Source organism: Taudactylus pleione, unplaced genomic scaffold, assembly GCF_031769625.1.
Source record: "Taudactylus pleione unplaced genomic scaffold, aTauple2 ptg000703l, whole genome shotgun sequence".
NCBI classification, from domain to species: domain Eukaryota; kingdom Metazoa; phylum Chordata; class Amphibia; order Anura; family Myobatrachidae; genus Taudactylus; species Taudactylus pleione.
Genome location: NW_028285105.1, coordinates 1,291,274 through 1,363,362, shown reverse-complemented (window position 1 = coordinate 1,363,362; position 72,089 = coordinate 1,291,274). Strand labels below are relative to the sequence as shown.

The 72,089-nt window shown below is 42.2% G+C and overlaps 1 long non-coding RNA gene across 1 annotated transcript; it reads right to left on the bottom strand.

The window, feature by feature from the left end:
* Positions 1-30,937: 30,937 nt before the first annotated feature.
* On the bottom strand, positions 30,938-52,145 carry LOC148477635 (uncharacterized). The gene is made up of 4 exons (XR_015872490.1): positions 51,758-52,145; positions 40,735-40,804; positions 33,557-33,609; positions 30,938-31,108 (listed from the first exon to the last, which is right to left on the bottom strand). It is a non-coding gene; the product is annotated as an uncharacterized LOC148477635 (long non-coding RNA).
* Between the last annotated feature and the right edge of the window lie 19,944 nt (positions 52,146-72,089).

The following is a 72,089-nucleotide window of genomic DNA, read 5'->3' as shown; positions in this document are numbered from 1 at the left end:
CTTCACCTTCAGAGCTGTACTGTGTATGGAGAATTGTGTTGCTAATTGTTACTTGTGTTCTGTTTATATTTTGGTTACTGTATTTTAATGTAATGTTCTGTGTATGGTTTACTGTATGTACGGCACTGCGGACCACTTGTGGCGCCCTATAAATAAAATGGAATAATAATAATAATAATAATAATAATAATAATTGTTATGTCTATGGAAAGGATTAATAAAGCATTGGCATGATCTAGTACATATTCAGTATGTATTTTGTGAGTAAAACGTGGCACATTTTGACATATTAGCCATATGAGTTAAAAACATTTTTTTAACAACTTACTGTATTAATGTATAGCTGTTTAAAAGCTAAGCTGCACAGAACAGTTAGAACTGACCTCAGTTAGTTGATAATAAGTAATTTCAATATGTGACAGTATTACTGTATCTCCATCTCCAAGCATAAATGAAGCTTACAATGAGAAGACATTTCTAGGCTCTTGTTGAGTCTGTAACGTTGTTCATCCAGCTCTACCACCAGAAATATGTACAGGAAATGTAATACTGCCCAAGCTACCTTGCATAATGGCACAGACATTGCTGAACCCAGCTCAAGGCAATTTACTATTCCTGTGTGGCCACTGTATGAAGGTTTCAAGCGTATAAAATATATAAAGTATACATGAGATATGCCAGTGTATTAAATTATCATCTTGCAAAATACCACTTCTTAACGTCCAGATGCTTATATTGTGTTCGACATACTCTGGTAAAAGAAAAAAAAACTTTAAAGAAGGAGCTGTCTGTTTCTATTTTTAAGTTTAAAATAATGAAAGGAAAACACCACGAAATTCCCACATTATTAAATAAAACAGTTAAGTGGCCAGAGGCCAATCATTGTCACGCTATGAACAAAAGCCTCATGGTAATATATTCCATAACTATTTTCTAGAAACTACTGATTTTAACACATTTGCACATGATTATGGATAATATGAAAGTTGCTTATTAAATTCAGTATCTTACTGGTGTTACTCACACCCATGGGACCATAAAGCAGTTTCCTTCCAAAACCGTTAAAGAAAGGTAATGTAAAATCAGTTCCATACTGCGGAATCATATCATAAATAAAACTCTGATCACTTTAACATGGCAAGTTAAGAATATTTATAACAACATGGCTTTTCCATCCCTTTCCAAAGAAGGCTGTCCTTCATTTGTGACCTTCTGACTTGCAGACACCCAATAAATGGTGATAACCATCATGTGTATATCATTCCCAGCTTTTCAGCAGTTCAATTGTTTTATTGCTTTCCATTGGAAGTAAAGCAGGAACAACTGTGGAGTACTGTGATCTCAGCTCACTGCAAAGTACATGTTGGACAATCATTTCATAACTGCATTCAAACATTGTGATTTACTGTGGAACCTTTTTGCATATATCCTCCTAAAACAGATGGTTTGGCAATTAATACACATAACTCATTTTATAAATTGATGCTTATGATTTTAAGTACCTACTGTAAGTAACATTTTGTTCAATAATATGGATTATACCTCATATATTTCCTCATACGTCTGTTTTTATTTTTTGGTATGCTTTGTTTTCATCAACATTTTAATACTAAGTGTGTTTATGTAATAATATGTAATTACATTTCAACGTTACTAGTTAAAGTTGTTTATATTGTGAAGTGATATCTTGACTAAAGCTGGGTACACACTAAAAGATATATTGTACGATATAGCATTCAGACAGGAATTGGAATGATATAGCATACATATTGTATAGTGTGCACCCTCGATTGCGCATTTATTGCGGTCGTTCACGGTATCGTCCCATCTGCTGTGATAGGACAACACAATGAACAACGCCATGCTGCTACAGGCAGCATGTAAAGATATATCGCGCTGATGTATACCGGATCATACAGTGTGTACAGCGTGCTCAATATTTTGTTAAATCATGTTGTCCCATTGCTGTTATACACATCGTATAGTGTGTCCCAAGCTAAAGACAATCAATTAAATTATGTATTTTAATAATGTAAGAAAGATGAAGAAAGTTTCTATTTCTATTATTTACATATTTTCGTTACAGGGGGAAAACATCTATTTTCTTCGAAACAATTAAAAGGTATGAAAGTTTAAAACAATTCCTAACATAAGTGAATACGGTTGTGTTTGTTCTTCCCTAACAAAGTTTAGATATTGTGTCCTCCATCTCTTTTCCTGCCTGACATACGGTATATTTGGCCCTTTGCAGACCTGGCCACCGCTAAAGCACTTATTCCGCAGTGATGTCACACACATTCCTTGATGCTATATCATGGCGTCCAGCTGTTATGTTTTTAAAGGATTATTATTACACTTTTAAAAAAATGATAGCGGGCACTGGGTGGAGATAAAGGGATTATGAGGAAGAGAAAGCAGGCTATGGCAGCGCTAGTGAATGTGAGTTCTTCACACAGATTTACCAGTACCATCATACAAATGAGGTAATGTCTTATAACAACAATATGGTTTGCATGTATCTTTTAATATGTACCACATATATATATATTTCTGAATGTCCAGCACTCCAGATTCTGGTAAGCTCCATGCTCTAGTGCCCTTCCTGAATAATGTGTATCATATTAGCAATGGACGGCACTCAGAGATTTGTAGCAAAAAAATCACAGAGACTGTCTGTTAAGCAAATTGACGTTTCGGAAGTACGACCTCCTTTAACAAGACATATGAAATTCTGAGTATAATAGGAGTGTTCTGGGAGGTATTACCTGAGACCTGGGAGGGGTACATTATGGTGGGAATACCAGGGGTTCCAGACACCTTGGAATCTCAGAATAGTATTATTCTGTAGACTAGTAATATATTCCATTTTTGAAAAGAACCATATCCTGTTTAGAAGTTCCCGACGACTGGGAGTGTTCAGCACTTTCCAGTTACGAGCAACTTGGTATTTAGAAGCGCAAGATATGTTGGAGGCATTGGAAACATGATCGATCGGAGCACAGAGTAATAGATTGGTGGGAAAGAGAGGAATCTGGATATCAATGATTTGGGAGAGTAAAGTGCAGACCAAGGACCTGATTCAGACCCGCTCGCTAAGTTGCACTCTCTCGCAGTGAGTGATTTTCAACCATCTGCGCATGCGTAAAAAATTTGCTGTGCACGTGATCAGTATTTGTGATCTGATTTTGGTTGCTCGTAAGCCACTATCAGGTCGCTACTTTGAGTGACAGATAGTGCCATTTGTGGGTGATAACACGGGAAGGTGCTTGTGAACAGGGGAGTGGTGCTGTGAATGCAGGCATATCAGGCCGCCAAAACGCCGTTTAAAGGGCATACATAATTAGCAAAGTAGCGTCATTGTACACATCACCTGCATGTATTTCAGCCCACACTAATCACAGTGTTTGCGGCGGGGAAAGGCAACCTCAAGGGCTGCGAGCATCTCCGATGGCTCTCGATGTTACAGATTAAGCCTACAATTCCCGGAGATGACGTGTGTTGTGAGTGGCTAGGGGGCATCTTTATACACTAGTGAGCGCTCATTGCCGTAGAACGCTAAGACATAGAGGGCGTCCTTACGTGACGCAGTGCGAGCGCTTAATTTAAATATCCGGCCCCTTTTTGCCAGCGAGCGATCACATCTTGGGAGCCGGTCTGAATAAGCTCCCATGTTCCAAAATGGGAGGATAAGTGGGCATGTCCACAATATATGAAAGAACGTTCCGATTTGGTCACAACATCTACAGCAAGGAATATGCCGAGATCTGATTCCCAAGCCTGTTCATGTGTCTCGAGTTGGGAGACTCCAATGCAAGGATAGAATGGTATAGATGTGAAATAGCCCTTTTATCATTAGGTCTATAAATGCAAAATCTTTCTAGAGGGGAGGGAACAGATGGGGAGAGGGCAGGAGCAGAAGAGGTAGTAAAGTGGCTAATCTGTAAGTATTGATAATGGAGTGAGTTGGGGATCCTGTATTTTTCTTGAATGTCGGCGAATGACAAAGGGGCAAAATTCCCAATTGATGATGAAATCTCGTAATACCAGACGAAATAAAGGGATGAGCCATTGCAGAGATTAGGCCTGGTGGAAAAACAGGATTATTCCAAATGGGGGTTAGGGGAGACGGATGCGAAGAGAGATTTAATTTTTTGTTAAGCAAGTCCGAATTGTTAAGTGTCAGCGTGATAGCAGGAAAAAAGGAAGCATTTATGGGTCTTTATTTACGGTGTAACCATGGTAGGTGAGAGATCTAGTGTGCGTCAGCCAAGTTGCTTTCCAGGTTGACCCAGCATTTAACATGGCAAGGAGAGTGCCAAGCAATCATTTGGCTCAGTTGGGAAGCATTATAATATCGGTGGAGGATGGGTAACCCTAGCCCTCCGTTCTCGATTTTTTTCCATTCCAAATAAATGTACAGAGTGTAGTTTGAAGAGTATTGAGAGTGTGTAAGGGAACAGGCACTGGGAGTGTCTGGAATAGATATAGTAGTTATGGAAGGATGCTCATTTTCACGGTCGTTGATGCAGCCTATCCATGAAAGGAAGTATGAACACCACTACTGTAGGTCCTTAACAATAGAGTTGATAAGAGGGAGGGTAGTTAGTTATGTATTTCAGTGAGTCTCTCTTACACGGGAAGTCAAAATGTAACTGTAGTAGTGTCTTCATGCTTCCAGGGAGATGAAGGGGAATAGCTTCAGATTTGGTGTGGTTCACTTTATAACCTGAGAGATCATCATAGAGAGAGAGTTCACGGAAAAGGTTTGGAAGGTATGTGAGTGGTTTTGTCAGTGTGAGGAGTATGCCAGCGGTAAGTAGGGATAGGGTGTATTTGGAGTGTTTAACTACTATACCAGCTATATCAGGATTATCGTGTATTCGGGAAGCAAGTGGCTCAATGACAAGAGCAAATATGAGCAACGATAAGACACATCCCAGCCTAGTGCCATTGGTGATCGGGAAAGGGTCAGAAATTAAACCACCAGCCGAGACTGTGGCAGATGTGTTATGGTAGAGATCTTTAATAGCTGTAAGGAACTTACCCCGAAAACCGAAATGGCATAGCGTCTGGAATATTAAAGGCAAGGAGACCCTATCAAAGGCCTTCTCTGGATCCAGGGCAAGCACCGGGGAGGGAAGTTTATGGACATTGATGTAGTGAACAATATCAATTGTGTGTCTGGTATTGTCAAGTGCCTGCCTGTACGGGATGAAGCCTACCTGATCAGGGTGGATCAAAGAGGGAGGAGCAGGTTCAGTCTGTTTGCGAGTACTTTGGCAAAAAATGTCAAATCGGAGTTGAGAAGTGAGATGGGCAGGTAGTTGGACACGGATATGGGATCTTTGTTTAGTTTGGGGAGGACTGTAATAGTACCTTTAGTAGTATATGAGTGAAATGGAGCACCTTCGAGAATGTGGTTGAATGTCGCAGTTAAGTGAGGTAACAGAGAGGACTAGAAAGTCTTATAATAAGACACTGGAAATCCATCTTCATGAGCTTTGGTTGGTTTTTGTGTTTTAAGGGCTGAGAGAATTTTTTCGGCAGAAATTGGGTCATCCAGGGCGAGGGAAGTCGCGAGGAAGGTTACAAGAGGTCAAGTAATCTGTGGTTGAAAGGTCAGTAGTAGGGGTCATGGAGGAGGGTTTGGGAAGGTTATATAGGTGTTCGTAGTATATCTTGAATAGTGAGTTGATGGCAGTTGGGTTATAATGATGGGTGCCATGATCGTCTCTCAGAGCTGGGAGTCCGGGCACTCCAAGCTTTCAGCCTATTAGCTAATAGAGTGTCTCCTTTATTACTCTTTTCATAACATTTTTGGTTAAGCCAACGGAGGGATTTTTCAGTTTTTTCGGCCAGAAGAGCTTTCAGGGACACTCTAACTGATGTCAATCGGTTATATAAAGGATGGGAAGGGTGGCATTTATGAGAGGATTCTAGGCAATGGACCTCATTCCAAAAAGAGGCACAGCTAATTATGTGCCCTCAAATAACAGCTTTATGTGCCTCCCAAACCAATGGAATGCAAGAGGAGCCTGGGGAATTCATTGTGAAGTATTCTGTGAGAGCGAGCTTTATTTTCTCCTGGAAGTTTCAATAGGGTTTCATTTAAGCACCAAGGAGGTCTAGAATTTGGTACATCAATTAAATCAAATGATGCAGTAATAATAGAATTATCGGACCATGGGTTAGTATTGATGGAGAAGTCGGAGATGTGTTTGGATGCTTGGGTGCAGCTAATAAATAGATTGATTCTCGAATAGGATTGGTGGGGTACTGAAAAAAAGTGCAGTCTCGGGATATGGGGTTAAGTACACACCAGGTATCAAAAAGACCTGATTCCCAAAGATGTTTATTCAAAGAATGAGTCAGTGGACATGGTCGCGAGTTAGGAGGGAGAGTAGATGTATCAAGATTTCAATTAAGGACAGCATTGAAGTCTCCACAAACAATGAGGTAGCCCATTCTTCATTTATTCAATTTAGAGAAGAAGGAATTGAAGAAAGATCTGGCCCTTGTTGGGGGCATATACATTGGCTATTGTGCATTCTACTTTACCTATTTTACCAGTTATATATCGCCCATCTAAGTCTTTATATACTGAATGTTGGACAAAAGTAATTTTACTGTTAATCATTATCGCCACCCCGTTATGTTTGAGTTGGCTGGAGGAATAATACACAGTAGGAAAATGCTTTGAATGTAGAGAGGGGTGTAGTTGGGCTTTAAAGTGAGTTTCTTGAATTAGGACAATCCCAGTCCTGAGTCCATGAATGGATCTAACAAGCGAGGAGCGCTTTTGGGGAGTATTTAAACCCTTTGAGTTCAGAGATGTAAAAATCAGCGACATTGCAGGAGGAGTCAAAAGAAGAGTTGGGTTGATATGAGGAGAGGGGATCCCCGACTCACAAGTGGATATGGAAGAAGTAGCAGATTAGAGGAGGGCAGGACATATGGAAAGGGTCTGGGTGTGAATTCCTCGTGTCTGGCAGAGGAAGACGCATGCGGAGGTTGGGGCTGTAAATTCCATAAAGGTAGCGAATAGGGTAAACTGTGCTACCTCTGGCATACTGGGGAGGGTGGATTAAAAAGAGAGGTAAAATCACATAATGGTGGAAACTTGGGAATATGAATAGAGGTGGGGAGTGGGAGGGTCTGAGAGTCAGAACCCTCCAGTGGTGGTCTAGTGTGAAAAGAATGGATGTAAAGGTCTATCTTAAAGTATAGTCTGGTCACTGTAGGAAGTCAAGGGGAGGGGAGAAGGGATAGGATAAGGAGGTCCAAAAGAGGACAGAAGTAATGGAAGATAAAGTAAGAACCATCAGCAACATGCACAATATAATACAAATTTTTTTTATTAACTCGTTGGAGGGCCCCATGGAGACCCCAGGAATGGGTTAGAAGTTAATGAAGATGTCTAATATGGAACCCATGTGCGAGGCATTGGCATCTGGAGTTCTCCAGGGACCCCCAAAGAGGCATAGGCTATTGAGAACATAAACCCATCAAAGGGAAACATAACCAAAATATTAACTGAGTATAGACTTTGAGAAGAGTTCAAACCGCTATAAAAGAGGGGGGAGATATTACCTATTGTAAGGTCACACAGTGTTTGACTCATAATGTTCTCTGAGTGGAAAGGCGGAGTTCCGGAAATTATTACAAAGTCGTTAAGCATCCGCTGGGGTAGAAGGAGAAGGACCAGAGTCTTCCAGGTGGGAGAGAAAATGTTTACCATCTTTGAGATCTCTTATGACTACCAACTTAGCATTGAAGTCGACCAAAAGCTTGAAGGGGAAGCCCCAGCGATAGCGAATTCCATGGTCACATAGTGCGCTTGTCAGATCCCAAAGTTCCTGACATTTGAGGATTGTGACAAGGGCTAAGTCCTGAAAGAACTGGAGTTTGGTGTTGTCATAGAGAATGCATGGTTTGCCGCGTGTTGATGCTAGAATTCACTTTTTATCCTTCAAGCTCAGGAAGTGAATGACAACCTCTCTTGGGGGATCACTGTCTCGAGGTTTGGGCCTAAGGGCTTGATGGGCTCTTTCCAGAGGTAGTTGGTGAGAGCCAAGGTCTGGAAGGATGTGAGTGAAGGATGTGAGAGTGAAGGTAGTTCTCTAGGCTGTCCGGGGATATTGATTCTGGGCTATTGTGGATACAGAGATTATTTATCCTTTCCCGACTCTCTAGATCTTCATTTTATTGCGGAGGTCAGGTAGGTCTTGAATGATATGATCCAAGTCTCTGTGGGTCTCATTTTGAGCTTTTTGGATATTATCTTGATGGGGCTCTAGTTTAGAGGTTCTGGTGGATAGCAAAGAGAGATCAGATCTGATAGACAAAACTGCTTTATTCAATTTAGTTTCCAAGGACTCTTTAAGATCTGCAATAAGGGATCGTAGCACCATGATGTCCTCTTTGGTGGATAGAACAGGGGAAGATGAATCATCTCCATCCATCAGAGAGAGGCAGGGGGAGGAGGGTTCATTGAGCATGCTTGGTTTGTCACTTTTGGAGAAATGTTGGGCGATATCTCCACCCACTTTCTGGTGTTCACGTTGATATGTTCATGGTAATGATAGGCAACACAGATGGAGCAATAGTGAGACAAGAGCTAGAGTGAACTATTAGTACGGTTATAGAAGGATTATAATAGAGAAGGTCTGGAGTGGTGTACTGAGTTATAAGGTCTGAAAAAGCACTACAAGAGGATATGACCCCAGCTTGATCAGGGAAACATGAGTGCAGCATAGAAAAATCCCTTGTACGAATGGAAGGAGGCTGAAGGAGGATCAAAAGACACTGACAGGGAGGACAAAGAAGATGGTCACATAAGGTCGGCAGGGACAAATATATAAATCAAATTGCAGCAGGCAGGTCAACTGGTGGTTGAGTGATGGAGTAGTTGCTTGCACAGGAGAGATTTGCAGATTGACCAGCTTAGAAGCAGCAGTAGATGTGGCAGGGAGATTGTGGAGAGGCCAAGATTGTGCCTCACAATACCTTATAATGTAGGGCTAGAGCAGCTTAAAAGACAGTACAACAATCAGTACTCAAGTACCCCCCTTGCCTCACCTCTGGTCTGGCAGAATGCAGTGGGACTCCAGAAGGTCATGAGGCAGTAGGTGCAACAAGGTCCACTGTCAGGAGATCCAATCAGGCACTGCAGCCACTAGCATAGTTAACAGGCTGTAGCTGTGCTGATGTCTGCTGCTGCTCTGAAGATCCTGTATAGGCAGTAGTGGCAGCCAACAGGGAGATTGCCTGGGACTTTGTATCAGCTGCAGCAGTGGTCGGGGGCACCAAGGAGGCCAGGACTGCCCTGAAAGATGGCTTCAGATATTCCTGGGCACAGCATGGGCTCTTGTCCCGTGGGCTGTGTGCTGGTTGAGCAGGTGTAGCAGGCTTAGAAAGTGACTGAAACAGACCCCGATGTAAGCGGTGACCACCGCAGGGCCTCCGGGTAAGTCACATATACTCCCAGGGAGCAGGCTGAATAATCATGGCACCGCAAGTGTTATGAGCGCCCGACGTGTGGAATAGGTAAATTGAGGCTGCGGCTGCAGAACGAAGGGGAGGGTGCAACCTGCAATGGCACTAAAAGTGGCCCCCAGCTCTGCGGACCTAACCCCTCGTTATAGGAGACACCAGGGGGACAAAGTGAGGAACCCGGTAGTCAGTCCGGTTGGTGGGAGCCAACATAATTAGGGGCTTTTAATGGCCACAGATAGGGAGCTCTGAGGGAACAAGTCCACTCCAGCTGCAAGCTAGGCCATGCCCCCTGTTTATTTATTTTATGTGCCTGTGTGTCCAGGCCTAAGCCTGTGTATGTTAAAGTTCAGTATCTGCTGCCATTAAAGACACTGCTTTACCGAATACCTGCCTGATGCGAGTCCTTATTTCTACACCCCGTGTTACATTTGGTGGCCTGTACAGGGACCTGCACCGCTGTGTCACAGTGCAAAGACCCTCAGCATGGCAAAGGAAATGATAAGGCAGAATGTGCGGTATGCGTGAGTATGATTGGTGAACCAGAAAAAAAGCAGTTATATTAAGGACACTGTTTAACTTGCTGTGTACTGAGAGAAAAAAAAGAGTTACTTTCCTTTTTTTTCTACTGAGGTGCTTATACTGTTCGTATATTCTCCATATTGATTGTATGTTGTGTAATTAAAGTTCACCTGCAATGTGAACAGAGCCCAGGCTCACATAATTGAGTTCTATTTAACCACTGCATTGGTGGGAAAAATAAAAAAAACAGCATTTTCTTTTTCTGTGTTAAACTTGGATAACTGTTGCATTGCTGAAAGAGAAATATTTATTTTTGGGAAATACTGGCTTCTTATGTAAAAGCACCTAGACATGTGTATAAACCTCCAGGAGATAAAATGGAGGAAGTTTTTTACACTATAGTAAATTTGTTGGCCTATCACCAAAAGACAGATGAACAAACGTTGCAGCTGGTGACCCAGTCAGTGGGCACAACAGCTGAGGAAATTTAAATAAAATGTCTCCCTCAGATGATCCAGAAGCATATTTGCTGATATTTGAGAGGGTAGCACAGCATTTAAAGTGGACAGTGGATACTTGGGCTGATAGACTTGCCCCTATCTCACTGGTGAGGCTCAGAAGCCTATGCGGATTTGTCCTCTACTGATGCAGAGAAATATGACCTAGTTAAAAGTGCCATTCTGGCCCGGTCAGGACTCACTCCTGCTGGGAAAGCGCAGCACTTCCACAAATGGGCCCTATTACCAGGGGTTTCTATTCAGAAGCAGGTAGCAGAACTCGCCAGACAGGGGCAAAGTTTTCCCCAGCCGTAGGTATGCTCTTCCGCACAGATTGTGGAGATGATCGTTATTGACCAGTGCATAAGGACTCTAGGTCGGAGTATGCAGCGCTGGGTTATACACGCCAATCCTCAGAGTCTTGAGGAGTAAGTTATAGTATTGGAGTGTTATGAGACCACAAGAAATATGGCAAAAATGCCAGAAAAGAAACCAGGGAATGTGCCTCCTGTTAAGTTGGCACCCCACTGGCCTATGACCCTGTTTACACCCACTGTTTGCGGATTTCCCAACTTAGACACTCTGCTATGAGTGTAGAGAGCCAGGTCATGTAAGACTGTCCAAAGAAAACAGATCCTATGAAGTGGGGTATCTCCAGCATGGTCACTATATATCCAGCTTTCTATACTATGGTACCCCTGGATTCCAGACCCATATAAATCTGGGAGTGTTTTGCTGAGTGGCCGAGAACTACTGGCTATTATAGACTCAGGGAGTGAGCTAACCATGATCTCCGAGGCTGTCCTACCCAGGCCAGTAGAAAAAGTTCCAGAGTTAATTGAGGTAATCTGTGTACATGGTTCCACAGAAAACTTCTCCCATTTGCGAGTGAGCTCCACCATAAAGGGAAGCATGTACTGTATGAGGTGGTAGCCATGGTTGGACCCAAGCTCCCTTAACCACTTATATTGGGACTCAATTTCCCATGATTTGCTGAGTTTTTCTAGGAACCTCAGAGACAAAGCAAGTGTAAAGTCTCCAAGGCCTTATGTGACCAGTCCTCTTTGGGGAGGGAACCTCTAGACAATTCATATCAGAGGAGGATACTTTTACCCGGGACTGGAGTACTTTTCCCAAGGGGAGAGATCTGCAACACTCTGCTCAGGTACAACAAGATAAAAGTACCTCCAAGAATGTTATACCCAATATGGAAGACGCCAAGGGCGTGCTGGAGAATGCCTTCCCTCGGGTACCTGAAAACCTTTTTAGTTCACCTGGACCCTCTGAGATCCCGATGGCAGACACATTGTCCGCAGAACAACGAAAAAAAGCAAACGTCTGGGTCTGCAACAATCGGGATGTGTTTTCTTCCCTGCCGGGCCGCACTACCTTGATGGAGCACAACAAATATACACTTGAAGGGGTGGTCATAAAGTAACGACCGTATCGCATTCCTGAGGTGCAGCAACAAGCTATCCAGCAAGAAGTGAAAGAGGTGCTCCAACTTGGGATCATTGAGGAGTCCAGAAGTAACTGGTCAAGTCCCACTGTCTTAGTTCCCAAGCCATCAGGAGCAATACGTTCTTGTAATGACTTTAGGCATCTAAATCAAGTTTCCTAATTTGATTCATAGCCGCTACCTCAGGTGGATGAACTAGTTGAAAATTTGGCGAGTAGCCGGTATCTTACGACCCTGGACCTCACAAAGGGGTATTGGGTAAGTTAGTTCGCCAAGGTGAAGACTGCCTTTTTGATGCCTGATGGCCTGTATCAATATAAAATGCTTCCTTTTGGCCTTCAAGGGGCACCAGCGACTTTTCAGCATGCCATGGATCACCTGCTAAAGCCACACAAGGAATACACTATAACTTATTTAGATGACATTGTCGTTTATGCAGAAAATTGGGAAGAACCCTTGCCTAAAGTCCAGAATGTGCTAGACAGCTTAAGACAGCATGGGTTTATGGCTAATCCAGCCAACTGTACCATTGGACTTTCAGAGGCCAATTACTTTGGGTATGTGATTGCCAATGGAAAAGTAAAACCCCAAATGCGGAAAATGGAGGCGATTCAGTCATGGACAAGACTCTACACCAAGAAACAAATGAGAACTTTCCTTGGGCTGCTAGGCTATTACCACTGTTTCATTCCAAATTTTGTGTCCAGAGCTTCACCCCTGACTGAGACCCTTAAGAAGGCTCAGCGGGAAAGAATTCTCTTGGTCAAAACAACTGAGGCAGCCTGGGAAAATATGAGGACAGCCATGTGTTCCGTACCAGTTCTCCAGGCACCGGATTTCCAAAAAACCCTTTGTCCTGCAAACTGAATCCTCCACAATGGGCTTAGGAGCTGTTTTGTCACAGTCCATTGTGGGCGAGGAAAAGCCGATCATCTACAAGATATGCCATATTTGAGCTGGAATGTTTGGCAATAAAGTGGGTAGTAGGAGCCCTGAAGTATTATCTCCTGGGGAGAGAATTTGTCTTGGTCACAGATCATGCACCTCTGAGGTGGATGCACCTCAACAAAGAAGTCAACCCCAGAGTGACGCACTGGTTCTTGACCATTCAGCAGTATAAGGTTGTCTCTCACCTGAATTGCCCACATTCCTGTGAGATCAGCTCCCTCCAAGGGAGGTTAGAATGAAGGCTGTGCATTCTGTGTTAGCAGTGGAGGTGTTTTCACAGTTGCACAGGCCAAGCTGCAGCTCATCACTGAGAAACAGAAAGGGTTAAAACTTTCATACACCCAGTGCTCTGGGCACTGACGCCGGCGAGCAGCCAGTTAAAGTTCTGTAGTACCAGGGACTGATGATTTTGGCTATGCTGTGCATTCGCATTGTCACTGCCCAGTTCCTACACTGAAATTGTCAATTTCACGGAAAAACAGATCTGGCCAAGTTCCATCAGAAATTTATATTTGGGCATGCGCTGTGTGTAAAAATTCGACGTTTGTGCACAGTAATCCATTCAACTCTGAATAAGACCCTTGGTGTGATTATATATTTTATTAAATCACTATCACTATTTACATTAATCCTTAAATCCAGAAAATTTTCCCAGAAGCTTAACAATGAATCATGAAAGTTTAACAGTGATACAACTGAGTCCAAGGGAGTAACATAAAACAGAAAATAAAACAGAAAATCATTGAGGTTCATAGCAACCTTTTGTGGCCATCCCCTATAGTGTTTAATTTGCTCACCTGAACAAGTAGAGAGACTGGCACATGCACCATTAAAGCCACCTATGTCTACAGAACAATAGACTGCACCAAAGGAGTAATATGCTTGGTATATTTTATGGAGGGCGATGAAATAAGTAATTTAAATCATGCACTCTGTGATTTTTTTATACGTATAATAAGAGAAATACAAGCTACCGTACTCTGTTTAACACCATCTCTAGCCTAAGATTCAGTAAACCACAGTACTCCAGAAAGGTATATGATTATGAATAAATGGAAAAATGGCATGATGACAGCTAAGTATTTAAATCAAGCCGTAGGCAAAAAGCTAAGATGTAATGGCTCTCAAGGAAATATGAGAGGTACTTTCCTTGCATACCTTGGTGTAAGAACATATGAACACTGTAAAATTGGAAGTTGTAAGTTGATATGGAAATAAAATGTATAAAAAGTAAAAGCAGGTACTGACTGAATATTATATGTCCCATAGTACTAGACAGCAACTAATTCTACTTGCAAACAAAATTGTTAAATAACCTTTTATTCAAAACTAATTCAAAACAAAAATTAAACAAGAAAGTATGGAAAGTTTTATGACAAAGAAAAGTAACACTGCATTCCCAAAGTTATGGGTGAGACTCTACAGCCTGGATTTGTCATTGTCTTCCTTTACCTATGAATGTACAAATTGTTCATCATTCAGTTCATGACTGCAGCATTACAGCATTAGGGATTTTGGTTTTATTTTTCAGCCCCCTAATTGATTATACAGTATTTGTGAGGTGAGGTCTGCAAGAATAAGATACTCCATATCCATATAAGCATCCTCTGTTTACTCCACAGATGTGAAGTAGTCGTCATCCCGACAGAATCCCGAAGCGCACTATACCGGCTGTGGGATCCTGACAGGTCTAAATGCTGACAACTTCAAATGGTAAGTATTAGGGTTAGGCTGCAGGAGGGGAGGGTCAGGCTAAGGGAGCAGAGATTTAGGGTGCCAAAGGTGAGGGTTAGGCTCCAGGGAGGGACGGTTCGGATTAAGCTGCGGGAGTGGTGAGTTAGGGTTAGAGTTGCGTTTAAGGTTAGTCTTAGAATACTTACCGAAAATTGGGCTGGTTGCTTTTTTAAGAACGTGCAGGCACCTGGCAAGGTGTGTGCAACTTCCCCTCCGGGACATAGACTATTGGCTGCTTCCCCCCATGCACATAGACCACCGCCACTGACCTGCCCTCAACCCTGAGACATTACCTACTGCCCCTGATCCTCCCTCCCCAACCGGGACATAAACCACTGCTGCTACCTGCACCCCAGCGACATAGAATCATCGAAACAGACAAATCTCATGTGCACGACTCCAAATTATTGATAATATATAAATGCAATAAAATTTTGCAGTCAATAGAGGTTTTTTAGCAAAATCATGGCCAAGGTTATGGGCCTACCCACCATATCCAGGTAACCTCTTTAGGGTAGGTTCCTAACATACTAGGGTTCAAATCCAGAGCGCAGGACACCTCCAAACTGGCCCAGCTAAGCCGCCCCAGGGCACCACCATAGTAAGAAAAAGTGCAGTGTAAAAGAGATAGTTAAGAGCAGCCACAGCTGCATATAAAGAATGAAAATAAAAACGTGCACAAACGGCAGCCGCTGTCAAGCACGGACAGTCTGCTGCCGGACTGCGTGCGATCACTCAGGACCTGTACTGCACATGCGCAGTACGATTCCTGAAGATCTGGCATCTGCATTCAGCGTGCACTGCTGTATAAGGCCTATATTTCCAAACCAGGAAATCAGACCTGGGACAGATCCCTTTTCCACTGCGGCGCCGATCCAGGTTATTACCGGATCGGTGCCAATCACACTGCACACAGGTTACCTGTTAAAACTAAGCCTTACCCGCGTCCTTCCCGAAAATAACCCTGCTTGCTAGGGCTGGCTTCCCAGATGACTGGACCCGGGTGGATCCATTTCCACTTACCAAAATCCCAGGATGATGCACGTTCATGTGCAATAACCTGGGATTTTGAGACTAGTGGAAAAGGGGTATATGAGATTGGTAAATTGTTATCATCTTTTATTTATAAAGCACCATCATATTATATTGTGCAGTATATTGAGGGGATTGTGATAAAAAATAAATAACATATAATGATATGAGTATTTATATCTATGTGCTGCACTTCTTCAAGTTACAATACATTTGAAGAAACAACATATGAAGGACACATCTCATACAACATATAGGTTCTGATACTAGTAACTTTGAAGTATACTATTTTGCTGTGACTAATTATTAGACTAGTGACATCACCACTGACTAGTTTCAATCTAGTGACATCAGCGGTTCTTGAGTACAGATTTAGTGACATCTATACTTCTGATTACAGGATTAGTGCTATAATGAGTGCTTGATTAAAGGATTATGTGACATCATTATCACTGATTACTCATACATTTTTTTTGATTTTAGAGGATTATTAGTAGTTAGCTGGAAGCACTTAAAAATGAAAACAAAAAACAAAAATACCTTTTTCTTTGTAGTGCAGGAATGACAGAGCTTCTATGAGGTTGTTCAATTTCCAGAAATTATATTATTATAACAAGTTATTTCCCTTAAAATATATACCCTAAATGCAGTGTGTGATAGATTTTCAAGAGTATCTATGTTTACAGATATAAGGAATGTTAGTATCTGAATAGGCAATTCATTTGCAGGCAGCATTGAATTGAACCTGTCATCATGAAATAAAATATCAGCATTAAGTAGCTCATTAGTTGCAACAAGAAATTTATATTTAACACAGTGGTTCACAAATTTTCTCAGTATGAAGCACCCTTATGGTCTCCATATTTTTTTCAAGGCACTCCTAAGTAAAAATGATTACTGAGCAGTCCCATTTTTTAAGTAATTGGTTCATAATAATGCAAAAATTAAAAAGAAAAAATAAAGAGAAAAACTGTGCTATTCTTATCCATCTCTCTCCCATTGCCCCCCTCTGTCTGTCCCCCATTGCCCCCCCTGTCTCTCATTTTGCCCCCTTCATGTCTCTCACTTTTCCCCCTCCATGTCTCTCCCTTTGCCCCCTCCATGTCTCTCCCTTTGCCCCCTCCATGTCTCTATTAGCCCCTCTCCCCTTACCTTACTCCACCTCACAACTTACCTTTAGTTGTGATTGTCAGAGCCGTACTGCAGCATCGCTCTATAGATCAGATCAGACACTTCCTGTTTGATCTCCCACAATGCACTGCTTTGTAGGACCCCATTCAGCATCAGGCAGCCTCAGGAATCACTGCCTGTTGCTTAACAGTGACAGCTCTCCCCCTGTTCATCACAAAATGCCCCCTGTGGGTACGCCGCTATATTCAGTATCACCAACCTCTCTCCCACCTGTGCAAAAAAATAAAATATTTACACCACACAGTTTGGGAACCACTGATTTAACATATGTCATGCTTTGTTGTCTCAATGAGCCAAGAAGTACATGAGTTGCACATAAATTGCAATTGGGTGTCCAGCTGTACACTTGTGGCCTGACTCCGATACACATCAACTCTGTTAAAAGTCTGTATGTCAGCCGAAAATTAAGTCTAATATGAATATAAGCAACTGCATCGCCTCCAGCCCTCTGTCCGCTAGGGCAGACATCACCACTATTGCTGCCACTTACAGCTACCGCAAGCTAAGTGGTAGAAATATATCTAAAATAGGCAACCCCCCCACCTACAAATTACTCACGGTGTAACTCTGGCAACACCCACAACACACCCATAAGAAAGTTGTCATACGTTCTATGCCCAGATGCCACCCAGTTGACTTCCAATAAAGCCCAGTTAATAGACAAAGAGAAGTTGAGCATTTAGTGTATGCTCGCTGTGGCGCACGTGCATGCTGGGTCGGATGTATTAAGTATCGCATATACTATGCGATATATCCTGTCACCTAACGCAGGCATAACAGCATTTAATATGCCTGAATACTAACCTCCCAAAGTAGAGCTTTCCTGGCGAAGGTTTGACTTCAAAGTTTATAATCCGGGGGTCCTATTGCACATGCATGGCCGTTGGCCTGCACATATGCAGTCGTTCAGGGGGACGGGGCTCTATGCAGCTTTGTGCTTAAAAAGGCCCATCAGCTTTTATAGGCAATGACTATCATGCAGAAGTTCTGGAAAGCTACACATTCTGGAGCTTTCTGCATACTGGCACATCGTAGCCCGATAAAATGATATAGTAACTGCACTGACGCCGGTCCACAGCGGAAATCTCCGATATCTGCTGCTGACCATTTTAAAACATATGGGTAAGCCTCATAAAATTGCAGTTTTCAAAGGTTTTACCACATTTTTTGGTTGATACATCCCACCCCCAGTCCTGGATACAACTCAGAATCAAACCATTAATTGCTAAACAGAAACATAGGTAAAGCAACCCATGCATGGCACAAGGTAGGTGATATCCTGAAAACCTAGAAAATGAATGTACTTTGCATAATAAATAAGAGTTTTATATCAATTAAAGCCACAGTACATAAAATATATGTACAGATATTAACTAGGAAAAGTATAGTTGTTTGATCTCTTAGATCACCTGCACATTATAATAATTGGGCAAATTATCTGTATTAGGATAATCATAGCCCGGCTTACTGGCCCTTTTTGTAAAAAAAGATAATTACAAATGATATAGAATTGAGAGTGGGAATTGAGGTTTTCCAGGTAAAATATATTCTGAGGTAACTGCGATCCAAGGGCACATTATCTCTTTGTTAAAACTTTTAGTTAGTTCAATAACAGTAGGCTTAAGGTAATCAATTATATATTTCCTCTTTAGTCATAACATCAACTTGTTAATTGGAAATTCTACTGCTCGCTTTGTTACAGTTAGGCTATAAATAGCATGTACATTGTAAATTCTAGGGGCGTCTGTTTTTGGAAATTAGTAAATTACTGTATAAGCAAAAAGTGGAAAAGGGAAAAGTATCTATTTCCTGAAAAGCTGTCATCACAAAATCACAGCTTTTCGGAATAGATACTTATGGAGAGGAGAAATTATGAATTCCTCCAGTAATTAGGTAGAACTCCATGCGAGTTCTAAACCTAATTACAACCATCAAATTTTTAGTAATGATGAATAGGCCCCATATGTATTACAAAGTTTAAAGCTTTTGGAATCAGCTACAGTATTTACAGTACAAAATAAAATTTATCTAAAAGTTACTTTTTAAATTATCATTTTAATATTGATTCAGCTTTTGGAATCAGGTACAGTATTTACAGTACAAAATAAAATGTATTCAAAAGTTTATATATATATATATATATTTCTGTACTTAAGGTCAGTCACTTTTTTTATTGTTGTATGCCTTGACAAAGGGACACGTTTGGTCCCGAAACGTTGGAGTCTTTTTTTGCAATATAAGCCAAGTGTTTATCTATAACAGTCTCAGGGCTCTATTTACTACAATCCGCATATTGAATGCAGATTGTTGTGTGATATTACCGAGTGAATTCGCATTGCGAATTCAGGCAATATCACAGGGATTTACTATAAATCCCTTGCAGGGACAGAGCTTGCGATAAAGCTCTGTCCCTGCGGATCCCATCCGCACTCTAGTCACGGTATTTTCGGAAAAAATACCGCGACTAAGAGCCTGCGCATGCGCCGACCGACCACCGCTACTACCCCCCCACCGATGCCAAGCCCCGCCCCGGCACTAAGCCCCGCCCCCCATGATCACGGGCCCTCGCGACCCCCCCTCCCCCCCCCGCGAACCCCCCTCCCTTCATTACACTTACCTGCATCCTCCTGGCCTCTGGTGATCTTCTCCGGGCTTCCCGATCAGGTGATCTCCCATAATGCACTGGGGCCCGATCACCTGATGACCGGGCCCCAGTGTACTATGGGAGACCAGCTGACCGGAGAGGAGCCATCACCGGAGGCCCGATCACCGGTCCCTGGAGTCAGGTAAGTTAAAAAAAAATGTTTAATTTTTTTTTTTCTTTTTCATACAGCAATCAGCTTGCGGTCTGCTTAGACCACATAGCTGATTACTGGTACCGGCTCCCGGCTCTGCTCTCCCCTTTAGAGCAGAGTGGGAGCCCGGTAACCGGGGGAGACCCTGGATAATGCCACCTCCAGGTGGCGTTATTATCACAGGGCTTCCCCCGGTATTTTTTTACAATTTATTTTTAGTAACTGTGGTCGGATCACATTTCCCATTACAGTTATGGGAAATGCGATCCGATTTACTAAAAATAAGTGATACTGGGGGTTGGAGTAGAATTTTACTAATTCTACTCCAATTGCCCTGTAATAACTATAGGTGATACTAAAATAATGTGAAAAGGGTGTGAAAACACCCTTTTTCACTTTATTTTAGTAAAAATAATGTTAATAAATAGAGCCCTCAGAGTGCCTCTGTTTATCGGAAGGGTTTTATATATATAGAACAAAATGTGTTTTTTTATATATATAGAACAAAATGATCCCCCTATGTGAGTTGTAATAACCCCACAGTATCGGAACAAAGAGGAGGCATCCATGGATGCTAGTTATACAGTCCTGACGAAAAGGTCTGCGGACCTTCGAAGCGTTGACATGTTTCTGTACTAATTTTCACCATGCCATAATTACATGATTTTTCTTTAATCAACGTGGGAGTGCCTCCTCTTTGTTCCGATACTGTGGGGTTATTACACCTCACATAGGAGGATCATTTTGTTCTATATTAATCTTTTAGGAAGGCACCCCTGCCTTTGCACCTTTATCCAGAGTGCCGATCCTGATATATATATATATATATATATATATATATAGCATGTAGAAAGCGGACGGCACTCGTGGAGACTCAATGCAAAAATGACGATGAAGCAACTGTGCAGCACAGTTGCTTCATCGTCATTTTTGCATTGAGTCTCCACGAGTGCCGTCCGCTTTCTACATGCTACATTTCCCTCTTCTGGAAGGGCACCGGAGCATTATTGACATTGACTGAGTGCCGGGTGCATGCTGGTTTCTATATATATATATATATATATATATATATATACACACACATGCATACATGCTGTGTTTTTTGTCATACTCAGAGTTTCAAAAAGTTGCATGTAAGAACTTATATGGTGGTGCACCTAGTGCCACAATATTCCTGCATCAGTTAGTTATACCTCCACACTGTCCAAAATTAAAGAGTACAGTCCTGATTTGAGGGGACGCCTGCCTTCCAGCCAGTCACCTTTGTCCCGACTGCTGGGAAGTTGGGAGGTATATCCCTACTCACCTTGGAGAAAGACTGCCATGCTCTCATGCTACTGGTGCATGCAGCAATTTAGGGGGGTTCTGAAAAGCAAAGTAAACAGCCTGGTCATGAGGTACATCCACATGCTGACATTAATACAGAACTTTTTTTAATGCAAAAGCATAAACATGTTTGAAATTTAGATATGAGAGAACAGGTAATTTTCTGACCTTGGGATGGAGGAAGTTGTGCATCTGAATGTAAAATGTATTATTATGAGTTAGTCTATGTTTTATGAGGTTATGGATATTAAAAATGTAAATGAGTGAAATGTGTTATTAGGAGGTGTACAGTGTGTGTATGTGAATGTGAAAGGATAAGCCTGAGCAATATATATTGATAAAAAAATATGTATTTATTTATTACAGTGTGTATATTGAAGTAGACTGATGCTAGGTGGCTTTGGTGAGCCACTGATTATATGCTGTGAGGGTGGGATCGCTGCACACAAGTTTAAAATGGAGTGTATGGGCTGCCCAAAAAATAAAAGTACAGGTGTGGCTGTAGTAGCCAAGCCAGGCCAAAAGGCCAGTGGAGGCCATACCTGCAAGCATCACGCAGGACTGTGTGAATTTGTGTGAAGTTGTGTGCAGACTAGATGCCCTTGATAGTTAGGGCTCTAGAAGTGAGGTAGTGCCCTGAATGGGGGCTAGGTTGTTTCTTATTGTCTGTTATCGTATGCTGACATTATTAAAGCATAATTTTGTTTGTTTTAACCTGAACAAGCTGTGTGGAGACCCTTATATGCGCACCCAAATACTGCACCACTGACTAATATACTGAGCAAAATACCCGCCCAGAGGCAAAATGAATGGTGCTGCCCCCTCCCTTTCCCCAGTGGCTCCGGTTTGCTCCAGTCCCCCGGTGTCTCTCCAGCCCCCAGTGTTTCTCCAGCTCCAGTCAGCCCCCTTTTGGATTTATCTGTGTGCCTCTTAAAACCCCACTGCCACTAATGACACACACACTACATGACCATCTAAGCTCAAAAATTATATACCCAACAGTAAACCAACATAATGTAGCCCAGTCATCACCCATAACATTATATACTCAACAGTAAAATAGGACAATAAATGCCCACCTATGCATTACTGTATATACCAACTGGTGTCCTGCAAATCATCTATTCTCTCTCTCTCTCTATATATATAAAGTAAAGTCCCCGGTTTAGGAGTCTGTCTATTTGTTCAGGCTTATCTCTTGAACTACATACTTAACCTGTGTAGACAGCCTGCTATCAGATGATTGTTTTATATTAATAAACTACATCACTGTACTATATAGAGAATAGTTTGGTTCTATATGAATACACTTTATAGAAAAAGTAGAGATGTGCGCCGACCCCCGTGTTTTGGTTTTGGATCTGGATCTCCCCTGGTTTTGGATCTGGATTGATTTTGCCAAAACCTCACCTCAGTGATTTGTTTTCGTGTTTTGGTTTTGGATCTGGATTTTTTCTTATAAATCAAAAAAACAGCTAAAATCACATAAAATGTGCCTTTTTCTGTTCCTACAGTATTAATAACCTCAATAACATTTATTTCCACTCATTTCCAGTCAATTTTGGTTACCTCACAGCTCACAATATTGATTTTTTTCATCTAGTTAAAGGGCCAAAAGGTTGCATTCAGCTAGCTGGCTCAAAACTGATTGATATAATTATTAATAGAGTTGGGGACTGTGCAAAGATGATGGTTGGGATACCCTTGAGGATTGAAGGCATGTGGCCCTTCATAGAAGACAAGGAAGTTGACGGCCTTGCATTATCATGATGACTGCTGGCAGTAGCTACAACATGTGGCCTTGCTCTCCTGTCATGTGACAGCCCTTCATAATTTCTGCGGTCTTGAAGCAGTGTCACAAGCACCAATAGTGTAGCCAAGGTGCGGTTACAAAATTCACACACATGCAGTCGTGCGCACACAGAAAACAAATATACAAAAGACACTTTTTTTGAGGGGGGGGTCCAGAACTTGGGCCCAGAGCACAGATTGGTGACGACTTGAGTCGGGCAGCACTAGGTTACATTGCTGTATCTTGTGTGGCTAAGCCTAACATGCACACAGACAGAAAATAAATAGACAAAAGACACAATTTTTTTTGTTTATTTTTGTTCAGCTCCAGAACTTTGGCCCCAGAGCATAAATTGATGACAATTGGAGTCGGGCAGCACTAGGTTGCGTTGCCAGCTTGCTAGGTCTTGTGCGGCTAAGCCTAACATGCACACACACACAAAGATTAAAAAAAGACAATTTATTTTTAATTTTTTTTCAGCTCCAGAACTTGGACCCAGAGCACCGATTGATCACGACTGGAGTCGGGCAGCACTAGGTTGCAACTTGCGTTGCTGGCTGGATCTTATGCGGTTAAGCCTAACATGCACGCACACACAGAAAAATATTGCACAAAAAGACACTTTTATTGTTTTTTTGACTATTTTTTTTGAGTCCAGAACTTTGGCCCAGATGGACCCAGCAGAACTCAGATGTATTCTGCATCAGCCCAGATGGACACAGCAGACAGCACAGCCCAGAATGGATCAGCAGCACCAGCCCAGGACACAGCAAACAGCACAGCACCACCAGCCCAGGACAAAGCAGACAGCACCAGCCCAGAATGGATCAGCAGTGCACCAGCCCAGGACACAGCAGACAGCACAACACCAAACAACACCAGCAACTCTCCCAGCCCTACACTACCCACCCTCCCTGTTCAGTCTCCACAGCCGGAGTGAAATGGCATCCGCCGCGTGGTCCCTATATACTACATTGATCATAGAGAAGTAAGCTCGCAAACCGCGAGATTTCCGACTCTATGGTTTTGCCTCAGTTTTGAGACCCGAGTCAGGTGGCAAACCCAGAGCCTGCTTGGATCCGACTCGGACCTGCTGAATTCGGGTGGGTTCGGATCTTTGGAATCCGAACCCGCTCATCTCTAATCAAAAGTGCTGCTTGAGGAGAAAAAAACCTGATCTTTATGCATTTAATATGATTCTATATATGCTGCTAGAATACCTGCACAAACACACTTTACTGTTAAAAAAACAAGCAGCTACCTCAGTATAACTTTGGAGGATAATGAGAACAAAAATAGGGGTTGAGATGGCTGCGCTTTAACTCCTAAACGCCTCTGGGATGCTGCCTGGGGATGAAATAACAGGGGTTCACCTTCCCTGTATAAATTAGTTGGAAAATAGAATTATCCCTGGCGCTTCAGTATGAGGATCGTAAAAAAAGAATCAGTAACCGTAAATATAAATGTATATGAAATTTATTACACAATTAGATAAAAGGGCATTCAAAAATTATAAGTAAATATATAAAACAGCTACTACTAGTAGACAACATATAAAGACAAACCACATAAAACAAAAATTATGAGTTGCAGCCCTCAGTGGGTTGGTAATGAGGAAGTGCACTTATAGCGCTAAGTTCTTGGTCTCTCAGATAGTGTGTAACACCCTCCGGGGTGTATTGCTCCAATGTCTTATTGTAAAAGAAAGTCAATAAAAGCGGTACCTTAATCAGGGGCTAATCAGCCCAATGCCTTGTATGTCAGGGGTGTCTGTAGAGGTAGAGGTCGTTTGCCGGCAAACTTGTAAGGGTGGAGAACGTGTGAACCACGTCTCTAGATGTCCCTTACCTCACTTGATCTAAGCGTTTCGACGGCACCTCGGGCTTTGTCAGGATGGTGAGAACGTCCCTCTGTTCCTCCTTAAGTACCCACTGACTGTGGGTCCTCCCCCTCACTTACGCCGGTTTGCCGTGCGGTAGCTTCCGGTGACGTCACTTCCACCCGGGTCCTTCAGTATACGTCACGTCCGCCCGGTGGCGTAGTGTCACTTCCGGTTTGCGGACGATGCCAGTTCGCAAGCGTCACTTCCGTTTTTCTATAAGGTTCCACTGCCGGATATCATCTTTTGATCTAATATCGATTACTGTATTATTTGATCTCAATTTTACAAAGGTGGTATTACAGGCAGGGGTGTATCTAGTGATCCAAGCGCCCCTGGCAATGTAATGGACTGGCGCCCCCCACCTATGCAGTGCCCCCAATAGTAATCCCCCAGTAGTAATCCCCCCTATGCTGCATTGCCCCCAGTAGTAGCCCCCCCTATACAGTGCCCCCAGTAGTAGCCTCTCCTATACAGTGCCCCCAGTAGTAGTCACCACATACAGTGCCCCCCAGTAGTAGTCCCCCCTATACAGTGCCCCCAGCAGTAGTCCTTCCATACAGTGCCCCCCAGTAGTAGTCTCCAGTAGTAGTCCCCCCCCTATACAGTGCCCCCAGTAGTGTCCACCACCCCTAAATTGCCCCCAGTATTGGCCACCCCTATACAGTGCCTCCAGTAGTGGCCACCCACCCCGTAAATTGCCCACAGTAGTGGCCACCCCTATACAGTGCTCCCAGTAGTGGCCACCTCCATAAATTGCCCCAGTAGTGGCCGCTCCTATACAGTGCCCCCCAGTAGCGGGCACCCCCCCATAAAGTGCCCCCAGTAGCAGCCACCCCCTATTTCAGTGCCCCCCTGTAGTGCCAGGCTTACACACACAAACACACACACAAAGAACAAAAAAAAATTCAACTTACCTGATCCCCGCTCCTAACGCGACCGCTGCTGTCCGCTCTGAGTCCCAGCCGCTGTTCTCCTGGATGGGAGAGATGTCATGATGTATGACGTCTCTTCCATCACATGCTGCGGGGGGAGCTGGAACACGGAGCTCATTAGTGAGCTCCAGCCTGCTCCCTCCGCGGACGACGCAGCAGCAAATGAGAGTCTGTCTGACTCTCATTAGCTGGCTGCTATTACAAACACACAGCTGCCACTGGCGGATGTGTGTTTGTAAACTGTGTAGGGCAGACCGCTCTCACTGCAGTCTGCCCTACACTTGTGGGGCCGGGGGACTTGTCCACCCCTTGGCTACTGGTGGCACTGCCGGGCGGCGCCCCCCCTTTGGTCGGCGCCCCTGGCGAGTGCCATCCTGGCCAATGGGTAGATACGCCCCTGATTACAGATTGAGTCTCCCATATCCAAAATGCTTGGGACCAGGGGTATTTTGGATAACGGAATATTCCGTATTTTGGCATATTTGCATATCATAATGAAATATCTTGGGCATGGGACCCAAATATACACACAGAATGCATTTATGTGTTATATACACCTTATACACACAGCCTGCAGGTAATTTTATACTATATTTTCAATACTTTAGTGGCTCAAGTAAAGTTTGTGTACAGAAATGAAAACTCATTTATGTTTCATATACACCTTATACACACAGCCTGAAGGTAATTTTATACAATATTTTTAATAATATGTGCCTTAGACAAAGTTTGTGTACATTGTACCATCAAGAATCAAAGGTTTCATTATCTCAGTCATACCAAAATAATTCCGTATTTCGGAATATTCCGTATTTTGGAATATTTGGATATGGGAGACTCAACATGTATTGTATTGTGTATAATGTGATTACATTATCTGTACTTAAGAAAGATCTCTCCAACATTTGGGAATTGTATTATAAGTACCATTACTTGTCTATCATCCTCCTGTCTGTTTGTCCTGTGCACTTTGATGCAAGACACTGAATAGTAGAGATGAACGATAGCAAAACGTCATCTACTGCTGTTTCCAAGGGTTACTGTGGAGAGCATGTCTCTCACTCCCCACCCTATACCCTAGGTAAGTTGGGCAATCAGCAGAACTGTGCAATACAGGTCTCTTATATCCTGACTTTCTCTGATACCTCTACTTTATTTACTAAGTGGCCTGTATACAAATATGATGAGATTGCATTGTTTATTAGAGACTATTAGAGACTATTACTCATTTTTCTCCGCTTAATTATTTTTTTTACATAATATGTATTTGCACGGATTCACTTTATTTAAAACATATTACCTTAGCAACATTTTGGGAAGACGACCACACAGTGAATGACTATAAAAAACCTTTGATGTTATATAATTTTTATATCAAACCCAATTACTCTTTGACATCAAAGATGCTAATTCTGTATTTTTTTTGTATTTTTTCCTATCAGACTCCTTTCGTGTCCCACCTGCAACCAAGTAATTTATTTGTTCTCTGTCCTATGCAACAAGGTGTAAGACAGTGAGCAGGGTAAGCGAACGGTGGCAATAGGGATACGTCACTGGTCTTTTGTTTCTAAGGGTTACTGTGGAGTGCATGTCTCTCACTCTCCACCCTATGCCTTAGGTAAGGTGGGCAAGCAGCAGAACTGTACAATACAGGTTTCTCATACCCTGACTATCTTACATTTTCTTACTATTTATCTTTTTCATATAAGAAAGTAGCAAAAACATATAATTTCTCTGCTCTTGGGTGTATATTATTTTCATTGTTATGTGTTATATGTACTAATATATGTAATTTTACACATGTTTAAGTCTATCATTATTTTTGAACATATTTCGCCGTCTTGAAAATTAATTCCTTATTTTCTTTTCAACACGATATGTATAATTATTTATTAATTGTTCGTACTGTAAATCAATTTTAACTAATTTATTTGATTAATTAAAAGTTATGTTTTAAATACAGGCTATAAGAGTGCTCCACAATAGAGTCTTGTAGGTCATTCATTTGATCTTTTGTTTGTAAACACTGTTATCTCTTGATCCACTGGACGGTGTATGAACCATTCATCTGTGGCAAGAAGGACCCGAGCCATGATTTTACTGAAGCAAGACAAAGAAAAAACTTGTGTTGTGTGAGTGACTGACTGCTGCTGCTGCAGGGACGAGGGCTGCACTCTGATTGGCTAAGACAGTGAGAACCAATCAGAGATAGCAATGTGCCCTGTTGTTAGCAGCAACCTAGAGAGGGGAGGGAGTCACATCTGAGGCAGGCAGAGAGTGAGAGACAGCCTCTAATGGACCCATGAAGATGCCCAGATGCAGACACAGTAACCAGGAAGGAGCCAGAGAAGGCATAGCTATCAGGAATTAAAAAAAAATATCGGAACACCATTGAATTATTTCCATTTGATGGTGGCAAACATTGGAATGCCACCATCAAGTGGTAAAAACAATACCATCATAACAAAAACATTGATGGTTAGTAAACATTGGATTCCAATGTCCATCCCTAAGCTGAACCTGCAGATGGACTCTGGCCACAACCCCTCCACTGTGAAGTGCTCCCTTTCCAGCGTGATATTCTTGCTTAGCAACATGCCCTCTCTGAACAGGAAGCACCTCCCATGGAAGTCAGAGCTGTTCTCAGACAGGGACATGACGGTGAGAAAGCTCAACAGAAAGCTCTGAAAATACATGGTACATTGTGCAAAAATTACATTGGTTATCACCATATTTGGCAACAGGGGAAGGGTACACATGGAGGCTGTGGTAATATGTCCCAGCCCTGAGGACATGCTGCTGATAATGCTTATGGTAGCTGCAATACAAATCTATCATCCATGATCCTCCTGCCCTTCCCAGCATATCCCAGTGACCCGGCCCCAGTCAGCTGCAGGGTAGCAGCAGTGGGGGTTGTGGTGACACTGGTGAGGTGCTGGGGGCAGGAGTGAGAAGCAGGGGAGTGTGGTGAGAAGCCGAGGGCTGTGGTGTGATGCAGGGGGCTGTGGTAAGAAGCAAGAGTGAGAAGCAGGGGCCTGTGGTGAGATGCAAGGGGCTGTGGTGAAATATAGGATGCTGTGGTGAAATGCAGGGGGCAGTAGTGAGAAGCAGGAGGATGTTGTGAGATGCAGGGGGCAGGAGAAACAAGCAGAAGGCTGTGGTGAGATACATGGGAGTGTGGTAACTTGGTGTAGATAAGATTGCTCCAGTGTGAAGCCGCTGCGGGCCGCTAGTATAAAATAAATGCTGAGCAATGTTTCATTATATACTAAGCTGTACTCAGATTATTATATACATACAACGCCCACCAATCAGTGCCTATAATAGTACTCACCAAAGAGGCAAAATATGAAATGTCTAACCATGAGTAATGTGCCCTATGTCTTAGTTTCTGTATACACCGAAATGTATTTTATTCTCAGCACATTAGACAGCTATGCCCAGCCATTATCAGCATTGAGTAGAAAAGAAATTTGTGTACAGTATGAAGATACTGATTTAACAATTCTGGGTATATCATGTGCTGAATATATAATATTTTGTGCAATTGTTGGTACACAAGTAATACAGCAGGCATTGCTTTATATTTAATATGCTAGGTCTTTGATTGTTTTATTATACTTACAGAACATATTAGAAATTGTTAAAGATATTGACCAGTTTCCTGTTTTAGATCCACTAGAAGTTGTTCACCAGCAAAATCACTACCAGAACTTGTAACATATGTGGTCTTTAGCTGAGTCTCCAGCACCACTTTTGTAGTATTATTATTATTATTATTATTATTACTCCAATTTATTAAGGCTTACTCTTTGGCAAAATCAATGATAAAACAGACATCTGCTGGCTCTAAGTTCTGCTACTGTAGGTAATCAAAAACTTGGAGCCCATGCCCCACTATAGATGTATCAAACCTTCTTAAGAGGACTGGTGGAGGAGCAAATACATGATGATGACAGCTAGTAATAGTAAACCATGCTGCACATGCAAAATCAGCCCTGTCTCATGATGTCTACTGTACATCTCTGTATATGGATGGAAGTTTGCACATTTTTTTTTTTTGATTAATTTACTTCAAACCCTGCATCAGTCGCAATACTTGGATACAGTGCGTAATACTTGGAATACGTAGTAAAATGTTGCATGCCATTAATCACATTTTAATTACCAAGCAAGAGTCTGTTTATGAATAATTTATTACAATATCATTAGTATCCTTCCTCAGATTCTATCTAGACTATGCCTTGACAGTCACTAGCTCCATCACCGCTCATGCACCATTGGTGAGATACCAAACTGTTAATTCAAAACTTAAGAATTATGGAAGAAAAAATGTTGCAGCTTTTTTTTTTATTTTATTTTATATTTATTTTGGAGTCTCAATCATGGGAGCCGAGTGCACGGAGCATGTGGAGGCAGTGACTTTAAATTGCACATTAAACTAATCCATGTCTATACCTTAATAAAGGCCGGGGCTGGGAATTCTTATGGATTTTTCTAGCTCATTGCCGAGATGACAGAGAAATGCAATAAATGTTCTATTACTTACACAAGCTGCTAGTTTTCAGAAAATTAGTCACCAGTGACCTTTTACCCTTTGTTTTGCTCTTCTTCTTGATAAAAATACCTGATCTGAATCAAATGTAGTAGCCAGCCCTTGGTACATCTACTTTGGTGTGTAGCTTATGACAAGATCATTTCATTAATATCTGCTTATGGGTTCACGATATAGCAAGATTGATCTCTCAGAACAATATTTTCAGAAAACATTTTTTGAAATGTACCCAGCAAAGCCGGTGAAATAGTTTCTTTTGTTGTCCAAAATATATGCCATTTGAATGCAAATCAGGTAGGGATCAGAATCAGTAGTGCTGTAGCGGAGATATTGCACAGGAGTATTAGAATTATATTGATTAATTTCCCAGTTAGCAGAAAGACCACCTTCTGACCCTATTTTAAGGGTCACTAATCTTAATACATTAATACTAAGAGGCTGGATCAAAGTAAGGCTCTGTAATAGAGTATGTTATTTTATTTTTATATCTATTTTTATTTTATTGCCAAAGTGTTGATAGACAGATAGATAGATAGATAGATAGATAGATAGATAGATAGATAGATAGATAGATAGGAGAAAGACAGGTGAGTAGATAGATGACTAAAGGACAAACAGAATAAGCATGTGAATGAGAATACTGTTGTAAACATACATGAAGGATTGATGTAAAGATCTAAAGAAGACTTTATTCAACAAACTTTTTAATTAATCAAGTGTAATATTTTACAATGTATATATAATGTAGTAACAATATTTTTGTTGTAAGATGTTGTATAATGTTGCATGAAGAGATTACCAGTCAGTACACAATTCAGACATTGCTTCCCACTGCTGTCAATCTAATTAAGGTTTGGCTATAGACAGAAATCCAACCAAATTTGCTTTGCTGTGATCAGCAATAATTCATTCTCAAAATATTTCTGCCAGGGAAAGAGATGTAGACTGGATCTAAAGACAAGTACAGATGCAAAACTGGTTTTAGATTTATGACAGTGCTGGATAAAAAGAAGGATAAGCTGGGAAGATAAGGGCAGTCAATACAATGGAAACAACACCATATAAGCCTAATTTACTCAATAGGACTAAATAGGTAAAATTAAAATTGTCTTCACATGTGGCATTGCTGATGCTTGCTGATTGTCATTTGCAAAGTAACCTATTTCATCCTTAAAATAGATTAGGAGCGCCGCCTCATGGTAAAGTATATGTGTGATATCACTGAGGGTGGGGGCAGGCTTAGACGTGAAAAAGTCCAGAATGATGACCAAGAGAGGACATAGAGGTGATAAACTCCTCGTTTATTTGTAGCCTGCAGAAATAGCATAAATCTATGCAACATCCGTTGTACGAGGCACAGTTAAAAGAAAAAAAAATGAGGTTGGTGTCCTTTTCTCTAGACTAACATTTAATATTTAATAATATTCTCATATGCACAGTGGGTTGCATCTTTGTGACCACATTATCCCTATGCATGTGCTTGGTTTCATAGCTATCATCGTTATTAGGGCCGGATTAATTATGGATCGGTATTGCGATCGCAGCTGTGATTACGCACGCAGGTCTGCTGCGAAAATATACTAATGTTTGCAACTGCTCAGCCAGCATAGAAACGCCCACTACCGCTTTCTCACATCCGTAAGACCTGGCAATCCTGCGTATACTTTGAGTAACATCAGACCATCTTGCAGAATTACAGCAGCCCTGACCTGTCTAAAAAATTGCAAGTCTAGTCACACAAAGTAGCTGTGTATGCTGTTGCAGTGGTTAATTTACGCATGCCCATGCAACGACATTCAAACGGACACACACGCCTGCGTTTCTCTGACCACTCTCCCCATCACCACCCCCAAACGCTTATGTCCCATCACTCACTCTGCGATGGCTTTGTATCCGCGCACGTGATCGCAGTGCGATCGCAATTCTGACCTGCACGTACGCACTGCAGTACGGCTAATCTGCGTACTCTTCTGAAATTGCGATCCGTGATTACTCAGGCCCTCAGTGCATACTTGCACAAGCCCTGTTTTTGGTACAAATGATCCATTCAAAATTAAATGGAGATCTACATACTGCAATGCCGCAATTCAGTTGGCATGCCCTCGCTTAGCTTAGCTGATGTGAGAATGCCCCATAACCCAGTTATGCTTCTTCAGTTGTAAGTGGAGATATAAGTGAGCTATGTACCACTCTGAATCTCCTGTATGCTTGGCTACAGCTAACAAGATCCATCTGCAAAACAGACTTGTGTTTAACTATGAAACAAGCTGGTAATGGCAAAGGCACAATCAGGGCCATAACTAGGGCAGTGTGAACCGTACAGGGCTCAGAGCTCTGCGGCTGGCACCGTCGCTGCCCCATGGTCCTTGCTTCTGGCTAGCAGGATGCCTGGTATTAGCAGAGTGCCCTTGGATGCTACAGGCATGCACCCTGCCATTTGTGCAGCCACTCAAAGCGTCCTCAGTGCTGTGCTTTCCGGTACAATAGACATATAGGGGACGAATCAGTGAATTTCGTACAATGATACTCTTGGGCATTTTGCAGGTATAAAGTTCCTTACATTTACTGGCAAGTGCACATAAGAGTAAGCAAAGATAAGCAATGTTTTACTTACCGTAATATTCAGAAGTGCGCACAGCCACACTTTCCATGAGGCTCCAGCTAATTGAATCGTCCCCATACATTTATATTACAGCACAGGATGTTAGCTAAACAGTGGCTAGTCAGAATGACTGAATGGAGACCCATCAATACAATACAGCAAAATAAGAATGTGGATTTTATTATGTCATCTTCCTTAACATATCATGGCCCCAGCCTGGCTCTCCCCATTGCCTACATTTTAGGTTTTTATAAATATTTAATATTATGCTTCACTTCTATGTCATTTGTTGAAAAGGTTTCCATCTGGCCATGTGCATCTGATCAGGTACATAATTGTCTGCATATCAATTTACTCTTGGTGACAATACAAGACTCAAAGATCATAACAAACCTTGCTTGGCCCACTACACATCAAGAGTGGTGCTCATCAATCTACTACTCTACAACATACCATTTTTTCACCTCCAAAGCAAACAACATCTGAGCAGCTGAAAAAATAAACAACCATTTCAGTGTGTACCTTATTTACTGTCATCGCACAGGGAAAAGCAGCGTAAGAACATCCTGCAGTTCTCATCGCTAACAACCAAATGTAACATGCAAAGATATGTAGACCAAGAACAAAGAAAGAACAAGATGTGACTAGTTTCATTTCTGTACATTAAATAATAACATGTATGTCAAATCATAATCAGACTGTTAGTAATGTATGTACAGTGATTTTCTCTAAGCAGAATAAAAAGAGCATGTGGTTTATAGCTGTCTAGCACTCTCCTATCTGTTACTTTCTCTGACCTCACATCAGCAAAATGGCTTTTCTTTTACAGCTCGCGCTTCATCCATTTGTCCTGTCAAACAATAGAAAGAAAATATATAAGTATTATTGCTTTCAGATGTTTGTAATATTCCTGGGACTTTTATTTGCTGGTGGTTTACAAAATGTGAAACAGGAAAATTGTGATCCCATTTTTTTTTTAGATTATTACTCTACTTGTTTATCTATTACATGATGTTATATGACTTGAATTGCATGGAAAAAAACAGGGCATTGCTCACTGTTCTCCTACACAGGTTGCCTTTTATGGAATGGAGATATTTAGCAATGTCATCTAGAATTGAGCAATACCATTTATGGTGCACCAATCTGCATGCCTACTGTCTGAGGGTCTGATTAGAGATGGACGCAGTTAGCACCGCCACTGCGTCCAGTGGCGGGCTGGGCCGGGGGGCAGGATGCCATGTGCCCCCCGGGCCGCAGCGTCATGCGGGCCGCGGTGCAGTCTGTGTCACTGTGACACAGACTGCACCGCATGTGTAGCGCTGACCGGACGGAGGGCCTGATTCAGAGCCGAACGCTCTGACCAGAAAGCTCACTCTGAATCAGGGCCGTCTTAGTAAAATTTGGAGCGTCCTCCTGGACGCTCGCATAAGCTGTGGGTGGTAACCCACAGCTATGCGAGCGTCCATGATGATGGTCGCGAACCATCGTGCTTGCGACGGAGACCCTGCGGTAGGGTCTCGCTGCCGCAAGCCCTGGAGTGATTTTGGCTCTATCAGAGCCAAAATCACTCCCACTGACATCACTAGTGATGTCAGTGGGGCCGGCTTCAGACGGTAGGCGTTCCCATGGGAAGCCTCCGTCTGGCAGCCACGCCCCCGGCACGCCCACCAAAGGGGGCGTGCTGTCAGTCACCATCGACAGCACGCCCCCTTTGGTGCGAGACCCGGAGCGACAGCTTGGCTGTCGCTGTCCGGGTCTCGCGCATGCTCATGACGGAGCTCCCTCCATCGTGCGCATGCGCAGTGGGGGGAACATCGACCCGCTTGCGAGCGTCCTGCGCTCGCGAGCGGGTCTGAATGACCCCTGGAGTTCGGACAGCACTACACAAGTGGCAAACACACAGCCGCCGGCTCCGGCAGCTGTGTGTTTGTTTTGATCAGCAGCCAATGAGAGTCTGTCAGACTCTCATTAGTTGCTGCTGCGCCCACTGCAGGAGCCGCTCCATCTTCCGGCTCCCACAGTGGGCAATGGGAGAGGCGTCATGACGTCATATGACGTCTCTCCCATAATGCAGAGCGGCCCGGGAAGGACAGACGGAGGAGCAGATGGCGACGGCGGGAGCGGGGATTCAGGTAAGTGTTTTTTTTGTTTTTTAGATTACGTGTGTCTACTGGGGGGGGTGGTCTGGCACTACTGGGGGCACTACAAAGGGGGGGACTACTACTACTGGGGGCACTACAAGGGGTATGGGGGACTACTACTACTGGGGGCACTACAAGTAGGGGACTACTACTACTGGGGACACTACAAGTGGGGACTACTACTACTGGGGGCACTACAAAGGGGGGGACTACTACTACTGGGGGCACTACAAGGGGGATGGGGGACTACTACTACTGGGGACTACTACTACAGGGGGCACTACAAGGGGGGTGGGGGACTACTACTATTGGGGACACTACAAGGGGGGACTACTACTGGGGGCACTACAAGGGGGGGGACTACTACTAATGGGGGCACTACAAAGGGGGGAGACTACTAATGGGGGCACTACAAAGGGGGGGACTACTACTACTACTAGGGGCACTACAAAGGGGGGCTACTACTGGGGGCACTACAAAGGGGGGCTACTACTGGGGGCACTACAAGGGGGGGACTACTACTACTGGGAGCACTACAATGGGGGGGGACTACTACTGGGGGCACTACTACTACTGGGGGCACTACAAGGGGGAGCTACTACTACTGGGGGAACTACAAGGGGGGACTACTACTACTACTGGGGGCACTACAAGGGGAGGGGACTACTACTAGGGGCACTGCATAGGGGGGAGGGGACTACTACTAGGGGCACTACATAGGGGGAGGGGACTACTACTGGGGGCACTGCATCGAGGGGCCACTGCTGGGGGCTCTATATAAAGGGCAATACTGGGGGTACTGCATAGGGGGGAGACTACAACTGGGGCCACAATTTAAGGGGTATTGCATAAAGGTTACCACTATTGGGGGCACTGCATGGGGGGTGGACTGCTACTGGGGGCACCACTATTAGGGGCACTGTATAAGGGGCTTACTACTGGGGGCACAAGGGGCACTGCACAGGGGGGACCACTACTGGGGGCACTATATAAAGGGCTTACTACTGGGGGCACAAGGGGCACTGCATAGGGGGGATCACTACTGGGGGCACTATATAAGGGGCTTACTACTGGGGGCACAAGGGGCACTGCATAGGGGGGATCACTACTGGGGGCACTACTGGAGGCCTGCATAAGGGTGTTCTTTCCTGTGGCACACGGGGGCACTGCATATGGGAACTACGACAGGGGGCAGCCCCTAATCGTTATTTTCACCTTACATTAATCCCATATGGACCCGTCTCCTCCCTGGAACACTTGAGGGGGGGGGGCGCCGCAGCATGCACATTCTTCGGGCTCCTTGGCTACATGCTACTCCTCTGCCAGGGCCGCCTGCATGCATTTGCCCCCCAAGCTAAAAGTTGCCAGCCAGCCCCTGACTGCGTCTATGTACGCAACAACAGTGCTAATATATGCAAAAGCTGAGTTAGAAGATGCCTGTCGGCTTCTCTTGTCCACAGCGGCATCCACGGACACAACATCGGATTAACTGCATGAGCATCGGACATCTGAATAACCCTCAGGTTACTCAGGATGTCCAATTTAGCCATTGAAGGATGCAGCTACTGGCTTCAGCATGCCCAGAAAAAGGGGATGACATGCGCCCGCTTCTTGTTATCATCCCCAAGCGCCAGCAGCATGTGAATCACGCTGCGGTGTATGGGGCACTGCGAGTGACATCGCAGCCCCAGATCTCTTATAGCGCATTCTGGCTTCTGCACGTTTAGATTTAAAAACATCGGAGATGTGCGTAAACATCAGGTTTTACATAGATCCTCTAAATTGAATCCACATGCTTTAATTAACTTTTATCAAATGTGGATTAATGTGGCACCTCATGCATGAGGCTGGATAACTAATATTTTAAAACATGGTTGTATATTCAAGTCAAACATGCTTAGTTGGATTAAATAGCAAAAATTACAGTATAGTGAAATGTTTCAGGTGCTAGTTATCTATCACTGCTGCTAGTTGACCACCACCATAAAGGGCCTGGAATTAATAGTTACACACCAGAGAAGTGGACACAGCGCTTAGGTCTGGCAGAGTTCTAAAACTTGTGGGTGTTTTAAAACTATGGACGCTTATATAATCTACTGGCATTAAGTCAAATAAACTACAAAATAAAACAATAACAATTGGACTCTGTTGAGTATATATGTGTTGTATATAAGCCCAGGTGTATAGTGAAACCTAATCTTCATATGCCGTGTCTATCATATAAAAATCTTTGATAAAATGTTCGTATACAAGGAAACCGGTACATAGGAATAAATGTGAGTGGAAGTCTTTTTATTTAATGGTGTTATGTAGAAAGTGTTAGGATTCTGCTTTGCTATCAGTGTCAGTCAGTAACTTTTCATGTGTGTGCTTTCAGTCACACTGACCTGAAATGCAGGTGTGCTGTATTACCCTGCATGTTAGAGCTTGATTTTAATTAAGTTGACCTGACAGGCCCTAGCTGTGTTCTGGTCCAGCTCACGGCTGGCTGTCTTTGCTCCTGCATACAGTCTGGCTTCCAGGGGCCGGTGCTAGGTTATTCGGCACCCAGCGCCATCCAGTGCTCCCCCTCCGCCCCTTCCCTCCCCACTCCATACCTGCTCCCTCCCTCTGAGCTTATACTAAAAATTCCAGTGGGTGGGTCAGGGTGGAGGGCGAGGTTCTTTCTGAGCCGGATCCTGGCGCCCTTGTGCAGCCACACGTATGGAATGTGCCTCGAGCCAGTCCAGCAGGTTTCCAAGTGCTAAGCGTCCATTCCTGGCTCAGTTGAAGGTGGCCAGTATTGCTGTGTCTACAAAGTTATCACCTTTCCTTGCTATTCACTCCATTGGCTAACGTCTGGTGGAATATTCTGCGTTATTCAACTTTGCTATTCAGCCAAATCTGCATCCAGATAGTAATCTCCACCAAAGGTATAGCATCGATACAAGAACATGTTATTAGGGGTTGGGTATGATATACTAACATGCAGAATGTCCACATCCAATATGTCAACATTTTCAATGACATTGCATTGTGAATGTTGGCAGCCAGAATGTTGACAGAACTATTTTAGCTTATAATTAACCCTATCCCTAATTGCAACATAACCCTAACTGCATCCAAACTTTAATTGTAGCATAGCCCTAATCCTAATTGCATGTGTTTACATTGTTACTGTTGACATTTTGAACATTGTGGATGTCAAAATGTAATCTGTTGACATTCAGAACATGCTGACATTCAGAACGTATCCTTTTACCTCTTTGTCCCTTCAAATATCCCATTTTTCTTCCTTTCCCTTTTTCTCCCCCTAGAAGCCAGTTAGGGCTGCCCTAATAGCAGCTATCGCTGTCCAGACTGGCAGTCTCAGGGGATGAAAAAAACTAAATGGAAAGCCACTTATAGGCAGTCACCCGGTGGTTGGTGGATTTACTGGGGGGACTGTAGGACTGCAGCCCCTAGGTAAAATCCACCACGGAGTTTGATCGTGTGGTTATCCATGTCATTAATGTGGATTTTTTTAACATAATTTTAGAACACTCGTCGCACGTAAATGTGGTATAGTCAGAGGTGGTGACTAGACATTTTTTAGGGGTTTACAGAATGTGGCAGCATTAGGAAAGGTTAGGAGGAATGTTAATGCCAGAGTTTCTCATTTTGTGGTGGGTATAGGTGGCCAGATGATAAAGCAAGGTATGAGGAGTTAGAATTCTATAGACCTAATGCGGTTCTCCTCTCATAAAGGGCCTAGATTAATTAATTTATTATACAATTGATTTAGTTTCAGTGATTGGCTTTCTAGCAGTCACTGGCAGGTGGCAGGCTACCATTCTTAGAACTTGGCATTGGCTGGAAGGAAGTGCTCTTCGGCAGCCATTTTGGGCGCAAGCGTTAGTTGAGGTAGGACCTCAGATGTGGTGAGTTAGTCACTACCTTAAGGGGGGACCTGGTCACCATCTCATAAAGAACAGGTCATTCTCCCCATTATGGTTATGCCAGGGTTCACACTCTATTTAATATGGGAATCTGGTGCCAAGGGTATACGCTGTCTACCTGCCATCCTGTCTAAGATTAAAAACAAAAATGGATAATAAAAGCTGTGACCTTTACTGCCATTAATTGTCTCTGAGTGTTTTTTTCAGGTTACATATGTAATTTATTTTGCAAGGTAGTTTAGTTTGTTATAAAAGTTGTATTTGGGGGGGTTGTGTAGACGATATTTGTAAAACCTCTGGGTGGCATAATTAACTTGCTATGAGTCACTTCATTGTATGGGATGTAGTTGTATGCACTGGGGGTTGCAGTGGTTTGGTATATGAGGTTATACAGTATCATACCTCGACTTCTACTACTGCTTGTAAAAATATAACCTATCTTTACCGTACCGCCACTTGTAAACGTCTACTTTAACCACTGCGTATGTATAACATGACACGTATGTACAGTAAGGCCACAGCAAGAAAAACATGTATTATTGGTTGTTTCCTTTGTGGTTATTTTTTATTGCATTGTTTGATTTGCTAGCATCCACCCTTTGATAGCTAGATGCTACCAACATATTCTTCATTAAAGTTCAGATGAAGTTAAAAGTAAACTGCTGCTTGCGGTACTCTCATGTTTAGAGATTCCAACACGCATATAAACACCATAGCAAGACTTAGTGGGATTTAAACTGTCTGATAGCCACATCTGTAATTTTAACAGATCATAGACTGGGCTAATGCAGTCTGTTGCATGTTACAGAAGACATATACGTTATGTTGGAATTGCGAAAATCGAACCACAATGCAAATTGAACACTGTATAATGATTGGTAGTGGAGCTTAATATAGCAGAATTGATCTAGTTCAATCCACAGCACCCAATTTCTCCCACAATCACGCAGAGCAAGAATGTTTCAAATCATTCCCATACGAAGATTGATTCAGATTTAAAAGGATCTAAAAAGTTTTAGAGAGAGCAATTTCAGATAAGAAATAACATAAAAATGTCAAACCTCTCTTGACTTCTCTTGAATTCTGCCAAAGAAATATTGCATCAACAAAGACTGCCCAGAAAATATTGTTCATCAGTAGCCCGACCACCGACAGATGTGAAGGCATGCTCAAAGCCACCAATGAAATTAGATTAGATTAAAAGACTGCCAAATATCCAGATGCTTTTTTAGAAAAAAAATATATTTTATAACTTGGCATGCAGATCCAGTGACTGCTATCCAAATGCAGACGTAAAAATGTGGTGTGAAATGAATGAATGATTGCTACTCCCTCAAGTACATACATTTCATTCAAATTATGATACAAATATGAACAATAAACAAAGAGAACATACAAATAATAAAACAAAGAGCATCATGTTGCATTAAACAAAAGATAAAATGTCAACTTATTTACCATAAATACAATAACGCTAAACAGTTTTATACGGTAGATCTAAAAGTGACACAGCTGTGAATAAATGTATTTTATTTGTGTCCCTTTCATGTACAGTATACATATATGAGGCACTGTGCCAGTTATCAAGATTAATAAATAAAATGCCAAGTTAAAGTTTTCACATAGTTTTAATGATTTGAAATCACAGTGCCTCATTTACATATTCGGAGGTGCCGGGGGCCTCGATTTGTGCAGTGGTGGGCACCTAAAAACCTTGCCCCATGGCATTCCATCTGAGGTCCAACCACTAAAGGGACTGATGCTATGTTGGCCATATGCCTCCAGCAGTTAGGTTGTGGACGTGTTGAGCAATTTTTAGTAAACATGTACTGCAACATACATACTTATACATACTGTACTTACCTTAATGGAAGCCAGTTCTCTTTGGTTTCCATGTACTAATACTCTACTTACTGTGGAGAAAAAGCCGTTCCTGCTTCGCCTGGTAACGTTGTGAATCAGAAGGCGGCTATCGCAGATTTTCCTAAAAATAGAGGAGAGTGAATGTTAAGTCCCCCCTCAGCGGTGACAGCAGAGACACATTTTGTACTGACTGCACTGTGCTCTCACCTCTCCACTGTCCTTTGCAGCTGCAGCAGAGAGAGTTTTTTCAAAACTTTATTGACACCTGGCCAAAATGACAGCGAGATCATTCCAGCTTTTTCACATGAGGAGAGACAGATAACGGCAGCTGGAGGTGACTCATGGTGGGTACACACTACACGATATGCTCCCTATGCGATATCGTGTAGTGTTGTCCCCGGCAGGCTGTGCTCAATGTCGTTCATGACATTGAGCACAGCCGCTGAACGATATCATTAACGATATCGTTCAGCGCCGGGCTCTCTCCCCCATTCCCTGACATGCAGCAACCTGACGAGATCGTCAGGTTGGCCTGCATGTCAGCCCGATGAACGATAATGACGAACGACCCGCGGGAATGCGCGTCGTCGTCATCGTTTACATCTTTTTGGGGTTAAAAATGGACGATAAAGTGGACGACTGAACGATAACGATATCGTTATCGTTCAGTCGTCCACTTTATCGCCCAGTGTGTACGCACCATAAGCCGGTGCTGGAGAAGACAGCTGATGGTTAGTGGCATCTCTCCTTATTAACGCCTGGGTCACTTAGCGTTGCCATAGGTGCCTACTGCAGTGTGATATTCTCGTCTGCTCATAGCTCTAGCAGGCAGAAACATAGAATTTGATGGCAGATAAGAACCACTTGGCCAATCTAGTCTGCCCCATTTTTAAACATATATTACCTCAATCCTTATTGATCCTTACTTCTTCTGAACGAAATCCTTATGTCTATCCCATGCATGTTTAAATTGCTCTACTGTCTTAGCCTCTACCACCTCTGATGGGCGGCTATTCCACTTGTCCACTACCCTTTCTGTGAAGTAATTTTTCCTCAAATTTCCCCTGAACCTACCACCCTCCAGTGGTAGGTTCAGGGGAAAAGACAGAGAAAACCTTTTAGTGCATATTGTGAAGCAATATATACAGTGATTTTTTCTGTCTTTATCTACCCTTAGTAAATGGACTAATTTGTCTGTTACAAGGGTGTTTGTTGGTGTCAATTGGGTGGCTACTTTGTGAGTGCACGCAAGACATCCGCTTCTTGGCATTGCTGTGGGCATGTAGCCAGATTTCCGTGCTATTTGGAGGCATGAGTGTGACGCATCTTTTGCACCCAGTGTGGGCTAGATGTAAGTGCCGATGATAAAGATTATTATTGCAGTCACATTAGATGAATGTAGGTGGAATGCAAATTTACATATTTTGTGCTAGTAAATGGGCATATGAATCAGCATTAGTATTAGACCTATACATATGGATTGCATAGTATTAAAAAGGTCTGCAGAAGATATAAGAGATATCTGCTATGGACCTGCGGCACAGCAAGCCCCATAGAATTCTATGGGACTGCAATGTGCCCGCATGCATCAAGCTCTGGAAAGCGTAACTTTCCGTAGCTTGAGTCTGACATGCAACTCCATCTACAGATGGTGTTGCCTATAGAAACCTATGGGCATATTATGCTAGAAAGTCCCCGAAGATGGATTTGAAGGATCTCTCTCTGTCCTCCCGCAGTTATGCGTCCGTCCCCCTCCCCCAGTATGCATGGAAATAGGGATGGGATGTATCGCAATCCTGCCCAAATTGTTTAAACAATTATTTTCTTTATTCACTGATTTGTATATACTGGATAATTGTGCTCTCTGGATGTGTCTTTCCACCAGAGTAAGCTATATTCAGTATATATAAACCAGTAAAAACAAACCTAGTTAAATGTCCTTGCTATGATAGCCTTTTACTCACTCATACTGTATATTCAGCATACTGAGAAATGTAGTTCCACCTCACCTAGTTTATATTAGGGATGAGGGGGTTTGGTTCCCTGAGAACCGAACCCACCCGAACTACGGGGATCCGAGGCAGATCCGAGTCGGCCCGGGTTTTCCCGCCTGACTCGGATCTGAAAACAAGGCAAAACATCATCATCCCACTGTCGGATTCTCGCTGGTTTTGGATTCTTTAAAGGTCCTGTGATCGCCGCCATTTTTTCATTCCAGCTGTGGAGAGTGAAGAGGGAGGGAGCTGGGATCTGTGCTGTTGTTCCACGCTGATGCTGTGCATAGGGGCTGGCTACTGTTCTCCATATAGGGCAGGGTTCAGGGAACTTTTCTGCCTTTTACCCCAAAATATATTTAGATACGCTAACGTTACCCCCTTGATTTGAAAGGAAGGAAATCATATAGTAGTGCCCCCATATAATGCCCCTGTAGTAGTGCTTCCATAGTTATGCCCCTGTAGTAGTGCCCCCATATAATGCCCCTGTAGTAGTGCCCCCATAGTTATGCCCCTGTAGTAGTGCCCCCATATAATGCCCCTGTAGTAGTGCCCCATATAATGCCCCTGTAGTAGTGCCCCCATAAGGTGCCCCTGTAGTAGTGCCCCCATATAATGCCCCTGTAGTGCCGCTTGTACAAAAAAAAACACTTACCTTAATCCCCGTTCCTGCATTCGCCGCCGTCCTGACGTCTCTCCCATAGTGCGCATGGAGAGAGGCAGAAGCTGGAGTTCAGAAGAGAAGGAGCCAGGCGTCCGCTGGTAATAACATCTCAACGGGCGTCCAGCGCCCAGCTTAGAGCCTCCAGGCATGCATATGAATCATTCTATATTATAGAATGATTCATATGCATGCCCGGTTGTCCGTCCATTACCCCCAGGAATTTAATTTTTACTTCATGTGGGGTAATTTACCCCTGTTCCCCGACCACTGATATAGGGGCTGGCTGTTGTCCTGTCCATAAGGGCTGACTGTTGTCCTGTCCATAAGGGCTGGCTGTTGTCTATGGAGGGGCTGGCTGTTGTCCTGTCCATAGAGGGTGGCTGGCTGTTGTCCTGTCCATAGGGGCTGGCTGTTGTCCTGTCCATAGGGGCTGGCTGGCTGTAATGCTCTGTTGTCCAGGGGGTGCAGGGGTGCTATTCACCTACCCTCAGTGTGAAAAAAATAAATAATTTTTTTTGTGTGTTAGCCACACTTGTCATCAGCACAGGGGTGCTGTGCTGCTGTCTGTTAAGGGGCTGCTGCCTCTTTCAGAGATTCACCCCAGTGTTAAAAAAAAAAAATAAAAATAAAAATTGTGTGCATGTTAGCCACACCTTTCATCTGCATAGGTGTGCAGGGGTGCTGTGCTGCTGTATGTCAAGGGGCTGCTGCCCCCCAAAAAAAACATTTTCTTGTGTGCATGTTAGCCACACCTATCAACGGTGTAGGTGTGCAGGGGTGCTGTGCTGCCTGTGTCATTTATCAAGAGGCTGCTGCCTCATTCAGGTGCTCTCGCAAGTGCCCCCCAAAAATGTATTCAATCAATCAATGTGTTTTTTTTCTGTGTGTGTGTGTGTGTGTGCGCGCGTTAGCCATGGCATCACAAACGCCTCTGCTGAGATTTGCATAAACATTTTCAAAGGTGAAAATAGAGGATATGGATTTCAAAATGGAATAAAGCAGCTAAAACAGCTGCTTCTCCTGTAGCCCAGGTCAGAAGATGTGTAGGGGGTGTGATGATGATGTGGACTAAAAATGGAGCTCACATCCACTTTAGTGGACAATGAATCCCCAATCTAAAAGGGAGCACAGCTGTAATTTATACACAACATAGGATAGGATGACGATATAGGCTTGGGTGATGGTATAATCTGGTTTGATGTATACATCATCTTCTTCACACAATATTAATTTGTCCCCGCTGGACCCCACCATTACAGGTGCCTCTGTAATTTTGGCACGTAATTGACGGTAAAGGTCTTTCTTGTAGAATTTGTATTTCATTTTGATGGACATCATCTTTTCCACATTTTGGGGAAGTAGTCTCAGGCCGATCATGACAAGGTTCCTGGCTGTGCTGAAAACTCTTTCTGAGTACACACTGGAAGGTGGGCAGCTCAAGTAAAGAAAAGGCAGTTTTTTGTGTAAGGGCCTCCAAGGGGTATATTTATTTACTAAAGTTTCTAAATATGAAAAGTGTTCATCTTGCCCATAGCAACCAATTAGATCCTGTCTATCATTTTGTAGAATGCAATAGAGAAATGATAACTACAATCTGATTTGTTGCTATGGGCAACATGAACACTTTTATTTTTAGAAACTTTAGTAAAACTAAAATTACCCCCAAATTGCCTATTTTTCCTGCCAGTAGTTACTTACATGTATCTCTTTCTCTTCAGATCTGTGTCCGTTTCATCCTTCTTGGATGAAAATCCACTCCCAGCAAGCAGGCATGGTGCTCAATAATTCCCAAGAAAGACACAACTTAAAATGTAAACCTTAAACTGAAATGTTGCATTTAATGCTCTGTTCCGCTTGTTCACATATCTAAGTAATATGGTTAAGTGAACAGGGGGAACAACGGCAGTTTGAAGGCCACTAACTTTATTTTTTTTAGTGTCCCTTTACAGGTTGGGAAATGCCTTTACTTCCGCTAATCCAAAGGATTATTTAAATCAATTGTTTTTGGAAGCACTGGAGACCTGGAAAACATGCACTGTTGGTAGCTCTCAGGGTTGGCTACCCCTGCCTTAAATCATAGATCTTACGCTTGAGGCCACTAACTAACTGTTTTTTTTTTATAAATTCTTTATTTTCAAAACAAAGACAGATTTTTGTAACAAAAAATCAGTACAAAACATAGTACTGCACAGAAAAAACACAATAATACAGATCCATATTTAAGAATATAAAAGACAAATGCCAAAACAGAAATAATTTAGTAAAGTCTAAAGTGCAGCGTATTTCACTATAAAATAATCACAGAAATAATAAAAGGGGGGAGGGGTGAAAAGAAATAACAGAAAGAGGAAGTTAAGGAGAAAGATTGGGTGGGACAATGGGGGGGAGAGTGCAAAGAGACACTGTATGGACTGATAGCTAAAACAAGACAACAGAAATATCTAGAAATTAAGAATGTGGAATGAGGGCTGTATATGAGGCAGAGGATTTAAAATCAATCAAACTGAACCAAAGAGCAGTAAACTCAGGGATAATAAATGTAATAAAACTATACTTTCACGGTGGTGTTGTGTTTTTTACACATTTCTTTACAGGTGACCTACAGGTATCAGCGGGCCATTAATGCCCTGCATGCTGGTACTTTTGGTTCTCCAAGTCCCAGCATGCAGGGGAGGCTTGCTGGGACCTGTAGTTGCACTGTAAAGACAATGTTGATAATTCTAATTTTTACACACTACATACACTATCAACCCACTGCCCCGGGGTGGCGGGGATAGCCCCGGGCTATCAGCCTAGGCCAGGCAAGCCCTGGAGAGGGGGACCCCTTTATTGGGGGGTCCCCAACTCCCCAGGGATCCCTGGCCTGGGCTGACTAGCGGTCAGGACTGATGCTGCGGCTGGGAGGCCCGGTGAAAGGGCTCCCCTGGCTGTGGCATAAGCAACCCGCTAGAAAGGGTCTGGTGCTGGTTTTAATTATAGGGGTACCACTACACAATTTTTTTCCCCCTATAATTAAAACCAGGACTGACCCTGCATCCTGGTGCTGGTACCTAATTTACAGTGGAACCCAACTCGTTTTGTTCCCCGTAATTTTAGGTACCAGGACTGACTGGCAAGTCCAGGGCTGGTAAAGCTTTAGGGGGGGAAGACCCAATGTAATTTTTTTTTATAACATTTAACTCATCTTTTACAGGTCTTAACACACTGATATGTGCAGGCTGCTAGCTCGGGAGAGATTTGCAGAGAGAAAACACTGCAATCTCTGGTGAGTAATATCATCTTCAATTGCAACTCTGGGGAGATGTCTCAATCTGAACCTTTTAGAAAAACTCAGGAAAGTCAATGCAAAATGGCTTACCCCATTTGGACTCTCCTCGGGATTTATTATTTCTGACAATGGCAGCAATATTGTGAAAGCTATGCAGCTGGGCAAATTCCAACATGTCCCATGTTTTGCTCACACAATGAAGTTGGTGGTGCAAATTTTTTTTTTTAAACGACAGGGCCATGCAGGAGATTCTCTCTGTGCACTGAAAAATTTCAGGACATTTTCACCATTCAGCAGGTGCATGTAGAAGATTGCACCACCTGCAAGAAATGTTGAATGTGCCCTGCCACCAGCTGAAGTAAGAGGTAGTTACAAGGTGGAACTCCACCCTTTATATGCTTCAGCAGATGGAGGAACAGCAAAAAGCCATCCAAAGCTACACAACAAACTATGACATAGGAAGAGGAGGGGAATTTACCTTACTCAAGCTCAGTGGAAAATACTTTCCGTGTTGTGCAAAGTGCTGAACCCTTCAAAGTAGTCACCTGTGATGTGAGTTCAGACACTGCCAGCTTGAGTCAGATAATTCCCCTAATTAGACTGTTGGACAAGCAGATTGAGAAACTGAAGGAGGAGCTGAAACTAAGCGATTCCGCTAAGTATGTCGGACTTGTAGATCAAGTTCTTTATTTGCTTCGCCAGGATCCAAGGGTTGTCAGGACCTTCCAATCGGTACAATAAGTTTTGGCGACCGTGCTCGATCCTAGGTTTAAGTCATATGTTGTGTCTTTCTTCCCAATGGACTCAGATCTGAAGAGATGCAAAGATCTGTTGGTAAGCAAATTGATAGCTCAAGTGGCACATGATGAAGCGATGGCTCCTCCTTCAGTTTCTCCAGCAAGTGTGACTTCCAAGAAAAAACAAAACTTTCCATAATAAAAGTCCCACTGGTGATGCAGATGAGTCAACACAACTAAGTTTTGGCATTTGGTTGGGTCTAAAAGATGAGACCTCTACCGTGACTCTATCTGATACGGTCACCATTCAAAGAATGGTTGAGGATTATTTTAATGATAGCATACAAATAGGCATGTCAGACAGTCCGTTTGACTACTGGCAAGAAAAAAAGGCAATTTGGAGGCACTCGCACAAACTGGCTTTGCTTAAGTTGAGCTGCCCACCCTCCAGTGTGTACTCAGAAAGAGTTTTTAGCACAGCCGGGAACCTTGTCAACGATCATCATAGGAAGCTACTTCCTCAAAATGTGTCCATCAAAATGAACTATAAATTCCATGAGGAAGACCTTTACCACCAATTACGTCCAAAAATTACAGAGGCACCTGTACTGGTGGATCCAGCGGGGATTACTTAATATTGTGTGAAGATGATGTACACACAGGTGAGGGTGAGGAATCGGATGATGCCGACAACATCTTGCCTCTGTAAAGCCATTTTGTGCATGGAGAGATCAGTGCCAGCAATGTCAGCTGCCCATTGGTAGCTTGTTTTGTGGGGGCCCAATCGCCATAAACCAATGGCTTCAGCCACAATTGGCAGTCACTAAAGTGATTGGTTTGTTAAACTGTGGATGTCCTGTTTAATATATACACAACATAAGGATGGGTGGAAGGGCCCAATGACAATTCCATTTTGCACCTCTGTTGTTTGCATTATGTGCTGTTTGGGGCATTGCTGCCTGACATTTTTGGTGAGATGCAACTCAAGCACCAAATTGATAGGCTATTTTGTGGTGGTATCGGGAGATCTTCTCACTCCTCCCCTCCCAGCCTTCCCATGCATAATCATAGAAGCACAATGATAAGATATTTTTAGTAACAGACTTTAAATCCCTCTTCCCCCTTCCTGTTCAGAGCTTCCGTTTTGTGTGCTACCACAAACAGCATCTCCTCCATGCCCCTTTCATTTTTTTAAATTATGCCATTTTTCAACCTTGATTTACAGATACCAACCTGGTAGACTTGGCTTTCCTTGATCATAGCAGCTATGTTTGGTGAGATGCAACTCAAGCACCAAATTGAGAGGCTATTTTGTGGTGGTATCTGGAGATCTTCTCACTCCTCCCCTCCCAGCCTTCCCATGCATAATCATAGAAGCACAATGATAACATATGTTTAGTAACAGACTTTAAATCCCTCTTCCCCCTTCCTGTTCAGAGCTTCCGTTTTGTGTGCTGCCACAGACAGCACCTCCTTCATGCCCCTTTCATTTAAAAAAAAAAATGTGGAACCACCAAAGAACTCAACTGGGGCAAGGACTGATGTGAATGAGTCACTTTTCTTTGTAAATGACTCCCCTCTTTCTTCATAAATTTGCTTTGGAATCCAAAACTTAAAATAAATTTACTACAAATCAACCCTTCCTTTCCCTGTCTTCAACTAAATAACATACTCCATTTCCCTCAGGCCTCTTGATCATGAAACCATTTGTTTCCTGATGTGCCATGTTGAAGTCGCACTGCCACAACCGCTGAAATCTTCTACATGCAGTTAACATCCCAAAAATGTCCAGAAATTGTTATGGCCACAGACAGCATCTCCTGTATGCCCCTTTCATTAAAAAAAAAAAATCTAAACCACCAATTTGATCATAGTGTGGGCAAAACTTGGTAGATTTTCAAAGTTTTATTAATTGCTCCCTTCCAACTGGTTGCCCCAGGACCCTGGTGAATTGATAGGCTGCTATTATAAATAACAGTTAAGCTCAATAAACACCTGCCTCCTTTGCATGTAGGTGACTCTAAGCTGAATAACTGGATAATGTAGATGGTGGGTGTCATCCGAGAGGCCCGAAATATGAGCAGCAGCACAGAGCATTTTACTGCCAGGATGTGTGCAATAAAGTGCAAATACATTTAATACAAAAATTAGTTGTGTAAATTGGACACATACATACATATTTACATGTTACATACAGTGTGTAAAGTAGGCTGAGGTAACCTGAGGCATGCCAGCTGTTGTTGAGAAACAACTGCCAGTAGGCACGGATGCTGAGAGTTGTAGATCAGCTGGAGAGCTACAGGCTGCTTTCCTCTGATATAAACAGCAAGTCTTGGTCCCATTATTCCTAACAACATCCCTAAGCACAAAGTAAACGTCTGTTTACAGTGTGTACTATTTAGCAGCACCTCAACAAGCAAGGCCACCACATTTCTATTAGCTGTATAAAAAACCTCCTCCAGATCAAAGATGTATTTCAGGAACATAAGAACTTGATCCTACATTAATCCTCCCTGAGAAATATTCTTAAGAATTAAAACATTAAAATAAATAAATTAAAAACAAATCAATTCTTCTGTTCTTTCCCTGTCTTCAGTCCATAAATATATTCAACTCCCTGGGGCTCTGACCTACTGTAGTTCTTGATTAATGAAAACATTCCTATGGGGTCATATGGTCGTATGGTTTATCAAACTCTGTGCCATGTTAGTGCCGCCCATTGCTGCCGCTTAGCCTAGTCAACCAACTAGCTCATTGCAACCATTTGGATTAAACTGGATGAAATCAATATTGTGAGCTGTGACGTGGTCAAAATTGACTGGAAATTACTGGTTAATAATACTGCAGGAACAAAAACAGGGCCAAATTACGTGATCTCAGCTGTTTTTTTTGGCAAATCCAGATCCAAAACACAAAGGAGATACAGATCCAAACCTAAAGCAGGGGGTCGGTGCACATCCCTGGTACACACTAGACGATTTAAACAAAATCGTTAAAGATATCTTCAGATCTGCCTGCACTGCATAAATCTTTTCAAAATAGGTATGGATTGGGCTCTTCAACTTCACAGTACAATAATAATAGGGATAATGCATTCAGGGCCGGTGCAAGGTTTTTCGGCACCGTAGGCAAAACTTCTGCCTACTTCCCCCCCACACACACACATTTTATGGAAGGGAGGGAGAGGGAGAGAGAGAGAGAGAGAGAGAGAGAGAGAGAGAGAGAGAGAGAGAGAGAGAGAGACAGAGAGAGAGACTGACTCGCTCAGAGGTGGACGCATTTAAAACATTGGTGGGCGTGTTAGTGTCAGGGACAGCATCGAAAGACGCTGTTCCACTGACACCGGTGGCCATATGTCATCGACATTCTGAGCAACCATAGGGTCGCTCTAATGTCTAATGGTGCGGCAGATATCCGCTCGAAAGTGCGAATTGTACGGCATCACAGCGGCAGGGCCAGATCAAGCCTTCGGGGGGCCCCTCTGCACCATGTCCTCTGCTTGTACGCCTCCTCCCCCCACATGTCCATGAGGCAGCACTGCAAGTTCTACCAGCACTGCAGGCATATTATATATATATATATATATATATATATATATATATATATATATATACAAATCATATTATGTGTAATAAATGTCCCCCCAATTGTCTTCTTCCCTTAAATATATTGTATAATTTTGTTTCTTTCCACCTCCCAGCAATACATCACTCCCACCCTTGTATAATATAATATATTTAAGGATCCCCTCCTCAGCCTTTAAATAACTTAATTAATGGCCCACTCCTTATACAATATATTTAATGTATTAAATGATCCCCCCTAACCCCAGCCCTTATATATTTAATGAGTCCCCTCACCAACAGCCATTACATATTTATTGAACCCCCCTCACCCCCAGCCATTTACATTTAATGATCCCCCTCACCTCCAACCCTTTATATTTAATGATGCCCCTCACCCCCAGCCATTATATAATCATTGAACCCCCTCTCACCCCTAACTATTATATATTTAATGACCACCCCTCACCTCCAACCATTAGATATTTAATTAACCCCCTCACACCCAGCCATTATATATTTAACGAACCCCCCTCACCCCCAACTATTAAATATTTAATGAACCCCCCTCGCCCTCAACCATTATATATTTAATTAACCCCCCTCACCCCCAGCCATTGTATATTTAATGTACCCCCCTCACCCCCAGCCATTATATATTTAATTAACCCCCCTCACCCCCCCAACCATTACATATTTAATAAACCCCCCTCACCCCCAACCATTATATATTTAATGATCCTCCTCCCAGACATTTATATTTTTAATGAACCCCCCTCACTCTCACCCATCTTAAAATATATTTAATTACTCCCCACTCTCGTATCCTACCAGTTTTTGCCACCTACCTCAGTACTTCCGAAGTCCCAGGCTCCCAGCTGTCTGGCTGCACCATAGTCCAGCGTCCCGCTCTGCTGCTCCTCGTTGACTTATTGGGACATGAGGCTTCTTGATCTCTCATCCGAGTCACCTCCGGGGGAAGAAGCAAGGGAAGATAGCACTGCCAGGTGCCGGGTGACAGCATTGCCAGAGACACCGCACTGGCACGGGAGGAAACTATTCTGTGTGTCTCCAGCCGGCAGCAGAGTTACTGGAGCCAGACTAGGTGCTGCGGGCTACAGCTTGTCACCTGCGGCTCTCTGGTCCAAAGAAGCTGCGTGAAGGCAGGGGTGGCGGGGGTAGTTCTAACGGCTTGCCTTGTCTGAGGGGATGGGTGTTGTTCGGCGCAGCCATCACCGGGTGTCCTCACATGGCTTCCGGGAGGGTAAGACCATGCCCCTTCTGGAAGGCAGCCTCAGCGGCCGCCCATCAGGGCCCGGCGCCCTTAGGCAGCTGCCTAAGGCTGCCTAATGGAAGCGCTGGCCCTGAATGCATTAAAGTAACTTGACCATAGCACACACATATTGTTTGCATCAAATTAAATCTTTGAATGTTAAATCAATTAAATCAATTGAAGCAATAGCCCAATTGTAAAGCGCAGAAGAGTATGCTAGCGCTATATAAATAAATGTTTATGCTAATTTTACTGTTAAGAGGTCCCATAGGTTACTCAGAACTGCAATTTCACAAGATAAAGTTCATAGGGAAGTGCCTTCTCTTGTGATCCTTTTTCCATTTTTTTCCATGTCTGTACTCTTTACAGTTAATTTGCTGCTAAATCTGAGACATACACACTGTGTTTTACTTTTTTTGAACTATTTTTTTTTGCTCTTCTCAACATTTTAAACAAAAAAACTTGCAGAGGGCTTTATATGGTAGATTTAAAAACCAACAGAATGTAGTTTTGCTTCTTGTTAAATATGGAAATGAATGTATACTGTATGTGCACCCCACATACAGTATTTTGTGGTTTATAAATTATTTACATTATTAATCAATCGTAATGCTCCAATTTTTTTCCTTGGATTACGTTGGCTCAATGGCCACAAACATGTCTGCAGTACAATCATCACTGAACACCAATATAAAATTGTAGTTTGCAATTTATGGCACATGTTTTTCATTCACTGGAGGTTGGAGGTTCACAGTTTGATGTTCGTGGTTTCAGTGCACAATTTCCATTTAAATTGATTTTTAATTATTTTTGAAAACACTATTTGAGTAGTATTTTTAAATATAAAATTAGTATTCTTTTCTCTTTAAAAAAATCAAACTTCAAATGGGTGTGGTACATTTTGATGACATTCAGAATGCTGAAGCCTAACCTTAACCATAAAATTCTGTATCGACATTCTTGCACTTGACATTGACAATGTAGACATTATGTCAGTGTCGATATTGTGAATGATGACATGTTGAATGTTGACATACTGTTCCAGAAGGGTTAGGTTTAAGCTACAATTAGGGTTAGGAATAGGGGTAGATTAAGGTTAGAGTTAAATTAGGAATAAGATTGAACAGCAAATCCTATTGTTAACATGCTGCCTGTTGACATTCACAATGTCGACATTCTGGCCATGTGAACATTATAGATCAAAAGCAGAAAAAGTATTCTCATAATGGGCACACACAGATTATATAACTATATATACAAGGTACAGAAAAAGAACCTGGTTCATAGAATTAAAATATAACTTTTATTATAAAAGTTATATTTTAATTCTATGAAAGTTATTTTTCTGTTGGTATAGAAATCCAAGAATTCTGGTGAGTTTTCAGATTCTAAATCTGATTATTTAATTTGATCAGTAGAGCCAATACAGAATGAACAAATGGTAGTGGCAGAATGGTGCCTGTCATCCGAAGATTTTACTTACAAATCTATCTATGTTTTCATATGGTCACAAGATTATCCACCTCTTTGAGAAGTAGACATCAGAGCCGTAACTAGAATTTTTGGTGCCTTGTGCCAGAAAGAGCATTGGCGCCTCCCTCATTTTTCAAAGGGACATAATGCACCCAAAAAAGGCCATGGCTTCATGGGGAAGGGCCATGGAGGAGATAGGAGAGGCCAGGAGATGCTGGGGATGAAATAAGAGGAAGCTACAAGCAAGAATAATAATAAACAGAAATTTGACAGGCCCAAACAGCGCCCCCTGACCTGTGGTGCCCTGTGCGATGGCACCGGCCGCACTACCCTAGCTACGGCCCTGGTAAACATGTTAGCTAAAGTGTATTTGGCAATTTTAATGAAACCAACAACTGTTTAAACAATTACACTTTGCAGGAAATTGGAGCTTTCACAGTGAGAGAGGCACTGTAGTATTTCCTCTACCTCTGATGAAACAGAAAGGATAATGTAAAATATATATTACATTTTCCACTGGCAATATATTATTCCAGATGAGATGTGAAAGGGGGACTGGTGGTATTATTTCCTCAGGGGCAATGGTGACATAATATAGTGGGATCCATGCTAATATATATATATATATTTATATTAGGGATGTGCAGGCTCGGATAGGTTCGAGTTTGCACGTGGAGTTCGGATTTTTCCCTCCAAAAAAACGGAACTCAGAACGAGGCAAAACATCATCTTACATGGACGAACATCATCATTCCTGGACAAAGTCCAGGAATGATGATGTTCGTCCATGTAAGATGACGTTTTGCCTCGTTCTGAGTTCCGTTTTTTTGGAGGGAAAAATCCGAACTCCACGTGCAAACTCGAACCTATCCGAGCCTGCACATCCCTAATTTATATTCATATAGGTATGCATCCTAATAATGGAGGTCACTGGTATTATAATTTCCTGAGGGGGTAATTGCTAATATAATATCCATGGAGCTGACTTTTGGTATCTTATTGTGTGAATGGTTAATCCTACACAAACTACATAAACGCTTAAATAGTGTATGGGTTCAGAGTCTTGTATAAGATATGGTAATATTGCTGGTATAATGCAAATTTTAGGGAATGTGAACTATTTAGGAACCCATTTTTAATTGGTTTACCATTGTCCCATTGTGCAATAATTTTTAAAAACTTCTCAGTAAATATTGTTTTTAAGGATTAGCAACCATGCACAGAAGGTATGTGTGTTCAGGATAGGCAGGCTGTGCCTCCCCTGTCATTCTCCCTCCCCTATCATACTCCCTGTCATGCTCCAGAATTTTGATATAAAAACGGTGTGTTTATACATATGTGCCTCCGCAGCCATTGACCTCACAGCACGTCACTGGCCAACAGCATTTAAAGCCAGCAGATGTCCCAACACATCGCGCCAGCAGTGCTAACAGCACATCACACCTGCAGTGCCTGAGCCATGTTACTGCTCTGTCGCTGACCCAAGTGGGATGAAGTTGAAATACTGGCTGTCTGGATGCCGGCACCAGAATCAAAAACATCCAGTCAGAATCCCGGCGCCGGTATCTTGATGGTAAGTAGTGGGGTTAGGGGGAGTGTTGGGGTTAGGGGTAGGGTTAGGATAGTTACTTGACAAGTGTCAATTCTATTTCTAGAATTGCTGTTTCCCAATGTAATCAAACGAGGGGCCCGCAAGCTTCATACATTCTCTAGTCACCTATGATATCTTCCCCTGAGCACCATACAGCATTTCTGTCATCCACCTTAAAGGCCAGCACCCACACAGCCTAGAAGTATGACGTTTACTCACTTTCCTTATCCTCTCATTCCATTATTTTTCTTGGACACTTTCCTCTGGATGGGAAACGGCAAGCTACTGTATGGAAAATATGTGACGTTTGACTGTTACATAACAGGGATTATAAAGAGCCTCAGGAGTCCTGCAACCTGCACAAATCTCTCTGAGCCATCTTGCAGACTAATTTGTGGTCAATGAGAATAAAGCTAATGGATACTTTTACACAAATATCCTTGAGAGTTATATATAACTGTATATAAAACTGTAATAGGATTAATAAAAGAGAAGTATTTTAATGCTTCTACTGTACTACTCAGCAGGAATGCCACTGAGTTCTTTATCCCTATCCGGAAATATACATTTCTTTTATTACTCCAGTCCGAGCTTTTTAGCATTTGTGTTACAATAATAGGGAATAGGTAAGTCAGAGGAATTTTAAAATATTGAACAAGGGATATTTTTTTCATAAAAAAATGAAAATTTAATCAGCTACCTGATGCCCTCTTTAGAATATACTTTACCAGTCGTTGCTTATAGATGATGGATGCATCCATGACACCAGTATAATTGTCAATAGCCTGTTCAGAGACCTGCTTATCTTTTAATTTTCCCGTATATTTCTAATAACAAGGAATGATATCTAATATGAGGAGTACCAGCGCGGTGTCAACCATGGATAAGTTGGATGTTGCAGTCAATCAAGTTTTGTATTTTCAGGAATATTACTATCACTGTGCAAGCCTATTTACAGCAACAGCTAATATAAAAGATTTGCTCTTTAATTCAAATAGTCTTAAGCATTAGCAGATACGAAGCATAAATATTCAAAGCAGAGATCCTCTCAGCAAAACATATTTTTTCCAATGCATTTTGTTTGTCAATGGCCAGTTCTCAAACCATGGAGCACTACTCTAAACAATGCATATCTCCAAGAGATAGGTGAATGTCTAGCCTTCAAAACACCGAAGCACAGAACAGGATCTATTCATTTTGCTTTTATCGCAGATGTCTTTAACAATATATTGTCCCCCAGTGCTTTTCTGTTGTATTCAAAATTAAATGATATTTTGGTGAATTAGAAAAAAAAAGAAATGTATTTTACTCTTTAACATTCAGGATGTTCACATAACTTGGAAACACGTGTTGTAGCCTTTCCAGGGGGGTGCTCCTGTGCACACAAGAGACCCCCAATGCAAAATGAATCTACATGATCACACAAGTGACTATCAGATACTATCGACTATATTACTCTCATCAGTTTACCCATGCTGTAGTCCTGCAATGCAATCACTGCACCAGGAGGTCAGGCAGCCAGTAGAACCCTGACAGCATATACAGACCATTACTTCTTTACTGTGCCTCTGTTTGAGGACTCTCATCCCTTATCCACTGCCTGCAACGTAGGTAGGGGATAGCAGATCCTTGCACTCATAAGTGCACAGACTGTATTTTCTTATTATTAATTGTGGGGTTCACAAACTCTTGCTACCTCTTCGCGCTATTATATGGTTCGTGGTGCAATATTTTTAATCTGTGTCCATCTCCTTTATATATATATTTTTTGCCATCACAGCTATATTTTTACCTTCATACCATTTATTTCTATTTTTCAATTTTTTTGTTTATCTCTTCATATTTTCAACTTTCTTATACCAGCTCATGTTTGTTTTCATGATATGTACAGTACCAGGTGTATATGATTTTTATGCAACTTATAATAAAATTGATTATGATTTAACATTCATTTATCGTGTGCCCCTTTACCGAGCACCATTTATTTCCTTTTATTTTGAGCTTGTTCACATAACTTCCCAACATTTTAAATATTCAAATAGACATACTAAAGGTTTTGCTAAAAATAATAATAATAATAATAATAATAATAATAACAATAAAAAAAAAAAAAAAGAATGGGATGAAAATTAATAATTCATGGCTTTTCATTGGAAGAAAAAGGCTATGTGCCAGGAAGTTCTCCTTAACTTCAGCATTCTCAACCTTTTAACTAAATGAAATAATATTTGAAATAATCCCATCCCACAAAATAGAATCGTGTATTCACAATTCTGTGCAAAGTAAGAACACTTGTTTGCTTAATCCATGCTCATTCAAACTTCTACAGTCTCACAATTGTTGTCATCTTGGCCATTTGATTCGTTCACTTCCCAAGAGAACTAGGTGCACTTGCACAAATGTAGATGTGTGTGAATGATCACACACACAGCAGGCCCCTACCATTTTGGTGTTGTAGGCAAGATTTCAACTGGTGCCTCAAATTCACATAAATATGCCAAAAATGTATGCCTTGTGTCTTTTTACTGGCAACTACCCATTGGCGTAATAATAATGTGTCCACAGTGTACGTTGCACATGGACCCTGCATGCAAAGATGTCCACACTGCACACCCTGCACCCATTGAATATACTTGGCATGCACCTGCCTCAGAAGACATCTCCAGGAAAATTGTGCTGGTGCCATTTTTCCAGATATAGGTGCATGCAGTGCCAAAGACTATACTGTGTGTATGCCCCTCCTCTCTTAAGATGCCCCTGTAGTTGCTGCTCACATGGTCATGCTACTGAGAGGTTACATGGACTTCTAGCGGGTCCTCCACCCATCTCCTTACAGGTGCTGACATGGCATTGTAAAGATATAATATATAATTGATGCTAAGAGGTCCTGTCTGCTAGTGGTTCCTCCTCTCAATGTGTGCTGTACAATGTGGGCGCAGGCCGCTCTGCCTTCTTGGTGCCCCCTTGAGCAATGGTACCCTAGGCATTAACTTATTACGTACGCAAAAATATAATAGTTGCACCCCCTGGCGCCCAGATACCTATAGAGCAGCAAAAAATCAATCAAAAAATGGTTCAACCCCTAGAACCGTAATATCATAAGGGACTTAATAAAACTTGAAAGATAAATTGCGCTTGTATCTTTTTAAGATATTCTGAGTACTTCCCTTTGTAGTATCCAATTCTTCCTTTTGCTGTTAAATCTTCTCTTGCTCAATATTCATACTATGAAAAAACAAGAAAATTATACCACAATCATGGTGTAGTATTTTCTTAAAAATTCATAACATTTATTTGTATATTTTAAAAATCAAGTGCACACACCTTCCAATATGTTATACACATATCCAACAATTAAAACAAAATGGGAAATTACCAGAAATCCATGTATATAGTAGGGATGTGCAGGCTCGGATAGGTTCGAGTTTGCACGTTGAGTTCGGATTTTTCCCTCCAAAAAAACGGAACTCAGAAAGAGGCAAAACGTCATCTTGCATGGACGAACATCATCATTCCTGGACTTTTGTCCAGGAATGATGATGTTCGTCCATGCAAGATAACGTTTTGCCTCTTTCTGAGTTCCGTTTTTTTGGAGGGAAAAATCCGAACTCAACGTGCAAACTCGAACCTATCCGAGCCTGCACATCCCTAGTATATAGGGCATGTAGATGTTAATGATGGAGGTATTCCGGATTACCTCTAACTGCATCTATATTCAGGATCCTCTGGAATCACCCACTACAACAGTAGTTCTGTCACACTAGCAATGCGTTTCGGGAGCTCCTTCTCCCTTCCTCAAGGTAGTGCCCTACATTCCCTTTATACATGGATTTCTGGTAATTTCCCATTTTGTTTTAATTGTTGGATACATGTATAACACATTGGAAGGTGTGTGCACTTGATTTTTAAAATATACAAATAAATGTTATGAATTTTTAAGAAAATACTACACCATGATTGTGGTATAATTTTCTTGTTTTTTCATTTTATGAATATTGAGCAAGAGAAGATTTAACAGCAAAAGGAAGAATTGTATACTACAAAGGGAAGTACTCAGAATATCTTAAAAAGATACAAGCGCAATTTATCTTTCAAGTTTTATTAAGTCCCTTATTAACTTATATGGGCCAGCACTGGTCACACAATACAATCTTAACTGTACTTTTCTACTTTGCAGTTTGTAAATTGACCTTAACTGTCTCTAAATGCCTCTTCCTATTCCAAACATTTCCTGTCCACCAACATTAGTGCTTCTTTGTCTCTGTGCAATTGCCCAGATATTTGCTTGGACATGGGCAGTTACAGACTTTGAAACTGGGCCTACCAACCATGACCAGACTTTTTGACAATCCTGTTGTTAGTCAACAACTACCAAGCAAGAGTTGCCTAGGGGCCGTCACATGAAAGTAACCTATAGTGAGGTCCATCACTGCTTTACAGGGTCCCTGCTTTACAGGAATCCCACAATAGTCACTTGCTCAGGTTTGCTGCCGTGTTTCAAAATCAAGATACTCAGACATGTAAAGGCTCACCTCAGGTTCATTCTGTGTTGAAAATATTCTAGTGCACAAGTCAGCATCTCATTTTTCATTGTGTGTCTGATATTACAATTGCAGGACCAGGATAGGAAAGCAACCTCTAGAAAAGGCAGAGCAAAGAGAGACAGTGAATTAAAGTAAATATTCTACTGCAAAATTTCCAATCTGTTTTGAGGGATGCTCTGCTCCTCATTAGAATAGAAGAAGTTGTAATAAGACAATGAATTAACGCCAATTTACTGTAATTGAAAAACAACCCATTTAAGGCCAATAGGGTAATTGTAAATAGGATAATTGTAAACAAATTAATAGTCTGCAGTGTAAGAACAAACAACTATCTGAAAAAGTTTACAATGTGATTATAAAACAGAAATACTAAGTAATAATACTCACACTTGGGTACAAGTGAACTGAGCTGACATAAATAAAGACTGTAAATAGGTATATACACAATAAGCAATACAATTAAGAAAATAAAATCATCACAGGAAACAATATAGATAGTGTGCATGTTATTCAAAGGGAGATGTATCAAGCCTTGGAAAGTGAAAAGTGAAAGTAAAGTGGAGAGAAAGTAAAGTGTAGCGGTTATCCAAACCAACCAATCAGCTTCTAACTGTAATTTCAAAGACTGTGCTACAGTATATAAATAACAGTTAGAAGCGCTGATTGGATGCTTTGGGCAACTTCTCCACTTTATCTCTCACTCTAAAGGCAAAATTTACTAAGCGGCAGGTTCTAAACCCCGACAGTTTAGTGGCAGTTTGACGGCGGTGTCTAAATGACACCAAATTACTCCACTCATGAAGACAGTCTACTATCATTATTTTGGCGTCAAGATAGGTAAACAGGAAAAACCCTGGGCACATCAAATTTGCTGCAACATATGTTTTTTAGAGGTGTTGTGCATGGCTTCTTGGGTCACTCAAAATCCACTTTCTCGACTCTCATTTGAACTTCTTCCCTGGCAACTGCGGTGCAGTGTGTGATGAGCATGGTAAGGGATTCCAATAAGACATTTCAGCAATGGAATGAACATTATCAGGGTAGGTGGAATGCTTCCATGCTTACTGGCTACTGTTGGACAGTGACAAGAGATGCCCCAGAAGAGGAGTACAAGCTACAAGCAAAGAGAACGCTCTCATGAACAGGCCTCTATTTGAGATAGTAATTTCGGTTACTGCATGTTGTTCCCCTTTGTGTTCTTATTTGTGATTGATTGCATTGAAACAACTGTTATTTATGTTGTATCCAGAAAATATCAGGTTATCTTAAAATTGCTTTTTTAAATAAATGATCCCGGAGAAATTTTAATTGAACTAATGAGTCACTATAATACCTAACGAGAAACTGACCAAGAACAAAACACCACTAATCAGTGTTTTCTCACAGTATACATTCCCTGATAGGGAGGCCAAAAATACTGGGATTTGAATCCTGGGATTGGAGTGTCCAATCCCGTGATTTCTGGGATTTAACTGCACATGTGCAGTTTAGCTGGGCTGTGCTGAGTATTTTGCTCAGAGGCACAGCCCGCTGCCCGGGCCCGGCAGGCAGGCTGTGCAGCTGCACGTGATGTCAGAGGGCACACTGTGCAGCCTCACACCAGCCCGTCCCCTCAAGAAGCTGCACCTGCTCACTTGCAGAGGTGAGCTCAGCTGATTGACTGGGGGTGCGACGAATGCCTGCTGTGACACTGTTGGCTGAGTGGCGCCTGCGGCCAGAGACTGAGTTGGGAGTGTCACTGTGTTGCTTTGCCTCTGACTAGTTTGGAGGGTGGAGGCTGAGGCCTGGAGGCCGGAGCAAGGTCTGAGAAGGACTAGGTGGACTGTTGCTGCTGCCGGGTACTTGCTGTCTGCTGTGCTGAAGTGATTGCCTGGGATGGCCTCCCCTGGCATCCCTTGTATTGCTGCAGGGTTCATCGACATACACAATCTCTTGTCTTAATATTATGGCATTAAAGGTTATTAATACTTATATTTTCATTTATAATTGGATAATAATAACAATAAATTAAAGTATTGTTATTATTATTATTATTATTATTATATATTTGTTTTATATTATTTATTATGATGTCTTATGACATGATGGACCTTATTAGCTTTGCTGCATAACTTAAGGGCTAAAAATTTATTAAATTGCTTTTAAAAACTTTTAAAATTTGTAGAACTATGCTGGCTGCCTGACAATATTTTCTTTAATACAGTAGATACAGTATCTCACTTTATACTGATAAAACAAAAAACACATGTTAAACACTATTTGAATGTATGGGCTATTGCACTCACTGCTGTAATATGAATATTAGAAGTCACTAAGGAGTTTTGTGTGGCTATATTGTTTTTTAAATGTCACAGAAATCCAAGATGACTTCTAAAATTCATAACAATTTACAGTGGAGAGTGAAATAAACACAAAACTTAGGACATCAGAACTCACTAATTAAAAACATTGGATATCTTGCTGACAGTAGAGCAGATCTGTGGTACATTCTACTTCAACAAGTGTATATTTATTATTTGAAAGCCTTTTCTGAAAAGTTCAGAAGCTATGCTAGAAAGAACTATCTATTCAGCAAAAGTTACTGACTGGAAACGTAATGTAAGAACTAATAAGTTCAACCAAAATACTGGTGGAAAATACATTTAAGCACTTATTCTTATTATAGAATTCTGAAATTTGTCAAGGTCAAATATATAACCTATCTGTGATACTGTAGGTGCTTTCTTCCTTGCTTGTGCAAATATTAGGTTTTGGGGATGAGGTTTAGAAAAAAAATGAAATACAAGAGATTGAGAGTTGTATCTGATGTAGGCTTTTTAAGTTTAATTGAAACCTATTAGTAATTACATATTCACAATCAGAATAAATGGTTAAAGGTATGGGTATACATGGATGTGACAGGTACCTAATGTAAACCTGATTTAAATGGTACTGGTGCAGACTCGCACACATCTTGCGGTTGTTACAACATTGCTTATCAGTACAATTGTGGCCTTTATCAGTGAACGATTGGGGGCATAATAGTGTCAAACTGAGCATCAACCCTACTGTGTATGAGTGGATAGAACCAAAAGGACATAATGACAATTTTCAATATGCCATCATATTTTGTACCAAAAGGACATAATGACAATTTTCAATATGCCATCATATTTTGTGTTATATCATTTGTCTGAAATAAACTCTCCAAAGAGTACAGACAAATGAAGGATATTTATACATTGGGCAACATGTGTATAATAAAGTAATTGTATCTAATATAGTAGAATTGATTTTAATTCTCTATAATTACTTTGATGAAGATACAATAAGATGTTTGCGTTGAAATTTTGAAATTTACTGCTCACCTCTTACCAATGCCCTATTACTAATAGACTTCAGAGCATTAAATAAATAAATCTTTGGAATCCTGTTGCATCTCTTGGGGTGTGACATTTGACAGTCTTTTATAGTGCAGAACGAAACAAGTTTGTGAGCTGGAATTCAATTGTGGTGTATTGATTCCCTGCATCAGTCATTATTCCCTGCTGATTGACAGCTGAAAATTGGTTACGTTAAGTATTTCATATGTTATATTGGCTGACATTTGCTTGCTTGCTCCTGTGTCAATATTGTTGTAGAGATCTCCAGCTTTATGAGATAGCAATATACACTGACTGTGGCTTTTGTGTGATGTTCCAGTGTTTTTTCTGACATAATTTAAGATATATTAAAAAGCAGAAGCATCTTCCCCCTCGAGAAGCTTAATGCCAATATTATTGTCTTCCAGGGGAAGATCATGTATGCTCATAATCGGGTGCTAATTTCAGCCCACACGCTCATGTTTAGGCATTAGGTGCTATAACTGTAAAATTGAGCCTGCTTGATTGATTCATGTCAAGTCTCATCTCAGATCCTGCAGGGAAAGTCATCCTGCTGACCCTTTTTACACTAAAATAGGAGATTTGTGTTCTCTCCCTTCACCTGGAATCGTCAAATTGACTGAATAATCTGTAATACATTAGTGCTGACATTTGTTAGGCGAGAATTAAACAAGACACAGTAATAATTCCCTTGGATAAGAACGCTGTTTGATTTCTAGCTGTTTTCAAGTAAAAGGAACAGTGGATTCTGCAGACACAGGAAACGTAACATTTTTTGAATGTAATACTCTTCATCAATGATTGGGCCCTAAGGCTGACAGCTACAGCCACCTTTGACTCCAGTTAATAAAGATACTTAAGTTGAAGCTGACACTATACATATAACTATGAGTAAAGAAGCATTTAAAACTCCCAATAGCATCAACACCGTATTACTCCAAGGTAGGATTGATAGGATGCCTAGCTTAACAAAAATATCAGTATATTATATACTGTACTGTGTATTTTCTCAAGTTTCTCTTTCTCTCTTTCTCTCTCTCTCTCTCTCTCTCTCTCTCGACAGATATTTACAGAAAGCTAATTCATCTAGTATACTAAATGCCAAAACCTAAATAAATAAGGGTACAATGCAGAAGTTATACTGTAGGTGTTTCCATTACTATATCAGGGCTACAATTTGAAGTCATTACCGCTATTGGAGGAACACAAATTATCCTTATAAAAGGTTTTAAATAAAACGAAACCTAAGGTGTATAGAATCATAAAAATGTTTTTAAGGACAAATACTGGCACTTCTAGCAGTTTAATTAGTGGCCTAAAAACAGGTTCTACCCAAGATCCAAATGAGAAGTTAAAGTTAAATCATTTTAGGTGATAGTCAATGGCGCTGCAATGTTTCAATAATATTTCACCTTGAGGTCAGATGACATAATGAAATATAAAATACAATTTAACATTTACTCTATAATATGAAGTGCTTAAAAATACAGATAAATGAATGTGATAGAAGGAAAAATACTTCCCTTAGAAATGTCTTGTTATACATTACCCGTTATTCAATTCAATACATGAAATATAAAGTTAACATAATAGTTTAATATTGTTACAATAAAATGTAGTACTCCAAAAGGGAGTATAAAATATATTTTATTTTGAGGGCATGTCCCAAACCCTTAACCAGCTGCCTGGAGTTGTCACATGAGATGCGACCACACTAAGCTGGTCTTTCTCTGACATGGTCGCATCAGATGTGATTGTGTCAGAGACACCTGCCGGTGGCAGCTGAAAGGTAATCTTACAGCAGCCACCAAATTCAGATCACCCAGTTGGCTGCTCTGTTGCCGTGGCAATCTCCCCCAGTCTCCTTGTCCTAGCCAGGCTAGGGGACTCAGGGAAGTTGTGGTTTCTCTTCTCTTCCTCAGCCACAGTCACTGGGATTGCGACCAGCCCGCGGTGATTACACTGCAGCGGCTTAATCTCTCTGCTCTCTCCCCCATTCCCAGCCAGCAGTGATGGGTGATCCTCGGGAACACCCAACACCTGATGCTGGCTGTTAAAAAGGGTTTTCTTCATCATGAGAGGCAGAAGAAGATGCCTCACTGACAGTTGCAGAACCACCACTCATAAATAGCCTTGCCACTTTGTGTGGTGAATGGCATATTGGAAATGTTATGTTTTTCTCCACTAAACTTTCCCTTTATTAGAGGTGTTTATTTGTTTACTACTGTAAAATATTGGTTCTTTGATTTTAGATGCCCTGACCCTCTATGCCCTTGGGCATCGGCTTTAATAGCTGATGATGAAGAACTAGTATCGTCACTGGGGTACAGCACACAGAACATACCAGTAACAAACAATATAGAACCAAATATATATATTTTTACTTGTTTTACAACAAACTGACACTGTATGGGTTCACAGTGCTTATTCAAAATTGTTGAATGCAGTGGACTGTGGCCTGCAGTCTCACTCCAGCACCAGTGTGTGACAAGACAGGGAGTGGATGGAAACAGTACAACAGGGTGGACGCAGCTCTGCTGTATGGAACAGTATAACACCAACCAGCAAATATACAGTATATCATTTTGAAACTTTTTTTTAAACTGTTTTTTTTTTTTTACAACAAACTGACACCGGTCAGAGCCCCTCGCTCTGAATCTGGGCCGTCTTTTTCTTTTTTTAGAGCGGCCTCCTGGCCGCTCACATAGCTGTGGGTGACCACCCACAGCTATAGCGAGCGGCCAAAAATATGGTCGCGATGGTCAAGACCATCACGACCAACGGGCTTGCAACGAGACCCTTGTGGTAGGGTCTCGTTGCCACAAGCCCTGGAGTGCTTTCGACTCTATCAGAGCCGAAGGCACTCCCACTGACATCACTTGTGTTGTCAGTGGGGCCGGCCCCAGACGGTAGGCGTTCCCATCGGAACGCCTCCGTCTGGGCACCCACGCCCCCGGCACACCCACCAAAGGGGGCGTGCTGTCACTCACCATCGACAGCACGCCCCCTTTGGTACGAGACCCATAGCGACGGCTTGGCCGTCGCTATCCGGGTCTCGCGCATGCGCACTGGGCCAACATCTGAATTAGGCCCAGAGTCACAGTACTTATTCAAAGTTGTTGAACGCAGTGGGCTACGGCCTGCGCACTCACTGCAGCACCAGTGTGTGACAGGACAGGGAGTGGGTGGACACAGCATTGCAGAATAGAACAGTACAACATCAAACCAGCAAATAAACAAATATATTTTTTTTACCTTTTTTTTAAACAGTTTTTTTTTCACTTTCTTAATTTAAACTGGTGTTTTTTTTATAACCAACTGACACTGCTCGGAGTCCAGTGCTTATTCCAAATTGTTGAAAGCAGTGTGCTATGGCCTGCGGACTCACGGCAGCACCGGTGTGTGACAGGACAGGGAGTAGATGAATACAGCACAGCTGGATGGGCAAAGCACTGCTGATGGACACAACAACACCATTGAATGGACACAGCCCTAGATATCTAATACTGGATTTGGTATCGCAGAGTAATAAGGTGCATTACTGAGGATGCTAAAGAGGGGGTGACGTGCATGACATATCGAGTCCAACTAAAAGTACTGGTTTCTAATGTAGCAAGCTTAAAACATGTTCACTCTCTGTTTTTGTGTCAGCAAAGTGACTCAGGTAACTTTTGTACCAGTTTCTTCACAATGCTTTAGGGGTTGTCTGTCTACAGTTCTTAAGTCATATATCTGATGGACACGTCCTCACATTTTTATCATTACAGGTATTAAAAGAAAAACTGTTTCCTACTATTATTTGTGTTGAAGTTATGTTTGTGTTAGTGTTAAGTTGTAACACTCTGTGCCATACATCTGTTAGATTTAATTAAAAAAATGGTGTTACATTAAAAATGACAGTCATAATAATAATAATAATAATAATAATAATACTAATAATGAGTGAACTCATATTAAAACAATGGTCTGTTATTAACATCTGACATGATGTAGCCTACTGGTGTACAGAGGAAAACTCGCCGAAAGTTCATGCTCTATGGAAAGGGGGGGTCAGAGACTCTTTGTCTAGTCAGTCGGCTAGAGTTAGCCAGCACTGTTATTTTGTTCCTTCCCAAGGTAATGGCTACTCTATTAAATAAATATAAAAAGCTAGGAGTGCTGGTAAAATCGCAATTTATTAAAAGTATACATAGAACAAAACAAATCATTAGTGATTTGATTAAATATACATTTTGTATTGATTAAACAAAACCTATGAACTTGAATAATCCATATTAGTTTACCTTATCTAAGCAATATTTAATATTGTAAAACTGTGGCCACAGAATCTTTAATATTTCCCAGATATCCAAACTCAACTAATGCAGGCCATACATCTCTGTTCTGCAGATGCCAATCCAATCCACCTGTCAACGTACATCGATGATCGTCGATCCGTAAGTAAACCGTGGTAATTCAACATGTTAAAAATCCCCAACTCACAGATTCCAACCATTTTCTTGGCAGAATCGAGGAATCAAGATTGTCCAACATGTTGGATTTCTCCGATCCCCCAACCCCAGCAACCTCAGCATTCTAGATGTATGGTCTCCATAACTTGATAACATATAGATAGGTTTCAAGGTTTCATTGTTCAGTTAGTAGATTAAAAAGTCATATAGTGGAGTTAATAAACTTGTCCAATCAAATTCTTCATATGTTTCAAGTTTAATATTGGCAAATACAAAGGGATAACCAGAGGACTTAAATTAATTCCAATTATGTGAAGCTGACTGGCTAAAACGGCATGTAGCAAAGTTAAGCAGCCTTATTACATATGGAAACTAACTGGATTTATGTGGATTCAAATGTTTATTGCAAATCAGTTGATTTATGTTTAAATGCTGAACTTACTAACCAGAACTAAAAAAACCTCTGGATTCTTATAACATTCAATATTATATTAACGACTAACAATACATTAATGGCCATAAAAAAATTACAATCACATTTGCATTATTAATGGACTTTATTATACCATTATGTAGCTTTAGTTGATATTTTACAGATATTTTATCTTTATTTTAATGTATCATTATACTATATGTGGTTTTAAGTGCATATCAAATTGATAATTTTTATACTGATTCAATTATTTCCATCACTTGAAACAGCGCTTCATGATTACTGTACATATAGTTTGATAACCCTCATATAAGCACATGTCTAATCAGATATCTCTTAGACAAATGGGGGTGCACAAACAATTTCCCAATTTCAAGTTACAAGTAAAACATCCAGGTTTATTCAATGTTACCATGGGTTGTTGTTTAGTTTCAAAGCTGGTGATATCATAGTGCACTACCCAATCTTTTATGCTTTTATTCCATGTGGAACAAGGCAAATGGTTTCTTTAAGGGCAGCTTGTTGTGAATTTGGCGCACTCATGGGCCAGAGCTCTTTAGCTGTTTCAATAACAATATTGCTTGAGGTGGTATAATTTTGAACCCAAGTAATACACATTCTGTCCTCGTTTGGTCAGAGGGAACCAAGGGGTAAATTTACTAAGGGTTGATTTTCAGCTCCATTTTATGTTGTGGTGATTTTGAAGTGAATTGGTGGTGATTTTGACAATCAGGTTTTTACTAAAGGCAAACCCAAATCAAAATCCCCTCAAAATCTCCAGAAATTTTACTTCACACACAAATAGTACTTCAAAATGACCATCGGTACTTCCCCATAGCCATCAGTAGAAAAAGCTTATTTACTAACAGACAGCTCCTCTCTCCGTAGTATCCCCGGGTCTTGGTGCTCTTCTTACTGGTGCTGGTGACCCGACCCCTCTGTATGACATCACATGTCCAGGGTTGGGGCTGGAACAGTGCACTGTTGCTGCACTGGTGTAAGGGGGTAGTTTAAATTGTATTCTGGAAGGTGTGGGCAGACAGTGTGGGGATTAGCAGTTTTGTACCGCATGTGGAGCAGCAAAGAAAGATCAGTCTTGCTGCAGTATTTTGTAGAAACTGTAACGGAAATAGATGTGAGGGAAAAGCCAGATAGGAGGAGTTTATAAAAGAAGAAGGGAGATGTATAAAACCGTCGAGAGAGATAAAGTGGAGAAGTTGCCCATGGCAACCAAACAGCTTCTAGCTGTCATTTATCTAGCACAGTCTATAAAATAACAGAAGTTGATTGGTTGCTATGGGCAACTTCTCCAATTTATCTCTCAAAAGTTTTGTACATCTTCCTTGCATAGGTGAAACTAGACATTTGGTAACATGTGGTCCCAGTTCAAACCCCTCGCCAGAACTTGTGTTACATTGGAAGTTTGGCACTTTGTTTTGTGACTATTAGATAGGCAGCAAAAGTTTCTAGCCTTATCACTATCACCAGGTCATACTTCCTGACTTCTGGTTAAGGTGAATGGCCAAGGTCAATACAGCCTAGTGTTCACTCTAGGGTGAACAGCGAGCAGGGCTGGGAGAAGGGGTACTTCTGTGCGCTCCAGGAAATGGGAGGGCAGGGATACTGAGGGGGAGTTACAGGGAGGCTGAGGGCAGGGACACTGAGAGGGAATTAGAGGGAGGTTGAGGGCAGGGACACTGAGGGGGAATTACAGGGAGGCTGAGGGCATGGACAATAAGGGGGAATTACAGGGAGGCTGAGGGCAAGGACACAGAGGGAGGATTACAGGGAGGCTGAGGGCAGGGACACTGAGGGTGAGTTACTGGGAGGCTGAGGGCTGGGACACAGAGGAGAATTACAAGGAGTTTGAGGGCAGATACACTGAGGGCTGGGACACAAAGGGAGTATTACAGGATGGCTGAGGACAGGGACACTGAGGGTGAGTTACAGAGAGGCTGAGGGCAGGGACAGTGAGAGGAGAATTGCAAGAAGATTGAGGGCAGGGACACTGAGGGCTGGGACACAAAGGGAGTATTACAGGGAGGCTGAGGGCTGGGACACTGAGGGTGAGTTACAGAGAGGCTGAGGGAAGGGACACTGAGAGGAGAATTACAAGGAGGTTGAGGGCAGGGACACTGAGGGCTGGGACACAAATGGGAGGATTACAGGGAGGCTGAGGACAGGGACACTGAGGGGGGATTACAGGGAGGCTGAGGGCAGGAACACTGAGTGAGAATTACAGGGAGGTGAGGACAGGGACACAGGGGAAGTTACAGGGAGGGTGCTAACCTTCCCAACCTCCTATAGCACTGCAAACTTAATACAAATGCCCTGAATGTCTAGAGCGATGGCACATAGGGGGTCAGAGCACTGTAATGCCATTCTCCTCATGTCACTGGGACTGCAGTAGCACACTGGTAACTTCTCCCTGACAGGTTATTTAGGTGCGCTGTGATGAGCGCCCCCATTCACTCACTGCAGAGTCCTAGGAAGTGGCAGCCAGTCCCCAAATTTCCCATGCGGTGCCTTCGATGACTGTGAGCCATGGGCTCCAGTACTCCTTGGGCCTGATTCAGAGATAACCTGATGGATAGAGTACATCTCCAATGGACAGTGCATGTGCAGGGTGTGTACTGCGTATGTGCAGACCTCCATCTGCGTGTTCGTTCGTAGTGTCTCCCAGGAACTGACTGACAGGCTGTAGCATTTGGGAAGGGGGGTGCAGGGGCATTCCTGGCAACAGGATCGTGTCATCCCTGTTTTCCAGGAGGGACAAGGCCACGGAGATTTCCTGGCCTTGAAAGCTGCCAGGACCAGGCCATGTTGAGTAATAGGGCATACACACTAGACGATAAAACTGAACGAAATGAACAACAACGATATCATTCAACAATATATTGTTCATATCGTCTAGTGTGTATGGTTCGAACGACCAATGATGAGCCATGGGTCATTAATGATATCCCCAGTCGGCTGTACATGCAGCCCAATCTGGGGATATCGTGAGCAATGCCATGCTGCTGAATGCCCCACTCCCCCGCCGTCATCCATCGCTGGTCAGCATCGGCAAGTGTGTATACACTTGCTGATACCGGCACCCCCACCAAGCCCACCACTGACGATATTGCGACATACACACATCGTCTAGTGTGTATGTGGCTTTAATCTCAGCTTACGCAACCTAGCCAAAGGGGAAACCATTGCAACCGATTGTCGTGATGGTGATCCGAGGCAGCGTCTATGAATGTTGCACAAGGATCTCTCAGATGCAGGAAGGAGGTGCCCATTTCCTTCAGACATGTCCTACTGCATTTACATTTACAGATGGTATTGCACAGTGGCCCTGATTCAGAGACGGACGCTCTGAAAGAGCGCTCGCTCTGAATTAGGGCGTTTTTTTGTTTTTGTGCAGCCTCCTGGCCCTCGCATAGCTGTAGGTCAAGACCATCGCGACTATCGGGGCTTGCGACGAGACCCTTGTGGTAGGGTCTCGTGGCCGCAAGCCCCAGAGAGCTTCTGGCTCTAATAGAGCTGGAAGCTCTCCCTCTGACATCACTGGTGATGTCAGTGGGACCGCCCACAAATGGCAGGCGTTCACTTGGGAACGCCTCCGTTTGTGAAGCCACCCCTCCGCCACGCCTACAAAACAGGGCGAGCTGTTGATCAACATCGACGGCCGCCCCTTTTGTAGTGAGCCACGAAGCGAGAGAATTTCTCTCTCGCTCCGGGGCTTGCGCACATGCAGTGCGGCCGCTGCGCATACGCAGAGCCCACCATCGACACGCTCGCGAGCGCCCAAGCGCTTGTGAGTGGGTCTGAATCAGGCCCTGTATTGCATAGCTGCTTCCTTGCGGCTATGTAATACCGTCCATCTCTGAATAAAACTCTGCAGGAGGCATATGTTGCGCACATTATGTCTGACATCTCATGCACACACATGACTATGGCTATCAGTTTTTTATAACAAGTATTGAACCAGTGAATGCTGGACTTGCTATATATATACATATATATGCAGCCGAAGCTAAACAGACAGCGGCACTCACTGCTTTG